The following is a 72089-nucleotide window of genomic DNA, read 5'->3' as shown; positions in this document are numbered from 1 at the left end:
GTTGTGTTTTGAATTTAAAAATTTTAGAAAAATGAAATAAAATATTTTAAATGAAAAATAATTTTTTCTTAAAACGTTTTTAAATATTTAAAAGAAATAAATTCGAAAATTTTCAAAATACAACTCAAAATTCAAAAATTTAAAACTCAAAATACAACTTAAAACTCTTTTCAAAACTCAAAATTCTTTTCAAAATTCAAAATTCAAAAAATCAAAAATATTTTCAAAACTCATAACTAAATAAATTTTTATTTTTTTTAAACTGAACTCACAACTCCACACTTAAAATCACAATTTAAATCATAATTATAAAATTAAACTAAATGGATTTTACCTTTAACTCTTACACTCACTAATATGCCCTCTCTCTCTCTCTCTCTCTCTCTCTCTCTCTCTCTCTCATACAGAGATGAAATTATGATTTTATTACTACAGGGGTTAAAAGATAAATAATATTTTTTTACCGTATAGACAAATACACATATATGTACAATATGATATATAAATTATACATATACACATAAAAAAATTTAAATATCATGTAAACAATCTCTAATAGAATGAATAAATTTTTTTCTAGAAAAATAATAGAGAATAAAAGATGAGAAAAGAATGAAGTATATATCTTTTATACTAAGATGCTATTTTATTTATAAAATAATACATACATATATATATATATATATATATTTAGAAGTACTATGGAAAATAAAATTTTCACAGAGACAGAAAGTCATGACCCCTCATAATCTTCTCCTAGTTCTATCCCAGCACACGTACACTCACCTCATTCTTTGAATAAAAATAAAAATAAAAATTATCTTTATATTTTTAAATTTATTTTATTTTATTAAAATATATTTAATATTTAATATACAAATTCTATTTTTATAAAATTGATATTGTTCTAAAAATATATTTAAAATTTTAAAATGCAACTAATATTTCACATATTTAATAAAAATTTAAATTAATAATCTAAAATATATAAAAATTTATAGAATTAAAATAATTTGTATGACTTAAGTTAATATAAATAATAAATTACTTTTCTAATTAATATATATATATATATATTGGTAGGAGAAAACGTTTAGAATAATACAATTGTAAATAAAAATATATTAATTCAAACCACGCAAATAATAACTCAAACCGAAAAATAATATAAAAAAAAAAATAGTGGCCATGTTTGATCTCACACACAAAGTAAGATTTGTCCCCACACAAACTAAACTTACACTTCACATAGACTACACTTGTATCCCTACACATATTAGACTTGCACCCCACACCCTACATATATTAAACTCGTGTCTTACATAGATTAGACTTGCATCCCTACACATATTCAACTTGCACCCCTCACAAATTAAACTTGCACTTCACACTAACTAAACTTTCACCTTCACAACTAACTAAACATAGTAAGAAAAATACACAAGCGGGATGCTAAAGCACAAAAACTTGCATATTTACCGACATCCTGCAAATAATTATAAAATAAAATTAATAAAACATGCATGATCCTATATACAAGATCTTATATACAAGATCCTAATGCAATTCATTCATAAAATTCAACTAAAGATCCGACTTCTAAAATATATGACATATGAATCATCTCAAGACATGAGATAGCGCACAAAATCACATAATAAGATTAAACTCATATATGCAAATTTAGCCAGATCTTAAGGTATAAAACATGGATGCAAAGCATGGATATGATAACAAGCTTGATATACTACATATGTACAGATAGGGAAAGCAAATAAAAGAACGTGATAGAAAGAAGTGGGAGTAGGGAATTATTACAACGCTTTGAATATTACAAATAAGATTTGGGGGGAAGAGCAACAAAAATGTTACAGCAAAATATTCTCACAACTCTCTCTAACTAAAATAAAAGAAAAATAGGAGCTTCAGGGGGCCTTTGAGACCATCGAAGACTGTTTTTCTTGACATCGGGAGGCTGTTGGGTTTTGTCTAGAAGAGGTGGCTAGCTAACCAAAAGTTAGCCGGCCAGCCAATCAGATCAGGACAAAAAAACTCTATTTTGTTCAAACACCAGAAAAACAAATGAAAAATATGCAAGTGGCTCAACTAACCACTTCCAGTTAACTTACAACAGGTTTATAACATGAAATTGAAGCAAGAAAAGCAATATAAGAAAGAAAATGCAAGAAAGTAAAGAAAATGAAAATTATGTAAAATTTACCTTCCAAAGAAGAATTTGATTTCCAAACTTCCTTTTCAAGTTTATGAAGTGTGTTCTCAATTCTCAGTTCGAAAATTTGAAATTCTAGTTAGAATGGTATTTTTGGGTTGTTTAACACTGTGTGTGTGTAGGGAGTTATATAACTTTCTGTTTTTCTCAATTTCAACAACACTCACTCTCTTTTCGATTAAGGCTCAAGAATATGTCTCTTACAGAATTTCTGGGCTAGTTTTGATATATAGAAAATGGTATATCAGTGTATGGAAGCTTATAGCTCAAATGTTGAAGACTTCTCTCTTTCTCTCTATACATCTCTCTTTTTCTCTTAATTCATTCCTCTTCCCTTTCATTCATTCCTTTGTTCCTCCATATAGCCAATGATGGAAAGCCAAGTCAAGGAAGTGGGAGACAAGGTGAGAGACAAGTATAATGGGGTGACAAGGGTGGTTGTATTGGATGCTCTCTTTTGGGAAGAAGACAATCACCCTTTGACAATAGAGGCCAAATGAGGATAATAAAGGGGGTGGGTGCGTACATCGTGCATGAATGTATCAACAAAAGATCTAAAATGGCATGACCTATACGCTTTCAACAAGAATTTTGTCGAAATTGCCCTACTCCTGGGCAAATTAGCCGATCGGCCAAAAAACCTTGGCTGGCTGGCAAACTAATCGGCTGGTTGGCCGATTAATTGGCTGGCCGGCCAAAAAAGTTAGCTGTGGTTGACTATTTTGCACGAAACAAGATTTTTCGACAGAGTTATCATCATTTCCTCGTATTTCTACACTGTTCTTTGCTCGTTTTCCTCAGAAAAAAGTTTCATTTTGAAGTTTAAAAGTAAGCCTCGAAATACTACGAAAATATTCAGAACAAAGAGCGGAAAGAAGGTTTCGAATGAGAGTTTTGAGCAAGACTTAAACACTTAGGCCAAAATAGACTTAGGGTTGGAACTAAAACATAAATTCTATATTTCTTACTGAGAATTATGCGAGAAATACATTCCTATTTTTATCATCGGGTCGGTCAAAAAGAGGTGTCTGTAGTCACCTCTTAAGTGTCACTTTCTCATTGATGGGGGTCTAATTAGGTAATCTCAACCATCTTTCAATTTGTTCAGTAGCAGTGGCAGACAACTATTACTCCTGAAATTTACTATATATGGTAAGATTAATTTCTTTTCCTATTATGGAAATAAACTTTGCATATAGCATATTAGTATCTATATGCAATTATGGGTCTATACATTTGTCTAAATCTTAGAAGCTTTATTTCTCTATAAATAAGGGGTTCTTCTTCTTTTTTATTGGGGAAGCTCTTTCTCTTGAAAATCTCCATAGTAGAAGCTCCAGTTCTTCACAAATTTAGCTTTAAGAGTTCTTTTTGAGCAAAACAAAGCCTTTTACCATTTTTTGCATATGTTTTATATCTGAATTAATCTTTGAACTTAGTCTCCTTGTTCCTACGAGAGTTTTACAGCTAAATCTCTGCTACTACATTATAGTTTTCAACAGTAACATATTCTATACATATGTCCTTAACAATACACTATACCAGCTATTTTTCTACTAATTCTGTTAATATTATGTTATATTTAGCCTAAATAACTGCATTATTCACATTCTTTGAGGCGTAAGACCACCTGTACACTTTCGTAGATGAAAATAGAGGATGGTAGGGGTTAAACATGCCTCTCTAACATCATAAGAATCGTGCTCAACTCCATCTGAACCCAAAGGTGTTTCTTCAGCAGTAATTTAGGAACCTTCCAAAGGCATTTTGGCTAGCCTTTCAAGCTTCCTGAACACTGTCTAACAACTCTAACGATATTTGTACACTCTGCTTAAGAAGGATTAACTAACCACATATAATTTGATATGCCAGATTAGCCTTTTAGTACCATCTCAATGACCTCCAGTAGTAAGCCCCATAAGCCCAACCACATCGGTAGTTGTCAGTAGTTGTCAGCGGCGGAGGCAAAGAGGGTCTAAGGGTCACGTGCCCCCTTAAGTTTTGGATTTTTTTTTTTTTACAAACATAAAAAAATACTTTAAATAAAAAAAATTATAAAAATATTATTTAGAGTGAAATGTCAATGATATTTTTTAAATTATGATAACAATAATGGTTATTTTGATTGAAAATAAAGAGACTACAATAAGTCTTATTATTGTTTATGAAAATTTCAATATAGGGGTGATGTCTATTATAATTGACATGAAAAATAATTAATCTCAATAAAGATATGGAATTTATTGGATTGTTAGTTGCATTTTGACATGTGTTGTTCATCCTCCATGTATTTCTTTACTATTGATTGGTGATATCACATGTCAATGATGACGCAATATTACTATTATATTGAATTTTTACACACATTTGGTATAAAAATTACTTTATCATTATATAATTTATCTTAAAACTTATATCCACGACTTTTTTTTTTTTTTGGTCCATGATAAACTAGTTACAAATAACGTTATTTTATTTATTTTTTATTTTTCTTGAAGTCAATCGTAAAAATTTATGTGAAATATTTTTGTAAAAGTTTTTAATGTAATAATTAATAAGTGTCTTTCTGATTTAATTTCTTGAGTCCGCCCTCATATGCCAGATCACTTAAAGCCTATTTGGACCATATTCATACATCTAAGTGCATCATACCATGCCACGTGTCTGAGCATAACCTCAAAACACCTTTTCCCTTGAAATAAATACTTCAAACCAAATATTAATTTGTATCTTTAAAAAATACTCTTCATATATGTAATTTATTTAATTATTTGATTCATTTGGAATAGTCTAGGAATGTCAAGCCTGTTCGATTAACTGGTTTATAGGGTCATGTTGACTTACAAATATATTACACAAAATAGTTCAATAGCAACTTAACTAATTAATTAATTAATAAATAAATTGTGTTGGGTTAATTTGACATGTGTAGCATGTTTAATGTTGGGTTGTAATGGGTAAGCTAGTACTATCTACCAATTTATTTATAACTTATTTATCACTTATATTACAATAAATAAAATAAATTTACATCTTAACCAAATTAATCTTAGTTGTGTCTCAATTAAGTAAGGTCAATTACATGTATTATTTTTGTTATCATTCTACTTTGTCAACGAGTACACAAGTAAGGATTCAAATGGATATCTTTTCTTTCCTTCCGACTAGCTCTTAGTTTTCTCGCAGATTTAGGATTCTTATAATGTATTCTCTGCACCTTCTTTTCTATGTGGGTGTAGTAACTTTCCTTCTTCGTGGACTTAGTTAAAAAATTAAATAAGTTGTCTTTCTCTTTTTGTTTCGGAGAGTGGCAAGTCCAAAGGGAAGTAAAAGTCCCCAGTTAGATTTAACAAATTAAACTATTTTTTTTTTTGTTACATATTAATTAAAGTTAGGATTGTAAAACAAAGAAAGTTGTTTCTGCTCGACTAGTATTTGACTCGTTAAAAGTTCGTTCGAGAACTCCTTATGTAATCAAGCCAATTATAAACACATTTTAAATCTTATTAAGTTTTCAAATCAATCTTAAACAACCTATTGTCGACTATGCACTATTAAAAAAAACTGCTCGAGCTTGACTCTTGTTCTACTACTTGTTAAAAATTTGTTCAAGATTAACTTGTTATGTAAATAAGCCAAGTTTGATCGTTGTTAAATATTTGTGCACTATAAAAACAAATAAGTTACTCGAGCTCAACTCGTATTTGACTTGTTAAAAATTTGTTTGAGATAAACTTGTTGCTTAAATATACCAAGTTTGAATATGCTTTGAAAATGAACAGGTTTTCAAACCAATGTTGAACAAACTATTACTCGTTTGCAACCTAGTTAAAGTCTTTCCCTCATAATATTTTCACTTATGATAGATTATATAACTTTTTATTACCTTTAAATTTACACATATTCCTTATAGATAATCAAACCATAAACAAGCTAAGGGTTACATAGGTTAATACTTAATAGCATACATCTAATTGAACAATTCCATATCAATATTTTGTAGGTCGCATAAAAAATTATCGTCTAGAAAGGTTTGTGGTCTCCATATGTATTTAATTGAACAAATTCTATGTCAATTTTTCTGTCAGTCAAATTACCGTCTATAAAGATCTATGGTCTCCATATGTATTTAGTTGAACAAATTTTATGTCAATTTTTTTTTTTTGTCAAATTACCGTCTAAAATTAAACAAATTTTATGCCAATTTTTTTTGTTAGTCTAATTACTGTCTACAAAGGTTCGTGTTCTTCATATGTACTTAATTGAACGAATTCTATGCCAATTCTTTTGTTAGTCAAATTACTATCTATAAAGATCTATGGTCTCCATATGTATTTAATTGAACAAATTCTATTTCAATTTTTTTGTTAGTCAAATTAGTGTCCACAAAGGTCACTGGTCTCCTCATGTATTTAATTGAATAAATTGTATGTGAGTTTTTTATTAGTCAAATTGCCATCTACAAAGGTTCATGGTCTCCATAGATATTTAATTGAACAAATTCTTTTGTTAATCGAATTACTGTATACAAAGGTCTGTGGTCTCTATATGTATCCAATTGAACAAATTCTATGTCAAATTTTTTTTGTTAGTCTAATCACTCTCTACAAAAAGTCCATGGTCTCCGTATGTATTTAATTGAACAAATTCTATGTGAATTTTCCATTTCTTTTTCTTAGCATTCCATTATTGACTAGCATTCGATTTGTGAAGTTTGTTAACATGAGCTATTAAGGTAGATGTTAGTAGGGGCAGAACAAAAAATTATGTCTAGAGGGCCAGGGTGTGGATAAAAAAAATTGAATTAGTTTTAGTATATGATTAATCGAATATAATTTCTTACTTAAACTTTGTGAAAATTATGTTATATTCATAAGGAGAAAATTAAATAAATTTAACAAGTCATTTTTTTATAATAGTTATTTATTTATTTATTTTTATACATTATCATAGTTGTATATTATGAAGAAAAGCTTTTATATATAAATGAAAATAGATATTTATATGGTGTAACCAAAGACTCCCTAGAAAATAGATATACAGGTAACAACCCGTTCCTAGGAGTATAAAATCATCACAGCCTGGCCTTGCTTGGGCTCATGCAAAAAATCGGGTTGAACCGAGTAGGTCCAGTTCTTAAAAATCTAGTCCCATGCCAAAGCCCAGGCTCAGGGATAATCAGGCTTTGGGTCTCAGCTTGGGCCTGGGCACCGGCTTTGGTCATTTCTCGTTTGAGCTTGATTTTTTTAATTTTTTAATTTTTTAATTTCCTTCACCAAAATAGCTTGTAGGTGTCATTGGGCCTAGGCTTCGGGGAGGGTTGAGTCAGAAAAACATGGTCCAAGCTTTAGTCCGAAAGGGTTGGGCTAGACTGGGCCTCGGGCCTAGTCAGGCCAGTTTTGCAATATAAATATATACTAGACCTAGATCATAAACAAGACTGACTATTGGGATACTGTTGGAAGTGTCTTTTGAAGTCAAAGGGTTTTGCAAGTGAAAAATGACCAACGCCCACGCTTCTTCTCCATGGAGCTCTCACTACTTCTACTTTTCATGGGTTGTGAGCCTCATAGACTAGAATCACCCAACCTTTATAGGGAGGGCGGGTACCTGTGAGTATAGCAAGATTTGCTATGGGGCCAAACAGTGATGCTTTGGTGTACTTTTCAAGATATTTATTTATTTATTTTTTTGGATTTTTGGCCGCTTTGGGCTAAAAATACGTAACATTTACTATAAAAATAAATATTATATTTCGCAAAAATACATGACAAAAACGTATATGGTACACACCTTTTAGCATTTACCCTAACAACTTTTGCATGTGATGTCTCAGTCAATTCATAACCTTTTTAGACTATTATGTAGAAAAGGTAAAGAGGAGAAATAGAATTTAGTAGTAGGTAACTGACATGAAATATTGTGGGTTAATATATATGTATATATATTTTACTATTATGTCATTTCAATAATAAAGAGAGGCTATGATAGTTAAATTTTTATTTTCTTTATACATTATCATAGTTGTACATTATAAAGAAAGGATTTTTATATATAAATGTAAATAAAAAATGACTTAGACCTCCAGTGGGGGTGACCCCCACCACCCCCACTGATTTTTGATTGGCTCAAAAAAAAATTATTTTTTATTTTTTGTTCTCCACTCTTTGACCCCCACGTGTATGTGGAGGTGATAGGGTCACCCCTATGTGGGGGTCTTTAGCACTGTTGAAATGTAAATAGATATTTATATGATGTAATCAAAGGCTCCTTAGAAATAGATATACAAATAAGGACCCTTTAGTAGGGGTTTAAAATCATCCCAGCCAGGCCCATTTGACCTGGCCCTGCTTGGGCTTTTGCAAAAAAATTAGGCCAGATTGAGTCGGTCTAGTTCGTAAAAATCTAGGCCTAGGTCAAATCCCATGCCCAGGTGTAATCGGGCTTCAGGCCTGGGCATAGGCTTGTGTTCAGCCTAATTTATTTATTTAGTTATTTTCGCCAAAATAGCTTCCAGCTATCATTGGGTGTCAAGCAGCTCGTGCTTCGGGCTAAGTAGGGCTAGAGAAAACATGGCCCAAGCCCTAGCCTGGGGGGGTTAGGCCTTGAGCCTGGTCGGGTTGGGTCTCAGGCAGGCATGCATTTTTTTGCAATATATATAGTATGTATGTGTATATATTATATATGATACATGGATGATAAACAAGACTAGCTGTTGGGATGGTGTTGGCAGTGTCATTGGAAGCCAGAGGGTTTGGAAATGAAAAATGATCAACACCCGCACTTCTTCTCCATGGAGCTCCCATTAGTTCTGTTTTTCATGGGTGTATACCTCATAGAATAGAATCTCCCAAACTTTTAGGAAGAAGGGGCACCTACTGAGCACAATCGAATTTGTTATGGGGCCAAACAGTATGGCTTTGGTGCTCTTTAAGCCCATTTGGTGCTTTTTAAACCCCATTTTATTTTTGGCCACTTCGAGGCAAAAAATATATAATATTTGCCATAAAAATATGTAATATATATATCACAAAAATATATAACAAAAGCGCATATGGTCTACATATTTTAGCATTACCCTAACAACATTTGCATGTGATGTCTCTTGTTATTCATAGCCCTTTCAGACCGTCATGTAGAAAAGATAAAGAGAAAGAAGAGAATTTAGAAGTAGACAACTAACGTGAGATATCGTGGATTAATATATATATATTTCACTATTGCGTTATTTCAATAAAAAAAAGACGATGATAGTTAATTTTTTTTATACATTACATAGTTGTACCTTATAAAGAATGACTTTTATGTATAAATTGAAAGAGATATTTATATGATGTAATCAAAAGCTTCTTAGAAATAGATATTGTAACAACCCTCGTACTGTTTACCGATTAATGACTGATTGGTTACCGATAACCATTGATTACTGTTAAACTGAACTGATTATGACTAATAATTGAACTGAATCAAGTACTGAACTGACTGACTGGAATCTGGAAGTAATTGACTGACTGTATCTGTTTAAATGTATAGTACATCTGTTTGAATTGCATTCTATCTGTTGATTGATTATTTGATTAAACTGCTAATTGAAGGCCTTATCGGCGGCCGAACCGGGAATTGGTTAGTGTTCTATGGTCCTTAGAATTAATGTGATTTTATGGTATAATTATCTGAAAAACTGATTTGGTATGATTAAATTAGATTAAAATGAGTTAAAATTGCATAGTTGGTCTTATTTACCATTTTGCCACTAGAGTGGCCCACTACTTGAACCCTTTTTGATCTCCTATTACACTCAAAAAAACATTCCCTCTTCCACTTCCTGTACACAACCGACCTTAGAGAGAGAGAGGAGCTAGAAGAGTTGAGTTCAACTTGTTTCATTGTGAATTGGCTAGAAGTGTTTGAAGAATTGAAGGTTGATTGCATATTTGAGCTCCCTTCTTGAACTACAAGACTAAAGGTAGCTCCATTGTCTTCTTATTCATGTTTTGAGTTGATTCTTGCATGGGTTAGAGCTAAGTTGAGGTTTAGAGCCACCCTATGGCTCAAATTGCTATGTTGAAGCTTAATTGTTGCATGCATGTACATATATTGAAGTTTTGAGGTTGTAGTGCATAATTCCTCACATGCATGTCCATGTTTTGAGAATAGTTCGTGAAATCATCTTGTTATAAAAAGAATTGGCTCATTAGAGCAACAAATTGGAGCTTCAAAGTGTTTCAAATTCATGCATGTTTGCATGTTCATATTGTTCTTGGAAAATGGCTTGAAATTGGGTTTGAATTAAACACCCTTGGGCTTTGATTTTCTAAATTGAGTGTTAAAACATGTTATGCTATGTGTTTATAAATGTTTTCCAGAAAATTGGCCCAAGAGGATCGAATTTTATGCATCTAAGCTTGGTTTTAAACCTGGAGCTCAAATCTGGGATTTCTAGATTTCAGTCGTCCGCTCGAGCGGGGGAAGTGCCGCTCGAGCGGGAAATCGAGCTTCCAGCATCTTGCACTGTAGAACAGTCCGCTCGAGCGGAGTATTGAGCGCTCGAGCGGAGGACTGGATGACACGCTCGAGCGGGCGTCGAGCGGAGATTTCACCCTTCCAGTACTTTCACAGTACGCTCGAGCGGGAAAGTTTACGCTCGAGCGTGTACCTTTGTTTGCCTTTATGCTCGAGCGGGGAACCTGAGCTCGAGCGGGACCCTGTTTCACTGAAATTTCTGAAAATGTTTTCTAAGTGCATCCTTGCATCCTCATTTCATCCTAGGCATTCTTAGGCCTAGTTGTAGACATCTTAATGAGGTAATGAGGATATAGATGTAGAACACACCGAGACAAATTTAGGGATTTAATTATTACTTTTCCCAACTGTGAAACTTAGAGTGTGTTCAATCTGTTAACTGTTTAGGGTTGGCTTTTCAAGGAGACGCTCTAGGCTACTGTAGCCCAGAACTCAGTGAGTAACAATTGTGTAAAGATATGTTCAACTGATTATCTTTTGAATATTGAACTGAACTGTTTACTGAACTGGTATTATTTACTGAATGAATGTATGTCCTTCATTTCTGAACTGTACCGTGGCATCCTTAGCACCTACTGTTTACTGTTACTGTTACAGAGATCTCTGTCGGTTCCCTCGTGGAACCACTACTGTTTACTGACTGATGGCCATCATTACTGTTCGGTCTTCTAGACCTACTGTTTACTGCTATGCTAACGGGTGTACCACATATGACTGTTTACTGTACTGAACAACTGAATGACTTATTGAAATGAACTGTTTTCATACTGTAAGGACATTCATCCTTAACCTCTTTACGCTTTATGTTATTCACTGGGCTTTAGCTCACTGCTCATATATATATATATGTAGGTGTACAGGCACCAGACCGCGGCTAGGAGCGTCAGGGTTACTCCAGTTTTGTCAAACCAGCCTTTGTGCCTCACTGCGAGGTTCCGAGCCTATCTGTTAAGGCTTAGGGGTGTTTTACAATTCCCCCTTCTGCACTGTCTTACTGTTCTGTAATAACTGAATGGATTGTATAGACTGACTGCTTACCGTACTGTTATCAGGGGATTAGGTCCCCGTACTGTGTGACTGTAAATTTTGTATAGACTGTACTGTTGTATGTGAATGCATGAAAAATCTTTTGGCATACAGACTGTCACAGCTCAATGGACACTATTTACTTACTGTATTGGCTTCCGCCAGGCCCTGTACTCTGTTTTACTGTATTACTGTTCTGTAGGCCTTCGGTAATCCCGGATTACTGGCCGGTTACGGTGCTAAACCCATAGGGCCGGGTTTGGGTCGTGACAGATATACAGATAACGACCCTTTGCTAGGGGTGTAAAATCGGCCTGGCTTGGCCCGTCTAGCTTGGTCCTGCTCGGGCTCTTGCCAAAAATTAGGGTCAGACCGGGGCTAGTCCAGTTCCAAAAAATTTAGGCCTAGGCCCAAGTCCAATCCTAGGGTTAATCAGACCTCGGGCCAGGGTTTGGACCTGGTCTTGGGCTTAGCTTGCAAGTGATGTTGGGCGTCAGACAGTTTGGGCCTCAGGTTGGGCTGTTCAGGCTAGGTCAAGCCCAAAAAAGCATGGACCAAGCCCTAGACTGGGGGGTCGGGTTGTGTCGAATATCGGGCTGGCAGACCATTTTTACACTCATTCCCTTCCCCCTCTCCTTATTTATTTTACTTTTGCTTTAATTTTAATTTTTAATTGTTTTTTTTGCTTTTATTTATTTATTTGCAAAAGTTAGTGATTAATTGTTAGATTGACACCATGGAGAACTCACACCCTCTCCTTGATTAGATTAATGGTTTAACCAATGACTTGGTATAAATACAACCAAATACCATTAATCTTATCTTCCCATCTTTCAATTTTCTTTTGTCAAGTGATTTTTTAAGTTAAAATATGATGTGAAAAAATTAAAGTATTTGGAAAATTAAAGCACTTCAATTTTTATTTTATTTTTAGAATAAATGTGTAAAAGAAATGAAAAAGAATTTTAAATTTTTTTATATGATTTTTTAACTTTTTTATTTTTTTAAATATGTTTTTAACTATTTTAACACAAAACAATTTCTTTTCAATCACAAAAGCATTGCAAACATTATTTGGCTGATTTATAGTTGTGGGCCCTGCTAGAGTAAAGAAAATTCTACATTATTAAATGTACAGATTTGGTTTTTCCCAAATCAGTAATGATACATCCCTTTAATTTGGGAGTTCTAAAAGAGCACTAATAATGTGAGAAATAAAAAAAAAAGAAAAAAAAAAGCAAAATCAAAACATCACATCACATGAGACTTACACACCAATTAAAACTATTAAAACTCTTAATTTAGAGTTCCCAATCTTTTTTTTTCCCCAAATACATAAGAATGTTTTGTTAATGATTTATAGTGGTGTTTGATTATCACGTGTATTGGTTGCCTTTTTTTTATTTTATTTTTTTATTTGAGTGTAGTGGTCGTCTTTGTTTTTAAATTTAGTGATGCTAGATTATGATATAGTGGTGATAGTTGTGAAACACATAAATGGACACATTAATTTTCAAATATTTAAGGGTCAGAATTAGAGATTCTTATGGTGTGATTATTTTTTTTTAAAGGGTGTGTACACTAGTCATTTCTTGAATTTTTAGATGTTTAGGTCCAAATTAACATAATGTTTTTACAAGAAAAATGATATGTCGCCATAATTTTTATATAAAATTTACTCTCAAAATGATGTAACAATGATAAAAATTACACCCATATAGCATTACTTATTTTGTTTTTATTGCAATATTTGCGTACAATTTTTTATTTTTATTTTTTATATAGCACTACTTGTTCTATAATATGAAAAAAGTATCTATATAATATTATTTTCTTTTCTATTTTTTGTTTTGCAAATATACATCTATTTTAATATTGATTGGGAAAATTATTGCATATTTAATGATATTCTTTTTTTAATTTTTTTTTATAATTATAAAAATGTATATTTTAATATATTTACGTACAATATTTTCGCTATTTCCTTCCCCTCTCTTCTCATTTATTTTACTTTTTCTTCCATCTTCAACCCTTCTTTTTTCATTATTTTTCTGCTTTTATTTTTTATTTTCTTATTAGCAAAAATTAGTAATTAGTTATTAGATTAACATCTAAGGGAGTTAAACTCACACCTTTTACTTTTTCTTCCATCTTCAACCCTTATTTTTTCATTGTTTTTCTGCTTTTATTTTTTATTTTCTAATTAGCAAAAATTAGTAATTAGTTATTAGATTAACATCTAAGGGAGTTGAACTCACACCTTCTCCTAACAAACACTAAAGTCTTGCCTCCTATTATACTCCTAAGAGTGTAACTCAAAATTTCTCCTTAAGAGAGACTTAGTGACCAAAGGACTAGCCACGCAAGTGGTTTAACATAGTGACTACATTGGTACAAATACAATCAAATACCATTACTTGTCTTCCCATCTTTTAATTTTCTTTTGGGAAGTGATTTATTTTTAGTAAATTTTTGATTAAAATATGAAGTGAAAAATGAAAGTGTTTGTAAATGACTCTAATTTTTATTTTATTTTTTATGGAAAATATGCAAAAAAATAAAAAATGAGTTTTTATTTTTTATATGAGTTTTAAGCTTTTTGATTTTTGAATAAGTTTTTAACTATTTTAATACCAAACTTCTCCCCGATCATAAAGCATTGCAAATATTATTTCGTTCGTTTATAGTTTAAAGCTATGCACAATAAAATTACAAGAAAATCTATAGCCGTGCCCCTGGTTAGAGTAAGGAAAAATCTTGCCGTCCTTGTTTGTCATCCTCTAAAAAAATTAAAAAGTCAAAAAGTTACTATCTTATTCAAGTCATATCATCTTATTTAAGTCATATCACCTCTCTATCACATCACTTCAAACCCAACCCATACCCAACTCATATTTTATAAAAAGTCAAAAAGTGCATTTATTTAGAATATCCCAAAAGTGTACTGTTTTGATTTCCCCCAAATATTTAGGTTGTATTCTGTTGATAAATTTTAGTAAGGATTTGAAAAGAAAAAGAAAAAGTTGTGTGAAATGTCGATAAAATGTAACTATATTTTATTCGCATTTTACATACTTTTCCCCTTTCATTTGCTAAATCTCCAACCAAATTTATTAACCAAAATAATATTAGGAATGTTTGGTTAATGATTTATAGTTGTGTTTGATTATCACGAATAGTGGTGGTTGTTATTTTTTGTTTTTTGTTTTTAGAATTGTGTATAGTAGTTGTCTTGGTTTCGAAATTTTGTGATCCTAGATTATGATATAGTAGTGATGGCTATGAAACAAATAAATGGCAGACATTAATTTTTACAGCTAGAGGGTGGGTCTAGCGGAAAGCTGAGGAGTTCGCAACAGCTAAATCACAATCTTCGGACGAGCTCATATTGACATAAGGCTGCCTATTTTCAATGCTGGGAGTGAAGCAAGAAAAATCTCTCATTTGAGGCCTTTCACGGCCATAATAATATCAACAAGCCTGAAACTCTAGTTAATAAATCAAAAGAGGGATGAACCGGATTTGGGTTAGTACAAATGTTTCAGGGTCAATACTAAGATAATAAGAAGAGAAAATCTCTTTACGCTTTACTAATATAGTTATATAGGTTTTCTTGCTTTCTTCGCATGCTTTCGGGGTCGTGTTCGTGTCGTGATATTTTGAATGTGTCAAAATTATCTTAATAATAACCTAACTCATGTATTATTTCGTGTTATTGTGTCATGTCATTTCTAATTTGTATCCGATTTGTATAGTATTAATGTGTCATGTAAAAATATTTTACCATAAGCTAAAAATATCAAGTGTACAAAAAATATATAAAAAAAAAATTCTTCACAATTTAATTTTTATGAAACTAATCTATATTGAATGAAATTATTTATAAGAATATTTGATTTCAATTCAATTTGATTTTCTTAATTTACAAAAACAATAGCTTATTATTATATATATATATATATATATTTTTACTAAATTAACTCAAACAGTAGACAAATAAATTTTCAATTGAAAACAAAAACAAAACCTTTATTAGCTTTCAAATCCTATTTTACATGCTTTTTTCTTAGTTAGATGGGAGTTATATAAGAGATTAAAAAATGTCATAACACCCTTTAATAGCAATAATATTAAATATGTAACTAATTTTTCATTATAGCAATTATTCGTGTCAGCTTTGTTCTATACAAATTTGACAGTAATCCAACCTATTTAATATTCGTGCTAACGAGTTGTGCCATATACATATTCATGTAGATTTGAATCGTATTATCATATCAAAAATTCCTGCCTTAATCATGTAGTGCAGTTTAATTTTAATGAAGTGTTCATGCCTTTTTGGGGAGAGAGAGTGTGTGTGCGCGCGCGCACTGTGAACACATTAAACATCTATTAGCAATATTATTCCATATATGCACATTGAAATCCAATAATGCAAGCATATGCTTTGTGTAGTTTCCCACTAAAAATAAATGTACGCATATAATTTCCACAAGACGAGGAGGTAAACCTTTTCCTACCACCTCTGGTTCATTTCCATGTCTCACTAAAATTAATTTCATACATACAAAACAATTTGTATAAGAATACCATCAAACCTAGTAAATCCTCTCTGCAGTAGATACAGGATGCAAGAAAACGACAATAATAGTTATATTATCTTTGCTTCCACGTTCAGCAGCCTCGGTTGCCAATCTCTTTGAGCACATCCCAGGCTCTTTCACTGTGTCCTTTATTATGCAAACAATCTCTGCGTTGCTCATAACATCCTAGAGCCATCGCTAGCCATAACCTGATAGTCGAACACATATTGTTACTCTCTCTATAAAAATGTGATATGCTAACAAGTCACAACCATCCGTCATAAATAAAGCAAAATTTTGAAAATGGTCTTATTACAAATGAAACATACATCATAAGCATTTGAATTAAATAAGAATTATTGGGAAAAGCATAAAGGTCGCAAAATTATCTAGGGTTTTACTTCCCACCCCCCTTTTCAGCCACTGTAATTTTTTTCAAAAGATCATTTTTTAGAGATCACTAAACTAAATAATATAACTCCAAGTTTAGAAATATGAGAAGCATGTGAAGGGAGGTGTTAACAGTTGATATTGGTAATATGACAAGAAGGTTGAATATGAAGAGATAATAAAAATAGAAAAGAGAGAAGAAAGAACACAAAAAGTTAACGTGGTTCAGTCAATCTTGGCCTACGTCCACACATACAAAGCCCTATGGGCTACATCTTTTATTCACACTAGTTAATCCTCTTGATTACATGGTACACCATATATATAGTGGGAGATACAATCAAATCCCTTCAATTATGGATCTTCATATATTCTGATATCTTTAACACTATAATATTATCTCAAACTTAACCAGTCCCAAATATACTAGAGAGGTTATCTTCCTAATATTAGGTATGGACTGTATCACTTTACATGTAGTTCTATGGAAGTTCAATCGTCAGAACACTCTCTCATTCTAGGCTTACTCCACACCCTCCTTGTTTTGTCTTATTTCAATGCTTTGAAACCATGAGGTGTGAATGGGGAGGGAAGAGATAGGGCAAGGTCGCTAGAATTTTTTTATTTTTAGAACCGAAAAACAAAGGCATAAACCATAATCGTTCAAATTGTGGTATACTATCTCTTTTGAATAAGTTTGATCTGAGTGCCTACCTATGTTATGCACTAACAAACGAAAAGCATAATACAAATTAGAATAATTACAAGTCTGCCAAGATAATTTTTTTTTTTTTTTGATAACTCAGCATCTGGCCCACTAGACCGACTACTCCGGAAGACCAATCCCACCATCCACTAGTGGGGGGTCGGGCAAAGTCCCATATGAACTGGTCTCGAGAAATTGTTTGCACTTTAGTAGATTTTGAAGGGAGCACACCCTAGGCTCAGGTCTTGACCACTAGGCCAACCCCTTGGGGTTAGTCTGCCAAGATACTTGTATTCTATTTTTAACCGTAAACATAACAAAAGAAAAAGGGTTGAATTCAAGAAGCCTCAAAATGCTTCAAATGAAAGAGAAATTAGACCTATGGTTTAGTTTTGATATTGTCTATGATGCTTTTGTTGGTTGTGTTTTACAGTGATATATGTTTGATATTTCACAATACAAAATTAGTGAGTGGCTAGCAAATGATAAACTTGTACTTTGAATTGTCAATATCCTTTGGTGTTAGGTATTGGATAGCTTAATGAAATATGAGAATGTAACATGATTTTGTCATATGATTAAATGTTCATTATCTAAATTATTTTGGAGTTAGAAAGGGTTTTGGATGAGTTTGAGATTCTTAACACGTGAAAATCTTAAAAACATTGAAGGTCTTGAGTCGACCTCAAATAAATGAGTCGACCCTGAACTCCAATTGTCATGCAGATAAAAGGATTAGTCAACTCCTTGACAAAATAAATCGAATCCCTTAAGAAAAGTTCTGAGAGCTTCAGATTTCACCTAGATTCAAAATAAGTTGACTCCTTCGCAAAATTTAAATTCTAAAATATGCAACAGCTACTTCGTTTCAACTGCTAGAGACGCATTTACTGCACTGGAACGACCAAAATGAGATGAAGGGCAATAAAAACAAGATTTTTACATGTCTACAAACATGGGATGAAAGATTAAATGTAATACCCATCAAGATCTTTCAAGTTTTGAGCTTCAACTTCCATATTCTTTTGCATTTGAGCTTTGTTGTTTAAATTCAACTCCTTAAAGAGTTTATTGTTCTAAAACCTTGTGTTACTTCTTTTCCACATCATTCGTAAAAGGGTTTTTAAACTATTGGGATTAATGGAGTGTTTGTGGGAAACACTTGGAGAAAATCTTGTTCTGTAAGGCTACAGATCTCAAACTTCAATAATATATCTCAGGATTATTCTATTGTATTGCTAATAACATTTCCAAGTATGGGACCTCCTAAATTGGGGGCCTACAAATTTCAAATTGCAAGAACATGAATTGTGCTATGATCATCCAGGCACTACAGAAAATTGTGTTTGGTAATGGCATATAGAACAAATGCTTTTAAAGTGATTAAAGCAGATGCAACTGCAGTTATTTAAAATTTCTGATTTCCCTAGAAACTGTACATAAATGTCTATTTAGAAGCCACAAATCCATTTATTAGTTTGTCGTAGTACACAAATAACAAACCCCAGATAACAGAAGATTATCAGATCAAAGGACCTTACCAAGTATTCATCTTCTACATACAGTATGGTCTCAGTTATCTCAGGTTCTGCAGTCACAACAGGCTTCATATCATCGTCACCAATAGACAGCGTAACCTATAAAAAATATGTGATTAATAAACTTCAAATTCAACCACAAATTATTGATTATTGCTTTCACATCATGTTGAATACTGGAAGCACGGGCAAAGAGTGGGGCCGGGCAGGGACCATGTGTTCCTGTTTACCCACCCTCTTCTTGTTTCTTTATTTTTTAAATCTAGTTTACAGAAACCTCATTAAATAGAAACCAACCTTTTGTTTCTAATTCATTATTTATCTCTTAATACCCAAAAAGATAAGGTGCAAGGTTCAGGCCCTCCCAAGACATGAAGGAAAAATAAAAATAAAGGAATATATAACTTTAACAAATTAAAGAAAAAATGTTTGCCTACTGTAGGTGTGCTTTGTTGGTGGACATGCTAGCAAGTTTGGTTGAGAACTATGAATCTTCCTATACTCAACCTATTGTTGTATTTAATTTTAGCTACACCACACAGAGAACCAAAATCAATGTTTTAGGGTAAATCATATTAATATATATACATGCATACATATATATACACATATGTAGGTTTAGAGAAAAGAAACAGTTAGGGAATGAGTTAGACTTCATTCCCTTTTATATTGATAATTCTGATCAATTTCCTATTCTAACAACATATATATTTTTAGGGTAAATTACAGTAAACCCCCCTCAACAATGACCCATTGTCAAGTTAAAAATCAATGTTTAAAAATTCAACACTCAACCCGCTTATAGTTTTGTTTTGTAACTCTAAACCTCTTCTGTCATCACACCTTTTCTGTCATCACACCGGTAGTCATTTGGCATAAATGTATCATACTGTAATTAAAAATTTATGACTAAAAAAGCCTTATTATATATACATACATCGTATATATATACACAACCAGCAACTCTACATGGCCAGAAATGCCAAGCCATAACCAGAAACTCTCATGGCTAATACCAACTAGAGAACCCTTATTAGCCAAGCCATTATGATTTGATAAAAAAGTTCCACAGCAAAAGAATTGAGGGTTTTGATGGTGATACGTTGATTAGGTGAGGGGATTTTAGTGGACATATGTTGAATTAATATAGGGCTTTTAGTGTATTGGGGTGTTTGATCAGTGGGAGGGAGGCTGTGGGGAAGGGGTTTCGGCTTGGTGGGAATCGAAAGGGGAGGTGGTGAGTGGTGGGGGAAATAAGGTGGTGGTGCAGAGATGGGAGGAGGGAGGAACAATGAAGGAGATGCCATTGGTTAAAGAAAGAAAAAAAAAGGAGTTGGTGTAGGCTGGAAGAGGGGTTGCATGTGGCAAGTGAGATGAAGAGAGGTGGGCCATTGTCTTCAACCACCGTTGTTGCCATTGCCATTGCCATTGCCGTAAGCTGTTGTAGCCATTGCCAACCCCTCATCTCTCTCTCTCTCTCTCTCTCTCTCTCTTCAATGAGTTCAAAACCCCAAGCCCTTAAACAACACCCCCATCTCCATTGCCACCCCCAAACTTCACTCCCTTTGTTGATCATTAGGTCCTGCAAAAATATGGGATTGTTGTGGTGATTCATAGTGGCTGACTTTACTCCCTTTGTCAAATGAATTTGTTGTGTTTGTTAATCGGAATTGTGGAGACACTGTGGAATTAAGGGTTTGGGATTGAATTGATTTGATTAGGGTTTGGAAGAAATTAGGTAGTGGTTGAAGAAGATAATGGTAGTCTGGTAGCAATACAATTGAAGGGTAAAAGGGTAACTTAATAATTTCTGTTAACAGTGTTAATGACTTTTGCAATTCATATACTTCAAGGGGGGTAAGTGTTGCCTTTAAAACATTAAGGGGGCAACTCAAAAATAGGTCATAGTTGAGGGGGGTTTAATGTAATTTACCCTAATTTTTTACTGTACTGTTGTGAGCTGATTGTAAAGTGTAATGTATATACCTGAAAGTTGTACCTGTACTATTTCTTTTGTGTAATGTAATGGGATTTGAGTAGGGAGGAAAGAGAGTTCGGTGTGTGCTACTTTTATAAACACACATAATATGAAGCAAGTCTGGTTATTGAAATCTAAATCATTTGCTTTGTTATTCGTTTCCATTTTTGTTGTTGAACCCTTGAACGCTAAATTAGGCTTTAAAACATACATCATACATCAATCACCCTACTCTTTTGAATCAGTCCACATCTAATATGAACTTTTTTTTTTGGGTGAATAATCTAATATGAACTTACAATAGAAGATCTCACTATTTTAACTTAATAATCTTAACTAGCCTTAAACCCTTAACCATCATGCCTTAGATTTCTAATATGAAATTGGGGTGGGGTGTGACAACCTGCCACTGATTTGCCCCAAAAATCCTAACCTCAAGGAGCAACCACTCCTATTCACCAGTCTCTAGACCTCCAAAAGCCTATGCGCCCTCTGAGAGGTTGAGACTGCCCAAAAGACCTCTCTTCAGGAATTAAGAAGCGTCTTTTGAGCCAACAAAGGAACTTCAAATCCCAACATCAGGGATCTTTCCAGAGATCTACCCTTTTTCGCGACCCACATCTTCTTGCGATCAACCTCGTCAACAACCACATCGAATGCTTTCAGCCCAACTTGCATAATGTTGCTCTTCATTCATGGTGACAACTGATGAACCCTCCATACAACTACCAGCCGATGCAGGACACAAGGAGCATCCTCGCTACGCTCAGAAGTTGGAGTAGGATGCGAGGACCAACTCCTTACCTTTTATATTTTCTCTCATGTTTTAGTGATCATAAGTATTTTTGGTAATCATAATGCTCAAGATATCCCTAGATATGGGTTGTAGTGGTGGTCCATGTGTCTTAACACTTGGTGCAAAAAGAATTTGACGAAACAAGTTTATATTATATACTTCCTCACAATAGACAACCATATTAGAAGACAATAGTCTACACATTTTTCTAGAATATCGTTAAGCAAAGGATAAGAAGAAAACCTGGAGAGCAGCCTGCCCAACCCTCCACGTGTCAACTTGCCATTTGACCTGTCCCCCTTCACTGATAATATGTTCTCTCTCCTTGGGACAACTTGCAACATGATCCTACAGCATCAAGTTGAATTAGTTGGAGAACAATTTAACCCATTTGGGTAAGCAAAGGAGACAATTTTTAATAAAATAAGTTTAAAAAGGTCCATGTTTTATTCTAATAGAATGTTTCAACTACAGAGTCATTTAGTTGATAAATCAAGTCCGATCTCACCTTACTTAGAGCATAAGCACTGCCAGCTCGGCATAGCATTGCCCTGCAATCGCCAGCATTAGCAACAAAAAGCTTGTTTCTGACTATAAGAGCCACAATGGCTGTGCAACCAGGATGCCAGTCTTTCTGAATAACTCCCTTAGATTTACGATGGGAATCCAATTCATTCCTGAATGCAACATCTGTCTTGACAAATGCTTCTAGTAATGCATCGGACGGACTGCATTGTTATCAAATACAAAATAAAAATATGTACTTCTTATTAAATAGATTCATATATAGATTATAGAATGTAAAGAGCCCACAAGAATAATAGAATGGAAGAAACCTTTTTATGGAACCAAGACTTTGCAAAAATCCTGGTAGAGCTCGAGCAGAAAACTCAGCAGCTGCTGCACCTGCATTTGATCTTGCCATTTTTATTGTAATCTAGAGCAACTAATGCACGACACATAGGCTATGTTTGGAAACAACCAAAAAGAATTATAAAAAAAAAGAAAAAAAAAAGGAATTCTTCAAGAATTTAAACATTTATTTCTTAAAACTAATTTCCAAAATAATTCCATTTTGTAATAGTTGGGCTTTGTAACGCTCATTATGTCATTTTGGTTTCATTAAGAAACACTTCAAGTGATGCCCAAGCAATTGTTTATTAATTAATATTGTGATCACCCACATGAGCTTTAGTTCTCATTAAAATCCACTGTTGCTTGAGTTTGGTACCAAATACACCAATAGGATGAAAATAAGTAGCTCTTAATTTATGACGCACCTCGATGACCATCAAAGATTCCAAACACATGGATATCCTTCTCACCGCACATTGGGGCATAAGAAAGTGTGTGTCCTCCATTGTCTCCCTTCTCCCACAAGTACCGAAGGATCCCCAAGACAACACTAGATGGTATCACTACAAGAAAAGTGGGCTTATGAGACGGAACTTTTTGCGACGACACAACTTGTCGTCTCAAAAAATGTGACTTTTTGAGACGACACAACTTGCCGTCGCAACAAATGTGACTTTTTGCGACGGCACTACTTGCCGTCTCAAAAAAAGTGACTTTTTGAGACGGCACAACTTGCTGTCGCCAAAAATGTGACTTTTGGAGACGGCACAATTCCCGTCTAAAAAAATGTGACTTTTTGAGACGGCACAACTTGCTGTCGCAAAAAAAAGAGTATTTCTGACGACAGAAATTGCTGTCGCAAAAAAAAAAAGGTACCAGCTGCAGTCGCAAAAAAAAAAAAGAAAACGGAAGAGGTTTTTGCGATTGTAATACGTACCGTTGCAAAAAAAATTAAAAATTAAAAAAAAAAATATGAGACGGCTTCATATATATATAGTCATAAAATGGTTTAAATAAATGCAACGGTATTTTTCTGTTACAAAAAAAATAAAAAAATAAAAACGACGTCGTCTTACTCTTTTGAACATTTCTCTTTTCACCCATTTTTTCATCTTTCTATCTCTCTGTCTCTCTTCTCTCTCTCTCTCACTCATCTCTGTCTGTCTGTCTCTCTCTTTCTCTATGTGTCTCCGTCTCTTTTATCTCTCTCTCTCTCTCTCTCTCACTCATCACTCTTCTTTCTCTGTCTGTCTCTTTCTGTCTCTATGTCTCTGTCTCTCTTCTCTCTCTCTCTCACTCATCACTCTTCTCTGTCTGTCTGTCTGTTTGTCTGTCTCTCTCTTTCTCTGTGTCTCTCGTCCATCTTTCTTCTCTCTCTATCTCTCTTCTCTCTTTGTCTCTCTTCTCTCTCTGTCTTTCTTTTCTCTCTTCTCTTTATCTCTCTCGCTATCTCGCTCATCTCTCTCTGTCTCTCTCTCGTTTATCTCTTTTCGCTCTCTCTCTCTCTCTCTGTCTATATCTTTTCATCCATTTTTTCATCTTCATCACTCTTCTCTCTCTGTGTCTCACTCATCTATCTCTTCTCTCATCTCTTTTCTCTCTCTGTCTCTTTCGTCATCTCTCTTCTCTCTATCCTTCTCTCTGTCTCTCTCGTTCATCTCTCTTCTCTTTATGTCTCTCGCTCATCTCTCCTCTCTATCTTTCTCTGTCTCTCTCATCCATCTCTCTTTTCTCTATGTCTCTTTTCTGTCTCTCACTCTCTATCTCTTTCTCTTTTTTTCTCTCTCTCTCCCACTGTGTTTGCGTTGCTCACTCTCCCACTCCCGTCTTCTCTATTTACTGAGCTCCCTCTCGATTTATCGATCCACTACAAGAAAATGCACTTTTAGCGACCACTTTGTCTCTCTCTCGCTCATCACTCTGTCTCTCTCTCTCTCCTCTCTCTTCTCTATCTGTCTCTCACTCATTTCTCTCTCTCACCACCCATCTCCTCTACCACCTTCACCACTACTGCAAACGCCATTCCACCACCACCACTACTTCCACTGTCGCCACTTCACCTCTACGACTACCATTACTACTACTATCGCCACCACTCCACTACCTAGATAAGAGAAATAAGCTACCTAGATAACAAAGCAAAAGACTGGTCTATACATACTATCTAGCATTGAAATGTTATCCCCGAATCTAACAATATAAAGTACATGCATACCCTTCTTGTTATTACATTGCCACGAAATGAAATTTGTTAGATAAAGTGAATTAAGGCATTCATGAATGATCAAGATGACCAATCATTCTATTTGCTTTTTGACAAGTACGACATGAAAATAGTCAGCCCAAGAAAATAGTGTTTAATCCATTATTAGACACTCTAAGAAGTATGGACATGGACAAGAGACACGATAGAGACATGACATGGACACGCTAGCACAACAAATTTCAAAAAATGCAAGATGCAACATGTGAAGGACACCTGCAAAATAAATAGTTTTATATATTTATTATATGTCATGTATATGAATACTTTAATTAATACCAAATCAAACCAAACCAAGCCAAGCCTTAAGTCTCATCAAATAGGGTCAGCTACATGAATCTTTTTTCTCCACTCGAGTCTATCAACAGCCATTTGGTTAGTCAAATTAAGGAGATTCATATCTCTATTTACTATACTAGCCCACGTCAATTTAGGTTTTCCCCTTCCCCTAACACTTCCCTCAACCGTTACTATATTGCATCTTTTCACTGCTGCCTCTGTTAGTCTTCATTGTATATGACCAAACCATCTTAATCTATTATCTCTCAGTTTATCTTCTATCGGTATAAACTCCTACCCACTCACGAATATACTCATTCCTAACTCTGTCTTTTCTAATCTTGCCACACATCTACCTTGGCATCCTCATCTCATCAACACTCATCTTATCTATATGTTGTTTCTTAGTTGCCCAACATTCCATCCCATACAATATCGCTATTTTAGTAGTCATTCTATAGAACCTTCCTTTTAATCTAGTGGGTACTCATTTATCACACAGTACCCCATACGCATTCCTCCACTTAAGCCACCCTGTCTTAATTGTATGAACCACATCTTCTCCAACTTTCCTAGTTGTTGTGATAATCGATCATAAATAATAAAAATGTTCACTCTTAGGTAGTTCTTGGTTCTTAATATTCACTTCTCCTCTATTTCCATCGTTACTATTACTAAAATTATACTCCATGTACCCTGTCTTATTTCTGCTTATCCTAAATCCTTTAGATTCAAATGCTTCTCTCCAAGTCTTCAACTTAGTGTTAACTCCTCTACTCTCATCCACTAACACGATATCATCTGCAAAAAAATATATACCATGGCACATCGTTTTGAATATTTCTCGTCAACTCATCCATGACTAAAGCAAAAAGATAAGGATTTAAGGTTGATCCTTGGTGTAACTCCGCAATAATTGGAAATTCACTTGTCTCTCCAACCGACAATCTAATAGTGGTCACCACACCTTCATACATATCCCTAATCACATCAATATAACATTTTGCCACTCTTTTCTTCTCTAACACCCACTAGATTATATCCCGAGAGACTCTATTATATGCTTTTTCAAGATCAAAATACATATAAATGTATCTTTTCTTTGCTCTATACTTTTCTATTACTCTCCTTGAAAAATAGATCACTTCCATTATTGACCTACCGAGCATAAATCCAAATTAATTATCTGACATCTCTATTATATCTCGCAATCAACGTTCCATTACTCTCTCCCACACTTTCATTATATGACACATCAGCTTGAATCCTCTATAGTTGTTACAATTCTAGACCATCTCCTTTATTCTTATAAATTGGCACTAAAATACTCTTCCACGACTCCATTTTCCTAGTCAACAAAATTTTGCTAAATAACCTATTCAACCAAGCAACCCTCTTCACACCCAAACATATCCAAGCTTCAACATGGATATCAATGGGTCCTAAAGCCTTATTCAATTTCATCTTCTTAAGTGCAATCTCCACTTCAAATGCCCTAAAGCCTTAGTTTTGATTTTCCTTATTACTGGTTACTTCCTCCCCTTTCGACCTTCCTCCATGTTCTTCATTTAACAACTTATTAAAATAGCTCTTCCACCTCTTCTTAATCTCTTTATCCTTTACCAACACCTTAGAGTCCTCACTTCTGATGCACTTAACCTGATTAAAATCTCTTATTTTCCTTTCTCTTATCTTAGTAAGTTTGTTTATTCTTTTCTCTTCCTCCTTTCCATAGAGTTGGATCTCTTTCCTTTCGACTCTCCAAGGACTTCCCTTGAGATTCTCCTCATAAAATTGGCCATTGAGTTCCACATAATGTTAGCATCTTCTTCCAAGTCCCAAATACCTTCATCGTCCATTCTATTCTTAAATATTTCTAGTTTATCCCCTTTTAGGACCCACCATCTCATCCTACAGCGCCCAATATTCTTCCTAGCTTGGTGTTTCCCTTTAAAGCATAAATCTGGTACCAAAAATCCTATGTTGAGACGTTAGGCTCTCTCTAGGAATCAACTTACAGTTGTTGCATTTTAAGTGGTCCACTTTTCTTACTAGAAAGTAATCTATTTGGCTCCTAATTGACGCACTCTTAAAGGCTCTCTTCTTATACATAGTATTGGCTACCACTAGGTCAGAAGCCAATGCGAAAACTAAAATATTCTCTCCAGTCTTATTATTTCACCAAAACCATACCCACCATGCACCCTCTCATAACCTAATTTATCTATTCCTGCATGGCTGTTCAAATATTCACCTATAATAAGGTTCTCTCATACGGGTATTTTCTGTAATACCTCATCCATTTGGTCCAAAAAATCTCTCTTAGTCCGATCATCTAATCATCTCTCTTAGTCTGATCATCTAATCCTACTTAGAGGGCGTAAGCACTAATAACGTTTACTATATTTTGTCCAATAACTAATTTAATTAACAAAATCCTATCACCTTTCCTAAGTGATGGACACACGTGTCCCCCGAGTGTCCAAAATGTGTCCGGATCTAAAAAAATATTGACATATTTGGACATGCATCTAACATGAAGGAATGTCCAACATGTATCATTGGATCTGTCATCAACTTCTCAAGAATGTTAACTGACAAGGTACTAGCTACTAAAGATTGCAATTTCTGGCAAAAATTAGTAGAGCAAACTCAATAAACCTTTTGGAGCAACCAGAGTCCACAAGCACAGGTGCAGGCTATATATTTCAGTATCAAAGCATGGTTCTACGATCACTAACTTGTCATCAACATATAGCATTTCAAAAAACTTCTTGTCCGTCTCGTAAAACATCATCAGGTACAAAGGATAAAACAACATTTTGATTTGCTATTATTCAAAGTGGCAGAGAGCATAGAAAAATCATTAATTTTATGTCAAACTCTTACTTTATTGTCACACCGAAACTATATACATATGACTTTTCATTATGTATCTCCTTTCTCAATATTTCAGGTGCCATATATGAGTGTGCCGACCATATTCTTTTCATGGAAACCACCAGTTGGCTTTCAAGATGCTCTCCAGTTCTCCATAGAAACCTGTTTAAGATCTTTCTTATATTCTGCTAAACCAAAGTCTGCCAGATGTGGACGAAGGTTTTCATCAAGCTGCCAACAAATAAAAAAACAGAGGCGGCAGCAGCATATTATTCAACCACTTGAATAGGAAACACAAAATCTTACCCACAAAAAGATCAGAAACAAAACAAAACAAAACAAATTAGAAAATGGTGATGATGTTTACAAGAATATTTGCTGGTTTTACATCCCTGTGTACAATCCCAAGTTTATGTAGATGTTGCAGAGATACGTTCATAAAACAGAGAATCAAAGCAAAGGAACAGACATACAGCAATAAGCTTATCCAATGCCAGTAATAAGCAATCAATCTTTTCCTATGGGACCACATTACATCAAACCCCTCTTGTCGAAGAAAACCCATCTCGAGTTTGAAGAGATGTTTACGTTTCAAAAAATTGCTCCAAAGTTTCTCCTTCCTATGTACTCTCGGATTTAGCTTAGTTTGGTACTTTGGTTAGAAAAAATTTCAAGTGATATAACTCAAATGGAGAACTTTACTACATTCAGCCCAAACTCCCAAACAAGTAAACTGGTTTCTCACAGGAATTCCATCAAAACAGATATGTGGCACCAAGCAAAGAGTAAACAAATTAAGTAATTGGACACGGATGAAATCCTCATCATCAGCAGCTTCAAGAGAGAAGGCAACATCAGTGACAGAGGAAAGATCCAACAACAGTTAGGGAGAAGAGAAAACAACAGCTACAGTAGAGAACAGACAGATCAGCAGTAGTAGGAGTAGTAGCAGACGCGGGGAAGTAGAGAATAGAAGCAACATCAGTGAAGAAGAAGAAAAAGAAAGCAACAGAGGAGAGGAAGAAGAAACCAGCTGAGGAGAGGAAGAAGAAACCAGCTGGGAAGATGAAAAAGAAGAAAGCAGTAAAGAAGAGGAAGAAGAAGCGAAGCTAAGCTATGCAGAAAAGAGAAGAATATGCAGAGAAGAGAGAGACAAAGGAAGCAGAAGATGTTGAGAGAAAGAAACAGAAGCGAGAGCTGAAACCAAAACAAATTTGAAATTTCTAAATTAATGAGACTGAGTAATTTGAAGAGGTTCAGTAGTTGCCATTAAATCCATAAAGTAATTCCAAGAACTTTCAGCTGAAACTTAAAAGAGGTATCTAATTAGGACGTCTACCTAAGATGTTGAGTAGCAATACCAAATTTTAAAATTGGCGAGGTTTTTTTCCTTTTGGATGATGAAGAACCTCTCCAAGACAGGGTCTAGATGCCAGCAAGAGCTGAACCCAAAGCATCTGAGTTTATATCTCATCCAAGAGTTCACTCCTTTGACAACTAGGCTATCCATGCAGGTTAAATTGGTGAGATGTTGGAAATAATTTAGAAAAATTAATATTATTTGCATTATTTATTCATAAATGTTTTAAAAATTGAAATCATATTCCACGTTAGCTATTCCCATGTTTTACAGAAATTCAAGGATATTTATCAAATTTTTTGAAGAGCATTATGTCCATCGTGACATAAATACTTCATTATCATCACTCATATGTTTAGACATTCTTATAAATGTTGTGCAACATGCAAAAACTTACCAATAAGTTAATCTCTTTATTTTATTTTGGTCAATGGTCAATAACCTAATCTAAGCTTGGGTTCCCTTCTCTAGATGCATCAGGAATAATCTATTCAAAATTGACAAAAAATACTACTAATTCCTATATGTTGAAAAAAACAAAACCTAAGAACACAACATGGTAGTAGACTGCACATCCTTAATCATTAACACAGTATGTTTTATGGAATGTGTGTAAAATCTAAGCCAATGCCATCAAAAGCGTGCTTAGGCACGCACTTAGGCACAAAGTGCAGTAAGGTGCACCTGAGGGATGGCAAAATTCCTCGGCCCGATTGTATTTGTGCCATGGTAGGGTAAACTATAGCGGTAGGTAGGTCAAAATTGTCAGGTTTATAGTAAAGTATAAAATTGTATCACTAAATTAATTAAGTTTAAAAGCAAGAAATCACATTCAAAACCCGATCCATTGCCATCCCTGAGGTGAGATGACATTAACGAAGCGCATCCGAGGCATGCGCCTATTTCAATTGCTCCTAATTTGTTAAAGACATGATATCAACCCTTCAATCAAATGAAGCCCATTGTAATTTCATTTGTTCCTAGAAAAGCCTCCCGAATAAATAGAAAACTCCAACCTAAATCAAGCTAAGCCTCCCAAATACTCGCATGGGACTCCCGGTTCGGAAACAAAGTCAAAAAATGCACTTCCTAAACACTTAAGTTTGAAAATAGGCCATCGGGGGCCCAAAAAATCATGTAACAGTCCCGAGAAGGCCTGTGGAACACCTCCAACAATTCCGTGAAACACTTGCGTAAGTTGTGAAAACTTACGGAACTAGCGCGGGACTTTCGATTTGAAAACTAGATCGGAAAAGGTACTTTTTTCACACTTAAGCTTGAAAATAAACCTCGGCGGGCCGAAATCATGTAACAATCACGAGAAGGCCCGGGAAACACCTCGAACATCTCAGGAGGGACCAATTTGAGTTGTGAAAACTTAACGAACAGGCACAGGGCTCCCGATTTGAAAACTAGATCGGAAATTACACTTTTCTAACACTTAAGCTTGGAAGTAGGCCATCGGGGGGCCAAAATCATGTAACAATCGCAAGAAGGGTCGGGAACACCTCAAACACTTCGGGAGTGACCACCGCGAGTTGTGAAAACTTACGGAACTAGCACGGAGACTCCCGGTTTGAAAACTAAGTTGGAAAGAGACACTTTTTTGACACTTAAGCTTGGAAATAGGACACCGAGGGGGCCAAAACCGGGTAACAGTCACGAGAAGGACCAGGAAGTGCCCCAAACACCTCGGGAGGGTCCAAGGCAAGTTGCGGAGACTTACGGAACTAGCACGAGACTCTCGGGTTTGAGAACTAAATAAAAAAATACACTTTTTTCACACTTGAGCTCGAAAATAAGCCGTCGGGGGCCAAAATCATGTAACAGACACGAAAAGGACCAGGGAATACGTCAAACGCCTCGGGAGGGACCGATGTAAGTTGTGAAAACTTACGAAACTAGCACAAAACTTCCGGTTTAAAAACTAAGTTCGAAACGACACTTTTCTCGCACCTAAGCTTGAAAATAGTCCATCGGGAGGCCAAAATCACGTGACAGTTAAGAGAAGGTCCAAGGAACACCTCAAACACCTAGGGAGGGACCAACGTGAGTTGTGGAAACTTACGGAACTCGCATGGGACTCCCGGTTTGGAAGCTAAGTCAAAAAATGCACTTCCTAAACACTTAAGTTTGAAAATAGGCCATCGGGGTCCAAAAAAATCCGGTAACAGTCCCGAGAAGGGCCGTGGAACACCTACAACACCTCAGAAGAAACCAATGTAAGTTGTGGAAACTTACGGAAGTAGCATGGGACTTACGGTTTGAAAACTAGGTCGGAAAAGGTACTTTTTTCACACTTAAGCTTGGAAATAGGCCTCGGCGCGCCGAAATCGTTTAACAATCACGAGAAGGCCCGGGAAACACCTCGAACATCTCAGGAGGGACCAATTTGAGTTGTGAAAACTTAACGAACAGGCACGAGACTCCCGATTTGAAAACTAGGACGGAACACACCCTTTTCTAACACTTAAGTTTGGAAGTAGGCCATCGGGGGGCCAAAATCATGTAACAGTCGCAAGAAAGGCCCGGAACACCTCAAACACCTCGGAAGTGACCAACGCTAGTTGTGAAAACTTACGGAACTAGCACAGGGACTCCCGATTTGAAAACTAAGTTGGAAAGAGACACTTTTTCCATACTTAAGCTTGAAATTGGACACCGGGGGGGCCAAAACCGGTTAACAGTCACGAGAAGGACCGGGAAATGCCCCAAACACCTCGGGAGGGTTTAAGGTAAGTTGCGGAGACTAACGGAACTAGCACGGGACTCTGGGTTTGAGAACTAAATCAAAAAATGCACTTTTTTCACACTTAAGCTCGAAAATAAGCCATCGGGGGCCAAAATCGTGTAACAGTCACGAGAAGGCCCAAAGATCACGTCAAACACCCCGGGAAGGACCGATGTAAGTTGTGAAAACTTACGGAACTATCACGGGACTCCCGGTTTGAAAACTAGGTCCGAAACGGCACTTTTCTCGCGCCTAAGCTTGAAAATAGTCCATCGGCGAGCCAAAATCGTGTGACAGTCAAGAGAAGATCCAGGGAACACCTCAAACACCTAGAGAGGGACCAACGTGAGTTGTGGAAACTTACGGAACTCGCATGGGACTCCCGGTTTGGAAACTATGTCAAAAAATGCACTTCCTAAACACTTAAGTTTGAAAATAGGCCATCGGGGGCCAAAAAATCCTCTAACAGTGCCGAGAAGGCTCGTGGAACACCTCTAACACCACGGCAGAAACCATTGCAACTTGTCGAAACTTACGGAACTAGCGTGGGACTTCTCGTTTGAAAACTAGGTCGAAAAAAGTACTTTTTTCACACTTAAGCTTGAAAATAGGCCTCGGCGGGCACAAATCGTGTAACAATAACAAAAAGGCCCGGGGAACACCTTGAACATCTTAGGAGGGACCAATTTGAGTTGTGAAAACTTAAAGAACAGGCATGGGACTCCCGATTTGTAAACTAGATCGGAAAATACAATTTTCTAACACTTAAGCTTGGAAGTAGGCCATCGGGGGCCCAAAATCATGAACAGTCGCAAGAAGGGCTGGGAACACCGCAAAAACCTCGGGAGTGACCAACGTGAGTTGTGAAAATATACGGAACTAGCACGGGGACTCCCGGTCTGAAAACGAAGTTGGAAAGAGACACTTTTTCCACACTTAAGCCTAGAAAGAGGACACCGGGGGGGCCAAAACCGGGGAACAGTCACCAGAAGGACCGGGATATGCCCCAAACACCTCGGGAGGGTCCAAGGTAAGTTGCGGAGACTTACGGAACTAGCACGGGACTCTGGGTTTGAGAACTAAATCAAAAAATTCATTTTTTTCACACTTGCGCTCGAAAATAAGCCATCGGAAGCCAAAATCGTGTAACAGTCACGAGAAGGCCCGAGGAACACGTCAAACACCCCGGGAGGGACCGATGTAAGTTGTGAAAATTTTCGGAACTAGCACGGGACTCCCGGTTTGGAAACTAAGTTGGAAAGAGACACTTTTTCCACACTTAAGCTTGGAAATAGGACATCGGGGGGGCCAAAACCGTGTAACAGTCACGAGAAGGACCGGGAAATGCCCCAAACACCTCGGGAAGGTCCAAGGTCAGTTGCGGAGACTTACGAAACTAGCACGGGACTCTCGGTTTGAAAACTAAGTCAAAAAATGCACTTCCTAAACACTTAAGTTTGAAAATAGGCCATCGGGGGCCAAAAATCCTGTAATAGTCCCGAGAAGGCTCGTGGAACAACTCCATCACCTCGAGAGAAACCAATGTAAGTTGTCGAAACTTACGAAAATAGCACGGGACTTCCGGTTGGAAAACTAGGTCGAAAAAGGTACTTTTTTCAAACTTAAGCTTGAAAATAGACCTCGGTGCGCCGAAATCGTGTAACAATCACGAGAAGGCCCGGGAAACACCTCGAGCATCTTAGGAGGGACCAATTTGAGTTGTGAAAACTTAACGAAAAGGCACGGGACTCCTGATTTGAAAACTATGTCGAAAAATACACGATTTTGGCCCCCAATATCCTATTTTTAAGCATAAGTATGAGAAAAGCGACTTTTTCGACATAGTTTTCAAACTGGGAGTCCCGTGCAAGTTCAGTAAGTTGCCACAACTTACATTGGTCGTTCTCGAGGTGTTTGAGTTGTTCCCCTGGCCTTCTCGCGATTGTTACAATATTTTGGCCCCCGATGGCCTATTTTCACGATTAAGTGTGGAAAAAGTTGATTTTTTGACTTAATTTTCAAACCGGGAGTCTCATTGAAGTTCTGTAAGTTACCACAACTTACATTGGTCGCTCTTGAGGTGTTTGAGGTGTACCCCGGAGATTCTACACGATTTTGGACCCCGATAACCTATTTACAGGCTTAAATGTGAAAAAGTGCATTTTTTGACATTGTTTTCAAACCGGGAGTCCCGTGCTAGTTCTATAAGTTTTCACAAATTACATTGGTCCCTCCCGAGGTGTTCGAGGTGTTCTTTGGACCTTCTCGTGATTGTTTCACGATTTTGGCACCCGATGACCTATTTTCAAGCTTAAGTGTGAAAAAAGTGCCTTTCTCGACTTAGTTTTCAAACCAGAAGTCTTGTGCTAGTTCCGTAAGTTTCCACAACTTACATTGGTGCCTCCCGAGTTGTTTGTTGCGTTCCCTGGGCCTTTTCGTGACTGTTACACGATTTTGGCCCCTGATGGCCTATTTTAAAGCTTAAGTGTGAGAAAATTGCCTTTTTGGACTTAATTTTCAAATCGGGAGTCTCGTGCAAGTTCCGTAAGTTTTCACAACTTACATTGGTCACTCCCGATGTTTATTTTTTGAGGTGTTCCCCGGGCCTTCTCTTGACTGTTATACGATTTTGGCCTCCGATGGCCAATTTTCAACCTTAAGTGTGAAAAAAGTGCATTTTTTGACTTAGTTTTCAAACCGGAATCTCGTGCATTTTTTAACTATTAGAAACGTGCATGTTTTGAAACCAGGAGTCCCGTACTAGTTCCGTAAGTTTTCTCAACTTACATCGGTCCCTCCCGAGGTGTTTGAGGCGTTCCACGGGCATACTCGTGACTGTTACACGATTTTGGTCCCCGATGGCCTATTTTGTAGCTTAAGTGTGAGAAAAATGTCTTTTTCAAATTAGTTTTCAAACCGGAAGTCCCGTGCTAGTTCCGTAAGTTTCCACAACTTACATTGGTCCCTCCCAAGTTGTCTGATGTGTTCCATGGGCCTTCTCGTGACTATTACACGATTTTGGCCCCCTGATGGCCAATTTTCAAGCTTAAGTGTGAGAAACGTGCCTTTTTCGGCTTAGTTTTCAAACCGGCAGTCCCGTGCTAGTTCTGTAAGTTTCAATAATATACATTGATCCCAACCAAGGTGTTCCCCGGGTGTTCTACTGAATGCTACACGATTTTGGCCCCGATGGCTTATTTCTAACCTTAAGTGTGAAAAAAGTGCATTTTTTGACTTAGTTTTCAAGCCGGGAGTCCTGTGCCAGTTCCGTAAGTTTGCACAACTTACATTGGTCCCTACCGAGGTGTTTGACGAGTTCCCCACGCCTTCTCGTGACCGTTACGCGATTTTGGCCACCTGATGGCCTATTTTCGAACTTAAGTTTGAAAAAAGTGTCTTTTTCCACTTAGTTTTCAAACCGGGACTCCCGTGCTAGTTCTGTAAATTTCTACCACTTATATTCGTCCCTCTTGAGGTGTTTGAGGGGTTTCGCTAGGGTTCTCGTGACTGTTACACAATTTTGGCCCCTGATGGCCTATTTTCAAGATTAAGTGTGAAAAAAGTGCAATTTTTGACTTAGTTTTGAAACGAGGAGTCTCGGGCAAGTTCCGTAAATTTTCACAACCTGCATTGGTCCCCCCCGAGGTGTTTGAGGTGTTGCTTGGGCCTTCTCGTGACTGTTACACGAATTTGGCCACTGATGGTCTATATTCAAGCCTAAGTGTGAAAAAAAGTGCATTTTTTTGACTTAGATTTCAAACCGGAAGTCCCGTGCAAGTTCCGTAAGTTTCCACAACTTCTATTGGTCCTTCCCGAGGTGTTTGATGCGTTTCCTGGGCCTTCCCGTGACTGTTACACGATTTTGGCTCCCGATGTCCTATTTTTAAGCTTAAGTGTGAAAAATGTGACTTTTCCGACATAGTTTTCAAACCGGGAGCCCCATGCTAGTTCGGTGAGTTCCCACAACTTACATTGGTCGCTCTCGAGGTGTGAGGTGTTCCCCGGGCATTCTCGTGACTGTTACACAATTTTGGCCCTCGATGGCCAATTTTCAGGATTAAGTGTGAAAAAAAGTGCATTTTTTGGCTTCGTTTTCAAGTCGGGAGTCCCGTTGAAGTTCCGTAAGTTTCCACAACTTACATTGGTCCCCCTGGAACAAAACACCTCGGGAAGGACCTTCTCGTGATTGCTACATTGTTTTCAAACCGGAAGTTCCGTAAGTTCCTTCAGGATTAGGTGTTTGAGGTATTCCTCGGACATTCTCGTGATTGCTACATTGTTTTCAAACCGGAAGTCCCGTGCTAATTCTGTAAGTTTTCACAACTTACATTGGTCCCTCCCAAGGTGTTCAAGGCGTTCATTGGGCCTTCTCGTGACTGTTACACGATTTTGGCACTCGATGGCCTATTTTCAAGCTTTAAGTATGAAAAAAGTGTCTTTCTCGACTTAGTTTTCAAACCGGAATTCTCGTGCTAGTTCCATAAGTTTCCACAACTTACATTGGTGCCTCCCGAGTTGTTTGATGTGTTCCTTGGGCCTTGTCGTGACTGTTACACGATTTTGGCCCGCGATGACCTATTTTCACAATTAAGTTTGAGAAAATTTCCTTTTTGGACTTATTTTTCAAATCGGGAGTCCCGTGCTAGTTCCTTTGAGGTGTTCCCCGGCCCTTCTCATGACTGTTACACGATTTTAGCCTCCGATGGCCTATTTTCAACCTTAAGTGTGAACAAAATTACATTTTTTGACTTAGTTTTCAAACCGGAATCTCGTGCCAGTTCCATAAGTTTCCACAATTTACATTGGTCCTTCCCAAGGTGTTTGAGGTATTCCCTGGGCCTTCTCGTGACTGTTACACGATTTTGGCACTCGATGGCCTATTTTCAAGCTTTAAGTATGAAAAAAGTGTCTTTCTCGACTTAGTTTTCAAACCGGAATTCTCGTGCTAGTTCCATAAGTTTCCACAACTTACATTGGTGCCTCCCGAGTTGTTTGATGTGTTCCTTGGGCCTTGTCGTGACTGTTACACGATTTTGGCCCGCGATGACCTATTTTCACAATTAAGTTTGAGAAAATTTCCTTTTTGGACTTATTTTTCAAATCGGGAGTCCCGTGCTAGTTCCTTTGAGGTGTTCCCCGGCCCTTCTCATGACTGTTACACGATTTTAGCCTCCGATGGCCTATTTTCAACCTTAAGTGTGAACAAAATTACATTTTTTGACTTAGTTTTCAAACCGGAATCTCGTGCCAGTTCCATAAGTTTCCACAATTTACATTGGTCCTTCCCAAGGTGTTTGAGGTATTCCCTGGGCCTTCTCGTGACTGTTACACGATTTTGGCCCCTAATGGACTATTTTCAAGCTTAAGTGTGAAAAAGGTGTCTTCTTTGTCTTAGTTTTCAAACCGGGAGTCCCGTGCTAGTTCTGTAAGTTTCCACAACTTACATTGGTCCCTCTTGAGGTATTTGAGGTGTTCCCCACACCTACTCGAGACTGTTACACGATTTTGGCTCCCGATGGCCTATTCTCAAGCTTAAGTGTGAAAAAAATGCATCTTTTGACTTAGTTTTGAAACCGGGAGTCCCGTGCTAGTTTCGTAAGTTTCCACAACATACATTGGTCCCTTCCGAGGTGTTTGATGTGTTTCCTGTGCCTTCTCATGACTGTTACATGATGTGGGCCCCTGATAGCCAATTTTCAAGCTTAAATGCGAGAAAAGTGGCTTTTTGGACTTAGTTTTCAAACCGGAAGTTCCGGGGTAATTCCGTAAGTTTCCAAAACTTATATTGGTCCCTCCCGAGGTGTTTGAGGTGTTCCCCGGGACTTCTCCTGACTGTTAATCGATTTCGTTCCCTGATGGCCTATTTTCAAGGTTAAGTGTGAAAAAAAGTGTCTTTTTCGACTCAGTTTTCAAACCGGGAGTCCTGCGCCTGTTCTGTAAGTTTTCAAAACTTACATTAGTCCCTCTCGAGGCGTCTGAGGTGTTCCCCGGGCCTTCTCGTGACTGTTACAAAAATTTGGCCCCCGATGGCCTATTTTCAAACTTTAAGTGAAAAACATGCATTTTTTGACTTAGTTTTCAAACTGGGAGTCCCATGCTTGTTCTGTAACTTTCCACAACTTACATTGGTCCCTCTAGAGGTGTTTGAGGTGTTCCCCGAAAAGGCGCGCGCCTGTTATACGATTTTGGCCGCCGACGGCCTATTTTCAAGCTTAAGTGTGAAAAAAAGTGGCTTTTTCGACTTAGTTTTCAAACCGGAAGTGTCGTGCTAGTTCCGTAAATTTCCACAACTTACATTGGTCCGTCCTAAGGTGTTTCATGTGTTCTCCGGGCCATCTCGTGACTGTTACACGATTTTGGCCCCCGATGCCTATTTTCAAGCTTAAGTGTGAAAAAAGTGCCTTTTTCGACTTAGTTTTCAAACCGGTAGTCCTGTGCTAGTTCTGTAAGTTTCCACAACTTACATTGGTCCCCCTGGAGGTGTTCAAGGTATTCTCTGGGCTTTCTCGTGATTGTTACACAACTTTGGCGCCCAATGGCCTATTTTCATGATTAAGTGGGAAACAGTGCATTTTTTGACTTAATTTTCAAACCACGAGTCCCGTGCAAGTTCCGTAAGCTTTCACAACTTGCATTAGTCCATCCCGAGGTGTTTGCAGTGTTCCCCGGGCCTTCTCGTGATAGTTACCCGATTTTGGCCCCCGATGGCCTATTTACAAGCTTAAATGTGAAAAAAAGTGCATTTTTTGATATAGTTTTCAAACCAGGAGTCCCGTACTAGTTCCGTAAGTTTTCTCAACTTACATCGGTCCCTCCCGAGGTGTTTGAGGCGTTCCACGGGCCTACTCGTGACTGTTGCACGATTTTGGTCCCCGATGGCCTATTTTGTAGCTTAAGTGTGAGAAAAATGTCTTTTTCAAATTAGTTTTCAAACCGGAAGTCCCGTGCTAGTTCCGTAAGTTTCCACAACTTACATTGGTCCCTCCCAAGTTGTTTGATGTGTTCCATGGGCCTTCTCGTGACTATTACACGATTTTGGCCCCCTGATGGCCAATTTTCAAGCTTAAGTGTGAGAAACGTGCCTTTTTCGGCTTAGTTTTCAAACCGGCAGTCCCGTGCTAGTTCTGTAAGTTTCAATAACATACATTGATCCCTCCCAAGGTGTTCCCCGGGTGTTCTACAGAATGCTACACGATTTTGGCCCCCGATGGCTTATTTCTAACCTTAAGTGTGAAAAAAGTGCATTTTTTGACTTAGTTTTCAAGCCGGGAGTCCTGTGCCAGTTCCGTAAGTTTGCACAACTTACATTGGTCCCTACCGAGGTGTTTGACGTGTTCCCCACGCCTTCTCGTGACCGTTACGCGATTTTGGCCCCCTGATGGCCTATTTTCGAACTTAAGTTTGAAAAAAGTGTCTTTTTCCACTTAGTTTTCAAACCGGGACTCCCGTGCTAGTTCTGTAAATTTCTACCACTTATATTCGTCCCTCTTGAGGTGTTTGAGGGGTTTCGCTAGGGTTCTCGTGACTGTTACACAATTTTGGCCCCTGATGGCCTATTTTCAAGATTAAGTGTGAAAAAAGTGCAATTTTTGACTTAGTTTTGAAACGAGGAGTCCCGCGCAAGTTCCGTAAATTTTCACAACCTGCATTGGTCCCCCCCGAGGTGTTTGAGGTGTTGCTTGGGCCTTCTCGTGACTGTTACACGAATTTGGCCACTGATGGTCTATATTCAAGCCTAAGTGTGAAAAAAAGTGCATTTTTTTTACTTAGATTTCAAACCGGAAGTCCCGTGCTAGTTCCGTAAGTTTCCACAACTTCTATTGGTCCTTCCCGAGGTGTTTGATGCGTTTCCTGGGCCTTCCCGTGACTGTTACACGATTTTGGCTCCCGATGTCCTATTTTTAAGCTTAAGTGTGAAAAAAGTGACTTTTCCGACATAGTTTTCAAACCGGGAGCCCCATGCTAGTTCGGTGAGTTCCCACAACTTACATTGGTCGCTCTCGAGGTGTGAGGTGTTCCCCGGGCCTTCTCGTGACTGTTACACAATTTTGGCCCTCGATGGCCAATTTTCAGGATTAAGTGTGAAAAAAAGTGCATTTTTTGGCTTCGTTTTCAAGTCGGGAGTCCCGTTGAAGTTCCGTAAGTTTCCACAACTTACAATGGTCTCTCCTGAGGTGTTTGAGGTATTCCTCGGACATTCTCGTGATTGCTACATTGTTTTCAAACCGGAAGTCCCGTGCTAATTCTGTAAGTTTTCACAACTTACATTGGTCCCTCCCAAGGTGTTCAAGGCGTTCATTGGGCCTTCTCGTGACTGTTACACGATTTTGGCACCCGATGGCCTATTTTCAAGCTTTAAGTATGAAAAAAGTGTCTTTCTCGACTTAGTTTTCAAACCGGAATTCTCGTGCTAGTTCCATAAGTTTCCACAACTTACATTGGTGCCTCCCGAGTTGTTTGATGTGTTCCTTGGGCCTTGTCGTGACTGTTACACGATTTTGGCCCGCGATGGCCTATTTTCACAATTAAGTTTGAGAAAATTTCCTTTTTGGACTTATTTTTCAAATCGGGAGTCCCGTGCTAGTTCCTTTGAGGTGTTCCCCGGCCCTTCTCATGACTGTTACACGATTTTAGCCTCCGATGGCCTATTTTCAACCTTAAGTGTGAACAAAATTACATTTTTTGACTTAGTTTTCAAACCGGAATCTCGTGCCAGTTCCATAAGTTTCCACAATTTACATTGGTCCTTCCCAAGGTGTTTGAGGTATTCCCTGGGCCTTCTCGTGACTGTTACACGATTTTGGCCCCTAATGGACTATTTTCAAGCTTAAGTGTGAAAAAGGTGTCTTCTTTGTCTTAGTTTTCAAACCGGGAGTCCCGTGCTAGTTCTGTAAGTTTCCACAACTTACATTGGTCCCTCTTGAGGTATTTGAGGTGTTCCCCACACCTACTCGAGACTGTTACACGATTTTGGCTCCCGATGGCCTATTCTCAAGCTTAAGTGTGAAAAAAATGCATCTTTTGACTTAGTTTTGAAACCGGGAGTCCCGTGCTAGTTTCGTAAGTTTCCACAACATACATTGGTCCCTTCCGAGGTGTTTGATGTGTTTCCTGTGCCTTCTCATGACTGTTACATGATGTGGGCCCCTGATAGCCAATTTTCAAGCTTAAATGCGAGAAAAGTGGCTTTTTGGACTTAGTTTTCAAACCGGAAGTTCCGGGGTAATTCCGTAAGTTTCCAAAACTTATATTGGTCCCTCCCGAGGTGTTTGAGGTGTTCCCCGGGACTTCTCCTGACTGTTAATCGATTTCGTTCCCTGATGGCCTATTTTCAAGGTTAAGTGTGAAAAAAAGTGTCTTTTTCGACTCAGTTTTCAAACCGGGAGTCCTGCGCCTGTTCTGTAAGTTTTCAAAACTTACATTAGTCCCTCTCGAGGCGTCTGAGGTGTTCCCCGGGCCTTCTCGTGACTGTTACAAAAATTTGGCCCCCGATGGCCTATTTTCAAACTTTAAGTGAAAAACATGCATTTTTTGACTTAGTTTTCAAACTGGGAGTCCCATGCTTGTTCTGTAACTTTCCACAACTTACATTGGTCCCTCTAGAGGTGTTTGAGGTATTCCCCGAAAAGGCGCGCGCCTGTTATACGATTTTGGCCGCCGACGGCCTATTTTCAAGCTTAAGTGTGAAAAAAGTGGCTTTTTCGACTTAGTTTTCAAACCGGAAGTGTCGTGCTAGTTCCGTAAATTTTCACAACTTACATTGGTCCGTCCTAAGGTGTTTCATGTGTTCCCCGGGCCATCTCGTGACTGTTACACGATTTTGGCCCCCGATGCCTATTTTCAAGCTTAAGTGTGAAAAAAGTGCCTTTTTCGACTTAGTTTTCAAACCGGTAGTCCTGTGCTAGTTCTGTAAGTTTCCACAACTTACATTGGTCCCCCTGGAGGTGTTCAAGGTATTCTCTGGGCTTTCCCGTGATTGTTACACAACTTTGGCGCCCAATGGCCTATTTTCATAATTAAGTGGGAAACAGTGCATTTTTTGACTTAATTTTCAAACCACGAGTCCCGTGCAAGTTCCGTAAGCTTTCACAACTTGCATTAGTCCATCCCGAGGTGTTTGCAGTGTTCCCCGGGCCTTCTCGTGATAGTTACCCGATTTTGGCCCCCGATGGCCTATTTACAAGCTTAAATGTGAAAAAAAGTGCATTTTTTGATATAGTTTTCAAACCAGGAGTCCCGTACTAGTTCCGTAAGTTTTCTCAACTTACATCGGTCCCTCCCGAGGTGTTTGAGGCGTTCCACGGGCCTACTCGTGACTGTTGCACGATTTTGGTCCCCGATGGCCTATTTTGTAGCTTAAGTGTGAGAAAAATGTCTTTTTCAAATTAGTTTTCAAACCGGAAGTCCCGTGCTAGTTCCGTAAGTTTCCACAACTTACATTGGTCCCTCCCAAGTTGTTTGATGTGTTCCATGGGCCTTCTCGTGACTATTACACGATTTTGGCCCCCTGATGGCCAATTTTCAAGCTTAAGTGTGAGAAACGTGCCTTTTTCGGCTTAGTTTTCAAACCGGCAGTCCCGTGCTAGTTCTGTAAGTTTCAATAACATACATTGATCCCTCCCAAGGTGTTCCCCGGGTGTTCTACAGAATGCTACACGATTTTGGCCCCCGATGGCTTATTTCTAACCTTAAGTGTGAAAAAAGTGCATTTTTTGACTTAGTTTTCAAGCCGGGAGTCCTGTGCCAGTTCCGTAAGTTTGCACAACTTACATTGGTCCCTACCGAGGTGTTTGACGTGTTCCCCACGCCTTCTCGTGACCGTTACGCGATTTTGGCCCCCTGATGGCCTATTTTCGAACTTAAGTTTGAAAAAAGTGTCTTTTTCCACTTAGTTTTCAAACCGGGACTCCCGTGCTAGTTCTGTAAATTTCTACCACTTATATTCGTCCCTCTTGAGGTGTTTGAGGGGTTTCGCTAGGGTTCTCGTGACTGTTACACAATTTTGGCCCCTGATGGCCTATTTTCAAGATTAAGTGTGAAAAAAGTGCAATTTTTGACTTAGTTTTGAAACGAGGAGTCCCGCGCAAGTTCCGTAAATTTTCACAACCTGCATTGGTCCCCCCCGAGGTGTTTGAGGTGTTGCTTGGGCCTTCTCGTGACTGTTACACGAATTTGGCCACTGATGGTCTATATTCAAGCCTAAGTGTGAAAAAAAGTGCATTTTTTTTACTTAGATTTCAAACCGGAAGTCCCGTGCTAGTTCCGTAAGTTTCCACAACTTCTATTGGTCCTTCCCGAGGTGTTTGATGCGTTTCCTGGGCCTTCCCGTGACTGTTACACGATTTTGGCTCCCGATGTCCTATTTTTAAGCTTAAGTGTGAAAAAAGTGACTTTTCCGACATAGTTTTCAAACCGGGAGCCCCATGCTAGTTCGGTGAGTTCCCACAACTTACATTGGTCGCTCTCGAGGTGTGAGGTGTTCCCCGGGCCTTCTCGTGACTGTTACACAATTTTGGCCCTCGATGGCCAATTTTCAGGATTAAGTGTGAAAAAAAGTGCATTTTTTGGCTTCGTTTTCAAGTCGGGAGTCCCGTTGAAGTTCCGTAAGTTTCCACAACTTACAATGGTCTCTCCTGAGGTGTTTGAGGTATTCCTCGGACATTCTCGTGATTGCTACATTGTTTTCAAACCGGAAGTCCCGTGCTAATTCTGTAAGTTTTCACAACTTACATTGGTCCCTCCCAAGGTGTTCAAGGCGTTCATTGGGCCTTCTCGTGACTGTTACACGATTTTGGCACCCGATGGCCTATTTTCAAGCTTTAAGTATGAAAAAAGTGTCTTTCTCGACTTAGTTTTCAAACCGGAATTCTCGTGCTAGTTCCATAAGTTTCCACAACTTACATTGGTGCCTCCCGAGTTGTTTGATGTGTTCCTTGGGCCTTGTCGTGACTGTTACACGATTTTGGCCCGCGATGGCCTATTTTCACAATTAAGTTTGAGAAAATTTCCTTTTTGGACTTATTTTTCAAATCGGGAGTCCCGTGCTAGTTCCTTTGAGGTGTTCCCCGGCCCTTCTCATGACTGTTACACGATTTTAGCCTCCGATGGCCTATTTTCAACCTTAAGTGTGAACAAAATTACATTTTTTGACTTAGTTTTCAAACCGGAATCTCGTGCCAGTTCCATAAGTTTCCACAATTTACATTGGTCCTTCCCAAGGTGTTTGAGGTATTCCCTGGGCCTTCTCGTGACTGTTACACGATTTTGGCCCCTAATGGACTATTTTCAAGCTTAAGTGTGAAAAAGGTGTCTTTTTGGTCTTAGTTTTCAAACCGGGAGTCCCGTGCTAGTTCTGTAAGTTTCCACAACTTACATTGGTCCCTCTTGAGGTATTTGAGGTGTTCCCCACACCTACTCGAGACTGTTACACGATTTTGGCTCCCGATGGCCTATTCTCAAGCTTAAGTGTGAAAAAAATGCATCTTTTGACTTAGTTTTGAAACCGGGAGTCCCGTGCTAGTTTCGTAAGTTTCCACAACATACATTGGTCCCTTCCGAGGTGTTTGATGTGTTTCCTGTGCCTTCTCATGACTGTTACATGATGTGGGCCCCTGATAGCCAATTTTCAAGCTTAAATGCGAGAAAAGTGGCTTTTTGGACTTAGTTTTCAAACCGGAAGTTCCGGGGTAATTCCGTAAGTTTCCAAAACTTATATTGGTCCCTCCCGAGGTGTTTAAGGTGTTCCCCGGGACTTCTCCTGACTGTTAATCGATTTCGTTCCCTGATGGCCTATTTTCAAGGTTAAGTGTGAAAAAAAGTGTCTTTTTCGACTCAGTTTTCAAACCGGGAGTCCTGCGCCTGTTCTGTAAGTTTTCAAAACTTACATTAGTCCCTCTCGAGGCGTCTGAGGTGTTCCCCGGGCCTTCTCGTGACTGTTACAAAAATTTGGCCCCCGATGGCCTATTTTCAAACTTTAAGTGAAAAACATGCATTTTTTGACTTAGTTTTCAAACTGGGAGTCCCATGCTTGTTCTGTAACTTTCCACAACTTACATTGGTCCCTCTAGAGGTGTTTGAGGTATTCCCCGAAAAGGCGCGCGCCTGTTATACGATTTTGGCCGCCGACGGCCTATTTTCAAGCTTAAGTGTGAAAAAAGTGGCTTTTTCGACTTAGTTTTCAAACCGGAAGTGTCGTGCTAGTTCCGTAAATTTCCACAACTTACATTGGTCCGTCCTAAGGTGTTTCATGTGTTCCCCGGGCCATCTCGTGACTGTTACACGATTTTGGCCCCCGATGCCTATTTTCAAGCTTAAGTGTGAAAAAAGTGCCTTTTTCGACTTAGTTTTCAAACCGGTAGTCCTGTGCTAGTTCTGTAAGTTTCCACAACTTACATTGGTCCCCCTGGAGGTGTTCAAGGTATTCTCTGGGCTTTCCCGTGATTGTTACACAACTTTGGCGCCCAATGGCCTATTTTCATAATTAAGTGGGAAACAGTGCATTTTTTGACTTAATTTTCAAACCACGAGTCCCGTGCAAGTTCCGTAAGCTTTCACAACTTGCATTAGTCCATCCCGAGGTGTTTGCAGTGTTCCCCGGGCCTTCTCGTGATAGTTACCCGATTTTGGCCCCCGATGGCCTATTTACAAGCTTAAATGTGAAAAAAAGTGCATTTTTTGATATAGTTTTCAAACCAGGAGTCCCGTACTAGTTCCGTAAGTTTTCTCAACTTACATCGGTCCCTCCCGAGGTGTTTGAGGCGTTCCACGGGCCTACTCGTGACTGTTGCACGATTTTGGTCCCCGATGGCCTATTTTGTAGCTTAAGTGTGAGAAAAATGTCTTTTTCAAATTAGTTTTCAAACCGGAAGTCCCGTGCTAGTTCCGTAAGTTTCCACAACTTACATTGGTCCCTCCCAAGTTGTTTGATGTGTTCCATGGGCCTTCTCGTGACTATTACACGATTTTGGCCCCCTGATGGCCAATTTTCAAGCTTAAGTGTGAGAAACGTGCCTTTTTCGGCTTAGTTTTCAAACCGGCAGTCCCGTGCTAGTTCTGTAAGTTTCAATAACATACATTGATCCCTCCCAAGGTGTTCCCCGGGTGTTCTACAGAATGCTACACGATTTTGGCCCCCGATGGCTTATTTCTAACCTTAAGTGTGAAAAAAGTGCATTTTTTGACTTAGTTTTCAAGCCGGGAGTCCTGTGCCAGTTCCGTAAGTTTGCACAACTTACATTGGTCCCTACCGAGGTGTTTGACGTGTTCCCCACGCCTTCTCGTGACCGTTACGCGATTTTGGCCCCCTGATGGCCTATTTTCGAACTTAAGTTTGAAAAAAGTGTCTTTTTCCACTTAGTTTTCAAACCGGGACTCCCGTGCTAGTTCTGTAAATTTCTACCACTTATATTCGTCCCTCTTGAGGTGTTTGAGGGGTTTCGCTAGGGTTCTCGTGACTGTTACACAATTTTGGCCCCTGATGGCCTATTTTCAAGATTAAGTGTGAAAAAAGTGCAATTTTTGACTTAGTTTTGAAACGAGGAGTCCCGCGCAAGTTCCGTAAATTTTCACAACCTGCATTGGTCCCCCCCGAGGTGTTTGAGGTGTTGCTTGGGCCTTCTCGTGACTGTTACACGAATTTGGCCACTGATGGTCTATATTCAAGCCTAAGTGTGAAAAAAAGTGCATTTTTTTTACTTAGATTTCAAACCGGAAGTCCCGTGCTAGTTCCGTAAGTTTCCACAACTTCTATTGGTCCTTCCCGAGGTGTTTGATGCGTTTCCTGGGCCTTCCCGTGACTGTTACACGATTTTGGCTCCCGATGTCCTATTTTTAAGCTTAAGTGTGAAAAAAGTGACTTTTCCGACATAGTTTTCAAACCGGGAGCCCCATGCTAGTTCGGTGAGTTCCCACAACTTACATTGGTCGCTCTCGAGGTGTGAGGTGTTCCCCGGGCCTTCTCGTGACTGTTACACAATTTTGGCCCTCGATGGCCAATTTTCAGGATTAAGTGTGAAAAAAAGTGCATTTTTTGGCTTCGTTTTCAAGTCGGGAGTCCCGTTGAAGTTCCGTAAGTTTCCACAACTTACAATGGTCTCTCCTGAGGTGTTTGAGGTATTCCTCGGACATTCTCGTGATTGCTACATTGTTTTCAAACCGGAAGTCCCGTGCTAATTCTGTAAGTTTTCACAACTTACATTGGTCCCTCCCAAGGTGTTCAAGGCGTTCATTGGGCCTTCTCGTGACTGTTACACGATTTTGGCACCCGATGGCCTATTTTCAAGCTTTAAGTATGAAAAAAGTGTCTTTCTCGACTTAGTTTTCAAACCGGAATTCTCGTGCTAGTTCCATAAGTTTCCACAACTTACATTGGTGCCTCCCGAGTTGTTTGATGTGTTCCTTGGGCCTTGTCGTGACTGTTACACGATTTTGGCCCGCGATGGCCTATTTTCACAATTAAGTTTGAGAAAATTTCCTTTTTGGACTTATTTTTCAAATCGGGAGTCCCGTGCTAGTTCCTTTGAGGTGTTCCCCGGCCCTTCTCATGACTGTTACACGATTTTAGCCTCCGATGGCCTATTTTCAACCTTAAGTGTGAACAAAATTACATTTTTTGACTTAGTTTTCAAACCGGAATCTCGTGCCAGTTCCATAAGTTTCCACAATTTACATTGGTCCTTCCCAAGGTGTTTGAGGTATTCCCTGGGCCTTCTCGTGACTGTTACACGATTTTGGCCCCTAATGGACTATTTTCAAGCTTAAGTGTGAAAAAGGTGTCTTTTTGGTCTTAGTTTTCAAACCGGGAGTCCCGTGCTAGTTCTGTAAGTTTCCACAACTTACATTGGTCCCTCTTGAGGTATTTGAGGTGTTCCCCACACCTACTCGAGACTGTTACACGATTTTGGCTCCCGATGGCCTATTCTCAAGCTTAAGTGTGAAAAAAATGCATCTTTTGACTTAGTTTTGAAACCGGGAGTCCCGTGCTAGTTTCGTAAGTTTCCACAACATACATTGGTCCCTTCCGAGGTGTTTGATGTGTTTCCTGTGCCTTCTCATGACTGTTACATGATGTGGGCCCCTGATAGCCAATTTTCAAGCTTAAATGCGAGAAAAGTGGCTTTTTGGACTTAGTTTTCAAACCGGAAGTTCCGGGGTAATTCCGTAAGTTTCCAAAACTTATATTGGTCCCTCCCGAGGTGTTTAAGGTGTTCCCCGGGACTTCTCCTGACTGTTAATCGATTTCGTTCCCTGATGGCCTATTTTCAAGGTTAAGTGTGAAAAAAAGTGTCTTTTTCGACTCAGTTTTCAAACCGGGAGTCCTGCGCCTGTTCTGTAAGTTTTCAAAACTTACATTAGTCCCTCTCGAGGCGTCTGAGGTGTTCCCCGGGCCTTCTCGTGACTGTTACAAAAATTTGGCCCCCGATGGCCTATTTTCAAACTTTAAGTGAAAAACATGCATTTTTTGACTTAGTTTTCAAACTGGGAGTCCCATGCTTGTTCTGTAACTTTCCACAACTTACATTGGTCCCTCTAGAGGTGTTTGAGGTATTCCCCGAAAAGGCGCGCGCCTGTTATACGATTTTGGCCGCCGACGGCCTATTTTCAAGCTTAAGTGTGAAAAAAGTGGCTTTTTCGACTTAGTTTTCAAACCGGAAGTGTCGTGCTAGTTCCGTAAATTTTCACAACTTACATTGGTCCGTCCTAAGGTGTTTCATGTGTTCCCCGGGCCATCTCGTGACTGTTACACGATTTTGGCCCCCGATGCCTATTTTCAAGCTTAAGTGTGAAAAAAGTGCCTTTTTCGACTTAGTTTTCAAACCGGTAGTCCTGTGCTAGTTCTGTAAGTTTCCACAACTTACATTGGTCCCCCTGGAGGTGTTCAAGGTATTCTCTGGGCTTTCCCGTGATTGTTACACAACTTTGGCGCCCAATGGCCTATTTTCATAATTAAGTGGGAAACAGTGCATTTTTTGACTTAATTTTCAAACCACGAGTCCCGTGCAAGTTCCGTAAGCTTTCACAACTTGCATTAGTCCATCCCGAGGTGTTTGCAGTGTTCCCCGGGCCTTCTCGTGATAGTTACCCGATTTTGGCCCCCGATGGCCTATTTACAAGCTTAAATGTGAAAAAAAGTGCATTTTTTGATATAGTTTTCAAACCAGGAGTCCCGTACTAGTTCCGTAAGTTTTCTCAACTTACATCGGTCCCTCCCGAGGTGTTTGAGGCGTTCCACGGGCCTACTCGTGACTGTTGCACGATTTTGGTCCCCGATGGCCTATTTTGTAGCTTAAGTGTGAGAAAAATGTCTTTTTCAAATTAGTTTTCAAACCGGAAGTCCCGTGCTAGTTCCGTAAGTTTCCACAACTTACATTGGTCCCTCCCAAGTTGTTTGATGTGTTCCATGGGCCTTCTCGTGACTATTACACGATTTTGGCCCCCTGATGGCCAATTTTCAAGCTTAAGTGTGAGAAACGTGCCTTTTTCGGCTTAGTTTTCAAACCGGCAGTCCCGTGCTAGTTCTGTAAGTTTCAATAACATACATTGATCCCTCCCAAGGTGTTCCCCGGGTGTTCTACAAAATGCTACACGATTTTGGCCCCCGATGGCTTATTTCTAACCTTAAGTGTGAAAAAAATGCATTTTTTGACTTAGTTTTCAAGCCGGGAGTCCTGTGCCAGTTCCGTAAGTTTGCACAACTTACATTGGTCCCTACCGAGGTGTTTGACGTGTTCCCCACGCCTTCTCGTGACCGTTACGCGATTTTGGCCCCCTGATGGCCTATTTTCGAACTTAAGTTTGAAAAAAGTGTCTTTTTCCACTTAGTTTTCAAACCGGGACTCCCGTGCTAGTTCTGTAAATTTCTACCACTTATATTCGTCCCTCTTGAGGTGTTTGAGGGGTTTCGCTAGGGTTCTCGTGACTGTTACACAATTTTGGCCCCTGATGGCCTATTTTCAAGATTAAGTGTGAAAAAAGTGCAATTTTTGACTTAGTTTTGAAACGAGGAGTCCCGCGCAAGTTCCGTAAATTTTCACAACTTGCATTGGTCCCCCCCCGAGGTGTTTGAGGTGTTGCTTGGGCCTTCTCGTGACTGTTACACGAATTTGGCCACTGATGGTCTATATTCAAGCCTAAGTGTGAAAAAAAGTGCATTTTTTTTACTTAGATTTCAAACCGGAAGTCCCGTGCTAGTTCCGTAAGTTTCCACAACTTCTATTGGTCCTTCCCGAGGTGTTTGATGCGTTTCCTGGGCCTTCCCGTGACTGTTACACGATTTTGGCTCCCGATGTCCTATTTTTAAGCTTAAGTGTGAAAAAAGTGACTTTTCCGACATAGTTTTCAAACCGGGAGCCCCATGCTAGTTCGGTGAGTTCCCACAACTTACATTGGTCGCTCTCGAGGTGTGAGGTGTTCCCCGGGCCTTCTCGTGACTGTTACACAATTTTGGCCCTCGATGGCCAATTTTCAGGATTAAGTGTGAAAAAAAGTGCATTTTTTGGCTTCGTTTTCAAGTCGGGAGTCCCGTTGAAGTTCCGCAAGTTTCCACAACTTACAATGGTTTCTCCTGAGGTGTTTGAGGTATTCCTCGGACATTCTCGTGATTGCTACATTGTTTTCAAACCGGAAGTCCCGTGCTAATTCTGTAAGTTTTCACAACTTACATTGGTCCCTCCCAAGATGTTCAAGGCGTTCATTGGGCCTTCTCGTGACTGTTACACGATTTTGGCACCCGATGGCCTATTTTCAAGCTTTAAGTATGAAAAAAGTGTCTTTCTCGACTTAGTTTTCAAACCGGAATTCTCGTGCTAGTTCCATAAGTTTCCACAACTTACATTGGTGCCTCCCGAGTTGTTTGATGTGTTCCTTGGGCCTTGTCGTGACTGTTACACGATTTTGGCCCGCGATGGCCTATTTTCACAATTAAGTTTGAGAAAATTTCCTTTTTGGACTTATTTTTCAAATCGGGAGTCCCGTGCTAGTTCCTTTGAGGTGTTCCCCGGCCCTTCTCATGACTGTTACACGATTTTAGCCTCCGATGGCCTATTTTCAACCTTAAGTGTGAACAAAATTACATTTTTTGACTTAGTTTTCAAACCGGAATCTCGTGCCAGTTCCATAAGTTTCCACAATTTACATTGGTCCTTCCCAAGGTGTTTGAGGTATTCCCTGGGCCTTCTCGTGACTGTTACACGATTTTGGCCCCTAATGGACTATTTTCAAGCTTAAGTGTGAAAAAGGTGTCTTTTTGGTCTTAGTTTTCAAACCGGGAGTCCCGTGCTAGTTCTGTAAGTTTCCACAACTTACATTGGTCCCTCTTGAGGTATTTGAGGTGTTCCCCACACCTACTCGAGACTGTTACACGATTTTGGCTCCCGATGGCCTATTCTCAAGCTTAAGTGTGAAAAAAATGCATCTTTTGACTTAGTTTTGAAACCGGGAGTCCCGTGCTAGTTTCGTAAGTTTCCACAACATACATTGGTCCCTTCCGAGGTGTTTGATGTGTTTCCTGTGCCTTCTCATGACTGTTACATGATGTGGGCCCCTGATAGCCAATTTTCAAGCTTAAATGCGAGAAAAGTGGCTTTTTGGACTTAGTTTTCAAACCGGAAGTTCCGGGGTAATTCCGTAAGTTTCCAAAACTTATATTGGTCCCTCCCGAGGTGTTTAAGGTGTTCCCCGGGACTTCTCCTGACTGTTAATCGATTTCGTTCCCTGATGGCCTATTTTCAAGGTTAAGTGTGAAAAAAAGTGTCTTTTTCGACTCAGTTTTCAAACCGGGAGTCCTGCGCCTGTTCTGTAAGTTTTCAAAACTTACATTAGTCCCTCTCGAGGCGTCTGAGGTGTTCCCCGGGCCTTCTCGTGACTGTTACAAAAATTTGGCCCCCGATGGCCTATTTTCAAACTTTAAGTGAAAAACATGCATTTTTTGACTTAGTTTTCAAACTGGGAGTCCCATGCTTGTTCTGTAACTTTCCACAACTTACATTGGTCCCTCTAGAGGTGTTTGAGGTATTCCCCGAAAAGGCGCGCGCCTGTTATACGATTTTGGCCGCCGACGGCCTATTTTCAAGCTTAAGTGTGAAAAAAGTGGCTTTTTCGACTTAGTTTTCAAACCGGAAGTGTCGTGCTAGTTCCGTAAATTTCCACAACTTACATTGGTCCGTCCTAAGGTGTTTCATGTGTTCCCCGGGCCATCTCGTGACTGTTACACGATTTTGGCCCCCGATGCCTATTTTCAAGCTTAAGTGTGAAAAAAGTGCCTTTTTCGACTTAGTTTTCAAACCGGTAGTCCTGTGCTAGTTCTGTAAGTTTCCACAACTTACATTGGTCCCCCTGGAGGTGTTCAAGGTATTCTCTGGGCTTTCCCGTGATTGTTACACAACTTTGGCGCCCAATGGCCTATTTTCATAATTAAGTGGGAAACAGTGCATTTTTTGACTTAATTTTCAAACCACGAGTCCCGTGCAAGTTCCGTAAGCTTTCACAACTTGCATTAGTCCATCCCGAGGTGTTTGCAGTGTTCCCCGGGCCTTCTCGTGATAGTTACCCGATTTTGGCCCCCGATGGCCTATTTACAAGCTTAAATGTGAAAAAAAGTGCATTTTTTGATATAGTTTTCAAACCAGGAGTCCCGTACTAGTTCCGTAAGTTTTCTCAACTTACATCGGTCCCTCCCGAGGTGTTTGAGGCGTTCCACGGGCCTACTCGTGACTGTTGCACGATTTTGGTCCCCGATGGCCTATTTTGTAGCTTAAGTGTGAGAAAAATGTCTTTTTCAAATTAGTTTTCAAACCGGAAGTCCCGTGCTAGTTCCGTAAGTTTCCACAACTTACATTGGTCCCTCCCAAGTTGTTTGATGTGTTCCATGGGCCTTCTCGTGACTATTACACGATTTTGGCCCCCTGATGGCCAATTTTCAAGCTTAAGTGTGAGAAACGTGCCTTTTTCGGCTTAGTTTTCAAACCGGCAGTCCCGTGCTAGTTCTGTAAGTTTCAATAACATACATTGATCCCTCCCAAGGTGTTCCCCGGGTGTTCTACAGAATGCTACACGATTTTGGCCCCCGATGGCTTATTTCTAACCTTAAGTGTGAAAAAAATGCATTTTTTGACTTAGTTTTCAAGCCGGGAGTCCTGTGCCAGTTTCGTAAGTTTGCACAACTTACATTGGTCCCTACCGAGGTGTTTGACGTGTTCCCCACGCCTTCTCGTGACCGTTACGCGATTTTGGCCCCCTGATGGCCTATTTTCGAACTTAAGTTTGAAAAAAGTGTCTTTTTCCACTTAGTTTTCAAACCGGGACTCCCGTGCTAGTTCTGTAAATTTCTACCACTTATATTCGTCCCTCTTGAGGTGTTTGAGGGGTTTCGCTAGGGTTCTCGTGACTGTTACACAATTTTGGCCCCTGATGGCCTATTTTCAAGATTAAGTGTGAAAAAAGTGCAATTTTTGACTTAGTTTTGAAACGAGGAGTCCCGCGCAAGTTCCGTAAATTTTCACAACTTGCATTGGTCCCCCCCCGAGGTGTTTGAGGTGTTGCTTGGGCCTTCTCGTGACTGTTACACGAATTTGGCCACTGATGGTCTATATTCAAGCCTAAGTGTGAAAAAAAGTGCATTTTTTTTACTTAGATTTCAAACCGGAAGTCCCGTGCTAGTTCCGTAAGTTTCCACAACTTCTATTGGTCCTTCCCGAGGTGTTTGATGCGTTTCCTGGGCCTTCCCGTGACTGTTACACGATTTTGGCTCCCGATGTCCTATTTTTAAGCTTAAGTGTGAAAAAAGTGACTTTTCCGACATAGTTTTCAAACCGGGAGCCCCATGCTAGTTCGGTGAGTTCCCACAACTTACATTGGTCGCTCTCGAGGTGTGAGGTGTTCCCCGGGCCTTCTCGTGACTGTTACACAATTTTGGCCCTCGATGGCCAATTTTCAGGATTAAGTGTGAAAAAAAGTGCATTTTTTGGCTTCGTTTTCAAGTCGGGAGTCCCGTTGAAGTTCCGTAAGTTTCCACAACTTACAATGGTCTCTCCTGAGGTGTTTGAGGTATTCCTCGGACATTCTCGTGATTGCTACATTGTTTTCAAACCGGAAGTCCCGTGCTAATTCTGTAAGTTTTCACAACTTACATTGGTCCCTCCCAAGGTGTTCAAGGCGTTCATTGGGCCTTCTCGTGACTGTTACACGATTTTGGCACCCGATGGCCTATTTTCAAGCTTTAAGTATGAAAAAAGTGTCTTTCTCGACTTAGTTTTCAAACCGGAATTCTCGTGCTAGTTCCATAAGTTTCCACAACTTACATTGGTGCCTCCCGAGTTGTTTGATGTGTTCCTTGGGCCTTGTCGTGACTGTTACACGATTTTGGCCCGCGATGGCCTATTTTCACAATTAAGTTTGAGAAAATTTCCTTTTTGGACTTATTTTTCAAATCGGGAGTCCCGTGCTAGTTCCTTTGAGGTGTTCCCCGGCCCTTCTCATGACTGTTACACGATTTTAGCCTCCGATGGCCTATTTTCAACCTTAAGTGTGAACAAAATTACATTTTTTGACTTAGTTTTCAAACCGGAATCTCGTGCCAGTTCCATAAGTTTCCACAATTTACATTGGTCCTTCCCAAGGTGTTTGAGGTATTCCCTGGGCCTTCTCGTGACTGTTACACGATTTTGGCCCCTAATGGACTATTTTCAAGCTTAAGTGTGAAAAAGGTGTCTTTTTTGTCTTAGTTTTCAAACCGGGAGTCCCGTGCTAGTTCTGTAAGTTTCCACAACTTACATTGGTCCCTCTTGAGGTATTTGAGGTGTTCCCCACACCTACTCGAGACTGTTACACGATTTTGGCTCCCGATGACCTATTCTCAAGCTTAAGTGTGAAAAAAATACATCTTTTGACTTAGTTTTGAAACCGGGAGTCCCGTGCTAGTTTCGTAAGTTTCCACAACATACATTGGTCCCTTCCGAGGTGTTTGATGTGTTTCCTGTGCCTTCTCATGACTGTTACATGATGTTGGCCCCTGATTTTGGTCCACAATTTACATTGGTCCACAATTTACATTGGTCCACAATTTACATTGGTCCACAATTTACATTGGTCCTTCCCAAGGTGTTCAAGGTATTCCCTAGGCCTTCTCATGACTGTTACACGATTTTGGCCCCTAATGGACTATTTTCAAGCTTAAGTGAGAAAAAGGTGTCTTTTTTGTCTTAGTTTTCAAACCGGGAGTCCCGTGCTAGTTCCGTAAGTTTCCACAACTTCTATTGGTCCTTCGCAAGGTGTTTGAGGTATTCCCTGGAAAATCTCCATAAGACGACTGCATGGCATATGCTAAACCGCACAAAATGTTGGATGACAATAAAAAGCAAATGTAAAAATGAGGATATAGACACAGACACAGACACAGACAGGGGGGGCACAACAATAAGAAATGACTACATTTCTCTAAAGCTATAAGTAGCACGATGCATAGACAATATGAGGTGCTACATTTCTCTAGAGCTACAAGTAGGCATGAAGCATAGACAATATGAGGTGAAGGAGCACAGTATGGTTTAAGAGTAGCAACGAAGCCAAAAAATATTGTCAAGAAGGAATAACAGAAACTAAGTTATAGGTGCCTCAAAGACAGAAGAAAAACACAAAAAAAAAAATGAGAATTGAGACCATGAGAAAGGACATAGTTATTCTAACATTGAAAAAAATATATATGTACATATATATATATATATATGTGTGTGTGTGTGTGTGTACTCTAAGAACAACCACACGCAAGAGGAACCATGTTGCCAACCTCAACCCAAGTAACCATGATTAGTCTGAGTTCAGTACATTGGAGTATAAGAAACATCTGAACTATCAATAATACCAAAATGCTAGAAACACTTAAAAAAAAAATACCAACAGAGCGCTTGTACATAGGTCCCACCACTTGGTATGGGATTCACCAAATATTTTGTCTAGTTGGTACGCTTGTTAGTTGTCCTAACATTTTTGTCAATAATTAAGTGATAGAGATTATATGCTATAAACCATGGAACTATTCCTTGAAAATAAACCAAATATTACAAATAGCATGTGGAATACTTAATATAAGAACAGCGCTTCAGACCTCCAAATGACACGCTGCTTCCATATTGTCAATTGGAACAATTTAAAATTTTCCAAGTCAAACCACACTAGAACCAAGATAACTCCATTTGTGGCATTTGGTTAAAGTGGATCTACTTCAAATTAAACAAAAAGTTAGCTTTTTTCATAAAAACATCCAATCATGCCTCTTAGCTTATTGGTTGTTTTGGGCCCCCTGATACTTGCATTGAATTTATCAACAACAAAAAAACAATTTATCAACAAAAAAAAATTAAAAAAAATACTTGCATTGTAGTATATTAACTTTAAAACTTGGCCCCTGGCAAAAGTTATAATTCTATATGTGACCCAATTGTAGCACTTTTTAAACAACCTTTGCCTAACACATTCCCAACTGATTTTGTCAGTGTACCTAAATAAGCACCTTCAAATAGGTCTAGCAACCCCAAACGGACCCTCAAAGACAGTTCTAGATAAAAAAATTCAAGTTTTGATACTTGTTGCCTGCTTATCTAATACCTGTGAACTCACATAACCCAACCATCTAAATAAGGGGAACCAACAGGTCAGTTATTCCCCTGAATCTATCTATATACCAAATCCACATCGTTAATTTTCTTAAAGCATCAGATAGTTCCAGAATATAGCAAAAAGCAGACAATCATACATTGATAAAGAAAAAAACCATTTTGTAATGTAGTTCTGGTGTTTAAATTTGTAGCACATTTCTGATAACTTCAATTGTAAGGCATCTGTATTACATAAGGCTGCAGTCCTGAATTTTACTTCTGCCAAACTAGTTTCAATTGGTGCAGTAAAGCTTATCTAAAGGACCATCTAAAGTTGTGAAGCAAAGATTTTGTCACATGACATATATGAAACTACATCAATCATCCTCAATACAAATTATCGTGACAAACATATATACATATTCCACTAATTGGGACTGAAGTGGGTGTACTTTAAAGGGGACGATTGGTTTAGTGGTTTTAAATGCAGGCCTAATAACCTTCAAGTAGTGAGTGTGAATACAAGGCAGCTACTTTGTACATAATGATTAAAGGTCAGCTCTATACCTAGAACCCCATTAATAGGAACTAAACTATGTGTATTTCTATATATAAATATATATATATATATATATATATACCTTTATTGATCACTTCATTATAAGATCAAAATCAAAACTCAAGAGAATTGCTTACCTCTTCTAACACCAATTTGATCCAAGAATGGCCCAGATTGCCTAACTAAATATGCCAAAAGTTCTGGTACATCGAGCGGTGGAACTTCCTACATCAGATATATAAGAAAAGCAGAAGAAAAGAAAACATTCAGCATAGTGTATTATATAGATTGTAGGAAACTAGAATCATCAATATATCCAATCTATGACAAATGTCAATCAATCCTAAGGAACAAACATACTACACCACCACATATGAAATTTTGACTATGCCTATTGGTCTATAATTAAACCTAGGCCTGAGGTTTAGGCATCTACGTACGTGAGATGTTAGAATGTGATAAATATTGCAACATGAAACACATATCAAGGACACAATGGCGTGTCAATATCCATAACAAAATGGTGTTGAACACAACCACCTTTTATAAAAGAAGAAGACGAAGAAGAAAAATGGCATTTATGTCCAATACAAACACCATATTGCAAAAAAATTTGTTTTCCCTGAAGAATGAAACACAATGCTAGCCTTTCAGTCTGCACAACTACAGCAGCATGAACTCCAACAGGACATGACCCTCCCAACTGATGAGTACAACCACATATCATCCAACTAACAACTCAAACATAGGATGTAGGAAAAGGATTACAATAAACGTTGGAATCATAAGATTCATATTATTGACGGCTGAGAAAACAACTTCCAGTCAACAGTGCTTATATGACTATTACGTCATTGTTGAAACAACTCTCCATTTTTTAGAAAATAAATAAATATATATTAAATAAAATTCAATATTTTATCTCCTTTTCTTCCCCTAGTGCCTTCAGAAAGAAAATATAGATTATAGACTCAAAAAAAAAAAGTTCTAAAAAAATTAACACATTAACGAATGATACATGAAGAGTAGTTCAATACTAACCTTTGCATCAGTTGGGTCCTTGCAGATTGCTTTCTGCAAAATAAATAATTGGGTAACAGATTAATAACGAACATATGAATCCAGCTTGCAATTCTAACGTAAAATGAAAAATAAGTAGATATGCATCAATTACTAACAAAGATAATGATCAGGAAATTCTATCATCTAGAAACAAGTTTATACATTATTACCAAGCATTCACTTCCTATATTGGAATGAATCAAAACACATGTTATAGTTAGCAGCAACATTCGCACTAATCTTATGTTTATGGCCTTCCTTTTAATGAAAAAATGTTTATGCCTTAGGACATAACTAGTTCCTTGCATACCTTCAATGGACATGGTATGCCACTTGATGCATAAATATTGATCCCAAATAATAGCCAGCCTCGAAAGAACATAACAAGAGTACAAGACTGACAATGTATGAAACTTAATAGTCAAAACTACTGCATTTACTGCCATGCCAAAAAATCTCAATTCAAATTATAATGGATCTACAATGTTGACTTTCAGAAAACAACTAGTTGCGTCTCTCAAAAACGGAAGGAGTGATAAGAGTAGTAAAAACATTTTTACGCAGTTTGAACAGGGTGACAAGAGAAGTAAAAACATTTTTACGTAGTTTAATTTAAACAGGAAGATCCAACCTTGTGAGATCATTCCCTGTTGAATAAACCATGTTGGGAACTTTTAGAGATGCATACTTAGGTGATATACGTCCCAATGTCCCGTATTACCTTGCATGGACCAAGGATGGAAGAATAAACAGCAATCTACAACTTTAAGAAGATCATTTTTTATTGAAAATCGTAAAAGGCAATGAGTCTCATGAAGAGCCAACAAAAAATATACATAGTTTTGTAAATAAGAAAAATCCAAAAGAGCTTCAACAGGGTGCAAACCGGAGTACATGCAGAGAAGCAAAAATGACACACAAAAAATATCTTTAGAATTGACCAAAAAAGTCCAATGATTGCAGCAAACCCCTATAGGCCACACAAATAAACTGCTTAAAAGAAGGGAAAAAAATGCTTCCATGGTCACAAACACCTCACTCCTTGAAATGAAGTCCTATACCTCTCCTTCCATAGACAACAAAAGAGGCATTAAGGACACACTTCTTAAACTACATCCTCACTTGCTCACTCTAGACCAGCAACTGGAGTCCAACAACTCTTAACACAAACTTTGGCATAAAACACGCCATCTAACAGAGGCAAAATGTAGCACGGACACGGACACGAGACATGACACGGACACGACACGGACACTCCATTCTTACATTGTGCTAATCTAACATGTATCGCCCTTAATACCAGCCATGCTTCGCCGTGGAAAAAATCATCGCAGCCACTCTATGGGAACATTTACTCTGGTGAAAGTTTCCTGCAGTTGAAATGCAAAATGTCATGCTTTTTGGTAACTATACAGTGCCATTCCTAGGGATCAAAATCTACGTATATCCCATGATCTACGTATATCCCAAATTTTAGTTGACTTGTATAAATCTTTCTTAGCCAGGCTTGAAATATAACCCTAATAAGCCCTCATCTATAAATAGGGTTTTATTTCACATCTTTTGGTCAAACGACTATTGCAGTAACATTTCAAATCAAAAATTAATTTGACAATGCTAAAGATCTAGTGATTCAGATAAAGTGCTAATGCTTCACACTTAAAATGTTGTTTGGCACTTGAATAAGGTCTAGAGGAGATTTAGCCCTTCAAATGGAAAAGAATTTGCTTAGGATTGATAACATAACATGACAGAGATTATGAATTGTTCATTTTATTCAATTAAACCAGTACAAATTTGCTTTATGCCAATCAATTCTGCAATCAATATAATAATCAATTAGACACACAAAAGGATTCCCTTTTTCTTTTCTTTTTCGCTTCTTCCTGTCGAAAATCTAAATGGACAAAAACCACAGGACCCCGTAGCCAACCAATTCACCATTAGTAAGGGAAAAAAAAAAAAAGAAAGAACCCAACCCTAACCCAGTTCATATGTGCCTTAGGTGTTGAATCCTAAAACTTGTTAGCGTGTTTCTTATACCACAAGAAATCGGTGATGTTTGTTCCTTAATGGTTGGTAGAGTATCAAGCATCTATGATACTCTGTGAATTCACCACAAATTAAACGCGATCCACCATTGACTAGGAAATCACCAAAACAAACTTGAAATGTATTAAAGTGATGTAAAACGCATATTAATCTATTGATAGTGCAAGCGAATATGGATGCTTCTCTTATTTGACAAATTTATTTTGGTTACAACTAGTTTAATTCTCCTCCCGTACGAAATTGCTGGTCCATTTTAACTATTCCAAACATCCCAAAAAAATCATCTATGTTTTTTTATTTATTCTTTCTTTCAATTTGTAGGGAAAAAAATACATTATTTATTGACCCTACTAAAAGGCATGAATGCTGAAAATTGACAAACAGTTGGGGATGGAACGAGTATTTATAAATGAGATGACTCGAAGACCAATCCCATCCAAAATCCAAGTTAAAACCACCTTAGACTTTGCAAAATCGTTGGCCACTGCTCGAGCCATGAAAATCCCTAGAGATTGGGTGTCTGCTTCCACTTGAGATCTCAGTTTTTTAATAGATGGAAACAAAGTTGATTGAAAACTCACAATTTTCATACAATGGAAGATTTTTTCTTTCAAGCTTGTCCCTTAGCTACCCTTCAAGTCAAAAGTTTTCCTATAAAAAATTGGATATGTTGTGGCTACGATTTTTCTTTATACTTTTGTTTGGATTTGACTTGCTCTCATATGTATTTTTTCTTCTATGATTTTGCTAAGCAGTCAAGTCACACAAGGAGGGTTCTTTCCATTCTAGTTGCTCCCAATATGTATTATTATTTCTTCTATGATTTTGCTAAGTAGACACAAAGGAGGAATAAAATGATTTATATTTGCTCCCAATAGGTATTATTTCTTCAATTGTGATTTTGAAGGTTGGAGCTAGTCCTCCTATGCATTTATACATCAACTTCTCAGCACACCAAAATCCCATCCAATCAATTTCCATTTGATTCAAATTCTTGTTAGCCCTCCAACACATAGGAGAATATAATGATTGATGTTGGCCCTCCTGTACTACTAAATCAATGACAGCCTAAGTTTTCTAATCCAAGATTAAATAGTCTGAGAATTCAACATGACCAGCCTTAAGACAACCAACTTTATTTTGTTCATGTTGTATCTCAAGGGGGAATAATGAAGGAGAATTTTCCTCTTCCGGGTAGATAAAATCCAGAACGAGACACAAGGAGAAATCCTGGGCAAAAATTACATAAGAGGGAAAAAGGCCAAACTATACATCAACCCATAAGCTAAATTCTTCCGGCAAATCAATCAAGAAACAAAAGAAAGAGATTCCTAATAGTATTTATCAAAAGAGAGAGAGAGAGAGATTCCTAACAGTAATCTACATTACACGGACTCGGGTGCGGATATCGGGTACGGGTGTGCATCTAAGGGTCGGACACTTTAAATTAAAAATTAAAAATACGTGGATACGGATCCAAATTAGGATACGAATACGGAGATACGTTAAATAGTTATTTTTAAATATATTTATTATATGAAGATGAGTTTAAAAAGTTTAAGGAATAACAAATTTTATTAAAAAAATAACAAATAAATAATGAATAAAAATTATAAACATTATTTTAGACATAAAATAAATTATATTATATATGATAAAATAAATTATTTTAATTTTAGACATAAAAGTTAAGTTATTTATGATATATTATATTATATAATATTTTTTTGAATAAATAATATTATATAATATGAATAATATTATATAAATATAATTTATATTATATATAATTCAAATTATATTAAAAAGAAAAGTCAGAGACCTATAGAAATAAAAATTGTGTTAGCTTCGCAGAGACGACAGAAGGGGAAGACCTAGAAAATTGGTTGGTAGAGCAATGACTTCGTAGAGACGACGGAAGGGGAAGACGACGAAGAGAGTCCGAGATCGAGATCAAAGGGGAAGACGACGAAGCACAGTACATCGACTTCGCAGATCAAGCTTCGCAGATCGATCAACTTCACAGATCGATCGATGATCTGCAACCGATTGAAGTCGAAGGCCAGGTTCTCTCCTTGCTCTCTTCTCTTTCGATTCTTCTGCCGTATCCGTTTCTAAGAAGCCGAATCCCGGCCGTATCCCGCACCCGTACCCGTGTTGTCTCGACACAGGTACCTTCGAAATTCCAAAGAGTCCGTGTAACATAGGTAGAGGGAAAGAAACTTGAGGCAACAGAAGATGGGCAACCCACAAACACTCATCCACAGGAGCCGAAATACATAGAGGCTAGGACAACCCTCACAAGGGTCGACTAGGCCAGAGGAGCCTTCGGCTGAAGTCGAAACAGCTCTGTGGGACCTTGGCTGGTTCCCACAGAGACTCAAAGGCAACAAAAGATGGGCAACCCCCAAACACTCATCTACAGGAGCCAAAATACATAAAGAGAGGCTAGGACAACCCTCACGAGGGTCAACTAGGCCAGAGGGGCATTCGGCTGAAGTCGAAACAGCTATATGGGACCTTGGTTGGTTCCGACAGAGACTCAGGGACCAGCGATACAGGATGGGTGGTGATAGGTGATGGCTGGTTGGTGGTAGCGGCTGTATGAGTGACGGCTTTTAGGGTTTTGGCTACCATATAATTTAAGAGAATACAAAGCTTGAGTGATGATTATGAAATCATCACCTTTTATATTAATCAATCAACTATTACAAAAGGAAGCCCTAAGGCAATGATTAAGGAATCACCTTTTATATTGATTGATTGACTGACTGATTAAGGAATCACAATCAATCAATCACAATCACAATCACAATCTAATCTAAATAAGGAAATATTCTAACAGCTTCTGCTACTATAACACCCATCTCAAATCATAACAATTGTTCACTTTGAGCTAGGCCCTCAAGGGTTTAAAGCATGTTGTTATTTGGAAGGAATATGAACTCATTTATATAGCCCAGGAACTTCTCCTACCTAGACGATGTGGGATGGAATGTGATGTACAATAATGGAAGTGAATTCACTTATATAGCATACTTAACCTAAAATAATAACCATATTAAAATTCTTTGACAAGGAGGAGTAATGCCCTTGGACTACTGCACGCACTTGAGTCAATAAAGGTGAACACTTTTGCAAGTGCCCCAACAATTGTTGGGCAAGAATGGACATAAGAGCATAGTCAACAAGTATTCATTATTGTCTAAACATCTATTCAACATCAAAATTGCCAAGTGAAAGAAATGTCCTCAATATCATTACCTTCCATTTGGGCAAGTGTACTAATAAAGTTTTACCAGTAAATACACTAGCTATGTACTAAACGGAGAGGAGGGAAAGATGAATTGAGCACTCACAATACCCATAATTACTGTAAAATCCAATGACAAATTAGCAGACGTTAATCAAGTTTTTGAATATTCTACTGAAATCAAACCTTCAAGTAGCAAGGCAAGACATTGTTGATTGCCTAAATTTCAGTTTTCCCATCCTTTCTGGATAGTTCCTAGCATCCTAAATTTCTAGATGAAATAAATGAACATTCACCATAAACATGCTTTCATATTATGCCAGCCAAACTACATGTTACGAGTATACTTGAAACAATGGCATTTGGATCCTGTATGCACAGCGACATGCAAATTGTCTTATTATTGACTATATTGACACTTACGATATTTAACTCGCAAAGACAACAATTCTATCAGAAACTTTATTAGTCACATTACTCTCTAGATAGTTTTTGATCCAACTGAAGATGAAGCATTTTCCATGTGTCTTTTCAATAAAGTAGGTATATAAGAACAACATGCAATCATTTATTTATCTGAGCTGCAAACTCCCGTCTCTGTTATTTGTTCATAGCACGTAATGGACCTCTCTAATAATAACTAAAACAAACATGCAATGTATAACAAGTATTGCAGGCATGCACAGAGTGATCTTGTATGCTCTGTGTAAACTGAAGTCTAAATGCTTCATTAGCATGTTTTTGAACAGATACTTCATTAGCCTGTTTACTAATGCCAAAATTAAGGACATTTTGCATCATCGATACTAAATGTACGTCCTGGACAAAACAAATATATAAAGGGAAGGAAGTGTCAATCATAACATATGTATCAGTAATATAGTAAGTTAGAGCTTCTCGGAGCAGCAATGAACTCACCTAACATTGTTTGGGGTAAGCTCATTGAGTGTTGATTCAATAATGGTTGGGCTGAATTTAGGGGGGCAAGGATGACCCCACTAGCCAATCATTAGGAGGATACAACTGCAAAATAATTTCAAACGAACAGTTGAAGTCAGCAAAGCAAGTGACTACTGAAGAAACAACAATCACTCAGACTGAGTTTGAACAGGATGAAGATGGGGAAAGAGAACAAAAATTCAACTATTTAATTTCACGCATTTGTTTAGCAGCAGAAGGGTGGAAAATACAACAAAGTTAAATATCTTATACAACCCACACCAGAATGGCAACTTTGCTTCTAGATTCTTACAAAAAAATACAGTCACTTTTTTCTCTCATTAAAGTAGCCAACTATTGTAACTTTCTCACAAAAAATTAAACCAAATGCAAATGAGAAAATAAATTTTCCTTTCACCTTTTCTTTCACTTCACTATCTATCACTTTTGTTTTCCATCATATTTTTTACTTAATCAAATGGACCCTCAAGATTCTCATTGAAAAGTTGAAGTGCAAAGCAAGAAGCCAAAGAAAGAGAAGCAGAGAAAAACTAAACTTCTTAACTACATCTTGTAAAAAAATAAATAAAAAGTGAAAAAAAAAAAAAAGAAGAAGAAGAAGAGAGAATCAAAAACTACACTCAAGTCAATCAAAGAAACGTCTCCAGGAAATATCGAATTAGTAGTGGCTTATCTCCAAAAACCGGCTTTGTATGAATTTTACTTGTCAAAACAAGTCTAAGCTGAGATTGAGCCTAGCTCCTATGCGACTGAACCAAGCTCAAGCTCCTTGTACTTTGCCGGCTTCATCTCATTTACAGTCTAGATGAAGTGGGAACCTTCACCTTCATCTAGCACAAGTTAGCATAATAAACTGACTCAGCTTGCATAATATTCAATGATCCAAACTCATCAAGGCAAGTGGTGGGTTGTTCTTAAATTATCCTCCAACAATGCTTCACTGCAAAAAGTAGCATCAATCTTTTCCTACTTAAATGGTACAAATAAAATTCCACATAAAGACTTAAATATATAAATAAAACCATCAAAGCAATCATGGCTTACTAAGCCAAACCAAGCCTTAGCAAGCTCATCAAATAAATTGAATTCTACACCATTTATAAGTGAGCTTGACTTGTGAACTGAAGCTTGTACCCTATACAGCTTTCTGTAAAGAATGCACCTTGGATAGTAAAAAACAATAAACATCAGGAAAAGAAGAAATTATACCATTCAAAACCAATCAACCACCTCTGAATACAAATGACAAAACTCTTTTTTTTTTTTTTTGATCAGCAAAAACAGAATTTATTGAATAGATCAAAAAAGAGGCAAGGATGAGGCATCCTCTACAAGTAAGAAAACACAGAAAGAAAAGGCATCTCCACAAAACAAAAAATAAAATCCAGAAACAACTCCTAATCCAATAACCACTTGCATATTCATGCCACCGTCATCCACCTAAGAATAATCATGGGGAGAATTTGGCTAACCATGGGCCATGCAACTTTTCAACCCCCAGTTAGCAGATAAGTGGGATCTCAAGGATGAAAAGTTCAAAGGATAAATTATTTATCAAAAAAAAGTTCAAAGGACAAATCAAAAGATGCGCAGCTTATTCATTATTTCATCCTCTTGGAAAGAAGATTAAAAAAAGAAGACTATCAAGACATAGCACAAGGATGGTAACTGAGACTGGTACAACATCCAAAAAAATGAACATTCTGTCGACAAAAGAATTTGAAGAGGGTTGCACATGCTACTTTTATAAGTATGGTGGGAACCGTATGTTAAAAATGAAATTGCAATTGTCATTTCCTTTTTCCATTGTTATAAAATCCTGTTTTCTCATAAAGTTTGTACAAGAGACTATCAGGTTTGAAAGAATTTTGGTCATCATTGAAAAGAATATACAAAATAAAAATAAAGAAGATAATCCAAATTCTTAATTAAAAATCGACACAAAAATAAGTAAAACATCTCCACAAAGGTAAATAGCCTAAAATTGCAATGCTTTCTAATGCAATATCATGCACAAGGATCAAAATTTTGTTGCAGCACGACATTTAAAAAGACTCCGAAAAAGGAATATCTAGTAAACATGCCCCAAATGCAATGGAAATAGCAAAAAAAACTTTGAAAGACAGGTGAACACTTGAAGCACAGAAGAAGATTTATTAATGCATATTAAAATAATTTCCAACAGCCCTATTACAGCAAAAGCACACTTAGAACAGTTTCAAAGCTGATATTCTTTTGTACTATAAAATAATCATAGACAAAATATAACGTTGTCATATGAACTCAACATTTTAACACAAGTAAAACAATTCAAAATAAAGGTCATAGCAATTAGAAACTAATATTCCAAAAGATCTTCCAGTTATTCTGATATTGGTTCACCTCTTCTCCTTATCTACTTATTCTCAAAGAAATTCGAGAATTTTTTATGCATGTGCTTTTGGGTTCTAAAAACTCAACAATAAGGCTAAAAGAATAATAACCTTTTGTTCTTTTTAGACTATATTGCTGTCGACAATAAATTCAAAATAATAATAATAATAACCATCCCAAACATTTTACGAGCAGCTTTCAGTTTTTTATGAAAAGTTTATTTTTATGAATATCAGCATTTTGGTTTTGCAACCAAGCTTTATTGTACTAGAAAGAAAAGACATTCAGCTAATTCCATGCAAAGAGAATTTTCATTTCTGTACAGATAAAATAGATTCAAAGAAACTTTGATGTCAAATGCGTTGTCTAATTCCCCTGCTAAAATGAATATAGAGACCATCACTCTGGTCCACTATTGCCATATATGACCAAGCTTTGAAACCATACTGTTTAAAGTCTCATTTTCAAAAGAGATGCCTACAAAATTAGGGCCACCATTATACAGAAGCTCCAACAACTCAAGGAACTAGACTATCTAAACCAGTAAAGATCATGTTATTGCCCATAAACTACGCATGATACGAACATGCCGACACAGGAAATTTCCAAAATATCAAGACATAACACAATAGTAATCCAAAAAAGGGCTCAATATCAAATGTTTCGACTCCAAAATAAAAACTGCACCTCCATTAAAGATTCTCCTGTTGTGCTCCTAGATGCATCACCAAAAACAAATCACTAAAGACTCCGGCCCATTTCTTTCTTCTTCCCTTTTTTTTTTGACAAGTAAATATATTAGCAAGGTGCCAAAAAAAGGAGCACAGTCACCACTTTACACCGGCTATGTTTGATTTCGGTTTGGATTAGGCAGATAAGATACCCCCGAATGTGTAAGCCAGGCAAAGGCATTTTAGTCATTCACATGCAAAAGAGTTATCCCCGGTTTAACTGTCCCACCCCTAGGACAAAATAATCCCTCATATGTACGTAAAGGGGTCACGTGGGATTAGCTATTCTGAGCAACTTTTGCAGTACCAAATGTGGGATTATTTACGAAACAACACAAGGATGAGGGAGGAGTCACAAGTCACTACATCTTAGTTGCCAACTTCATATGCAAATGGAAATACAGCATGAGTAACGTCAGACAGATCAGTAACAAAGGCACATACGCTTCCACAGTCCACCATTAACAGTTGGCCTCTGAAAACTCCCACTAATAAAAGCCAACATAACTTGATCATTCATTTAAGAATGGAAGTCAATGGCTTTCATGGATGAAATAAATAGACTTGGTTATCAAAAAGAGGACAAAACATGTTCTTCTTCTCATGCAATATATATATATATATATATATATCGAGAGCTTTTTTTCTCTTGCTAAAAAAATAAAAGAACAGAATTCGATGTACATCATGTACTAAACAAGCTCTTAAATACTTAACACTGATAATTAAACAGCCAAGACATAGATAAAAGATACTTGCAAACTGCCTTCAGACACAAAGAAAGAAAGAAAGAAAAAAAAATTCAATGAAAAGGAAACCACAGTGCAATCAATTTCAGAGTCGGGAATTTACGAGAATACTAGAATGTTCTACGAGAATTTCACACAAATTCTACAGATACAAGTTGAGAATTCAAACAACTAAATTTGGCACAATTAATATGTATATATGTAAATATATAGCACATATTATGTATGTAAAATTACTAACCCCGTCAATTGTGTCAATTAATATGTATATATGTAAATATATAGCACATATTTATTGATAAGGATGGGGGCCTATTAAACCACTGCCATCAACATCAAATTGCAAAATTAACACCAACTTATATTTACATATGTATCCACCGAAATTTTCCATTATTAGGGTGAGCAAGTTTGATTATCGTGCCATGTCAAGTTTTGATACATTTTTTTTTGAAACATGATTTAATTTTTATTTTTAAATAGATCCGGCTGTATAAATAAATAATGTAACAAAAGGACATAATGTTGAGATTAGGATTTATGGAAACTAGTACTAAGTACATAAGGTTGAGATTAGGGTTTCAAGGAAATGGATTCCCCAAAATCAAATTATGAAAGGTTGGTCCCCCTAATGCAATCCTTGAAGTCTGCAACTTTTCCTCAAGTCACAAAAGAGATAATCATAGTAAACCAAAAGCATTTTAGATTCTCAAAAGCCTATACCCCAAGCCCATTAAACTAAAATAATCAACCCAAACAAACTTTTTAATCCCAACTAAAATAAATCTCAATTCTAAAAAGCCAATTAAAATTTTTTTTGCCAAACCACAACATAATATAGATATAATATTTATTGGTGGGCCAGTTTTCTAATTGAATCTTTGTGTAATGGGTGCAAGCCACGCACCCATTAAACTGAAAGACTAAAATCTTCATTATCTGCTTGGTTTGTATGATATTTGGTAGCTTACCTAACTTAGTGTGATTTGATTGTTTCCATCATGTAAACAAAAATTGGATGTAAAACACAGAAAATTTTCTATTGTTGATAGATTACCCTTTGGGGCTTTGTCATTGAAAAGATGAATATTATCAGAATTTGATATGGAAAAACAAAACCATGGTGTATTAATTTGTTAATCTACTCTCAGAAAGACACAGCAGCGTGGGGATCAAAGGGCTGAACCTGTCAAACTTTGAGCAGTCAATGGCACCAACAACAAGTGTAATTCAAGATTTCCGGTATATATATGAACTATCGTTTTTATTCCGTTTTTATTATGTCCATGTTATCTTAGGTTAACAACAATGTGATTTGGGATTGCAGGATTCAAAATAAAGGTGAAAAAGATACTTGCAAACTGCAATCAATTTCAGACACAAAGAAACAAAGAAAAAAAAAAAATCAATGAATAGGAAACCACAGTGCAATCAATTTCAGAGTAGGGAATTTACGAGATTACCAGAATGTTCTACAAGAATTTCACACAAATTCTACAGATACAAGTTGAGAATTCAAACAACTAAATTTGGCACAATTAATATGTATATATGTAAATATATAGCACATATTATGTATGTAAAATTACTAACCTTGTCAATTGTGGCGAAAATGGACATGTTCCGTGACCTCCCAATCCCCAGACGCCGAATCAGCGCAGACGACATCCGGGTGGATGCCGCCACAGCAGGAAGAAGCGATCTCCTCCCAATCGTTTTTTTAAACTTTTTTTCCCCTAAACGTCTCTCTCTCCCCTCCCCCATTCCCCCCTCTCTGTTTCTCTCTCTAGGGTTTCCCTGCCCTCCCATGGCTTCTCACCTCTCTTCTCTGTGCAGGTTTCTCTTCAAATCTCTCTTTCTTCGAAGCCGTTTTGGGAATCTTCAACGTTTATGGAGTGAGAGACATGGTGAATTCACATAATTTGACGGGGAACGATGCTGGATCTATCGTTGGGGAGAAGAGAACGGAGAGGACGTTGAATTGGGGGTTCCGTTGCCGAAGAAGGCGAGGAATGGAGGCGGATTGGTTGGGAATGTGAAGAAAGTGGAGGAGGAGGAGGGGTTCTCACTGTCCATTCTAGAGAGAGAGAGAAACCCTAACCAAAACTTTTCAGAGAGCGTAATCGCAAATGAGGAGAGAGGAGGATAAAAAGATATAGCCGTTGTTGGGTGCCAAACACACCCCTCAAAATTCTACTAATAAAAATTCTGGTAACCAAATTCTTTTGAAATTGTAATTTTAATAAAAAAAAATCAAAATTCTTTTTCAAATGTATAACTAAGCGCACAACTCAAAATTTAATTTAAAATTCTTTTCAAAACTCGTAATTAAACTTTTTTTAAAATTTTATTTAAAGAAAAAATTTTAAAAATATTTTTTATTTTATGTTTTAAAATAATGATTTTATTTTTTTTAATTTCAAAAAAATTTGGATGGCCATATATATCTAAACCATAACAAATTATTTGGCCAATACTTAAAAAAATAAGGGCGAATTACAAACACCCCCTCGAGGTTTGGTGAAAATATAGATTCCCCCTGAGGTTTGAAAAATTACATCCCGCCCCTTGAAGTTTATATTTCCATAACAAATTGCCTCTTGAGGTTTTTATTTTCATACAGATTCCCCATAATTTGTTATGCAAATTTGACCTTTAGGGGGCAATTTGTAATTTCTCAAACTTTAAGGAGGAATCTGTATTTTTACCAAACCTCGAAGGGGATGTTTGTAATTTGCCCAAAGAATAACAAAAAATTTAAATATCATATAAACAATCTCTAATAGAATGAATAAATTTTTTTCTAGAAAAATAATAGAGAATAAAAGATGAGAAAAGAATAAAGTATATATCTTTTGTACTAAGATGCTATTTTATTTATAAAATAATGCATACATATATATATATATATATTTAGAAGTACTATGGAAAATAAAATTTTCACAGAGACAGAAGGGTCATGACCCCTCATAATCTTCTCCTAGGTTTATCCCAGCACACATGCACTCACCTCATTCTTTTAATAAAAAAAAAAAAAATTATCTTTGTATTTTAAAATTTATTAAAATATATTTAATATTTAATATACAAATTCTATTTTTATAAAATTGATATTGTTCTAAAAATATATGTAAAATTTTAAAATGCAACTAATATTTCACATATTTAATAAAAATTTAAATTAATAATCTAAAATATATAAAAATTTATAGAATTAAAATAATTTGTATGACTTAAGTTAATATAAATAATAAATTACTTTTCTAATTAATATATATATATATTGGTAGGAGAAAACGTTTAGAATAATACAAATGTAAATAAAAATATATTAATTCAAACCACGCAAATAATAACTCAAACCAAAATAATAATATAATAAAAAAATAGGGGCCATGTTTGATCCCACACACAAAGTAAGACTTGCACCCACACAAACTAAACTCACACTTCACATAGACTAGACTTGCATCCCTACACATATTAGACTTGCACCCCACACCTTACATAGATTAAACTCGTGTCCTATATAGATTAGACATGCATCCCTACACAGATTCAACTTGCACCCCTCACAAATTAAACTTGCACTTCTCAGTAACTAAACTTTCACCTCTACACAGAT

The 72089-nt window shown here is 37.7% G+C and overlaps 1 protein-coding gene across 1 annotated transcript; it reads right to left on the bottom strand.

Annotated features, from left to right (window-relative positions):
• Positions 1-16198: 16198 nt before the first annotated feature.
• On the bottom strand, positions 16199-70620 carry LOC145792677 (protein kinase and PP2C-like domain-containing protein). Its single transcript, XM_082873921.1, has 8 exons — positions 70058-70620; positions 58326-58358; positions 57422-57509; positions 22607-22676; positions 22279-22498; positions 22014-22118; positions 19000-19095; positions 16199-16571 (listed from the first exon to the last, which is right to left on the bottom strand). Exons 1-8 carry the CDS (start codon positions 70271-70273, stop codon positions 16539-16541), a joined length of 861 nt encoding a protein of 286 aa, XP_082730047.1. The 5' UTR covers positions 70274-70620; the 3' UTR covers positions 16199-16538.
• Positions 70621-72089: the final 1469 nt, after the last annotated feature.

The sequence above is a fragment of the Camellia sinensis genome, chromosome 6 (genome assembly GCF_055761805.1).
Source record: "Camellia sinensis isolate YWXY chromosome 6, ASM5576180v1, whole genome shotgun sequence".
NCBI lineage: Eukaryota > Viridiplantae > Streptophyta > Magnoliopsida > Ericales > Theaceae > Camellia > Camellia sinensis.
This window is presented reverse-complemented; position numbering and strand designations above follow the sequence as displayed.

Coding starts and splice junctions, on each gene's coding strand:
- LOC145792677 (XM_082873921.1), bottom strand. CDS start 70,273: ATGGGAGGGCAGGGAAACCCTAGAGAGAGAAACAGAGAGGGGGGAATG. Junction 22,677..57,421: donor TCAAATTGGTGTTAGAAGAG/GTAAGCAATTCT, acceptor GATCAAATGCAG/GTGCAGCAGCTGCTGAGTTT. Junction 16,572..18,999: donor ATGTAGAAGATGAATACTTG/GTAAGGTCCTTT, acceptor TTCGACTATCAG/GTTATGGCTAGCGATGGCTC.